A 72,089-nucleotide genomic window follows, 5' to 3' on the forward strand; every position below is an offset into this window, starting at 1 on the left:
TACAAGGGGATTGACAACCCTCTTGTGTGTGTTGGGTGCAAGTATTTTCTTTTGTATGTGTAGGTACTGCTAAAGGTCGTTTGCGTGAATGTCCTATTGGTTCGATAAACATTGGTTCTTTACCGAGGGAAATACTTTCTGCTTCCGTACTACTTCACCCTTCCTCTTCACGCAATTTCCAACGCATTTCACAAGTAGCAAGAAGAATCTCTAGCGCCGTTGTCGGGGAGACTTCATCAAACAACCGAAGGTACCTTCACACTCACACCTTATTTGCTTGCAATAATCATGTTAACTCAATAAAATAAAAATAAAGACATACAGATCCTCATCCACTTGCTAATCTTTTCAAATTTGCTGCTTATTGTAAACCAATAGATAATAATGAAGAAGTGATAAAATAAAATGCTATTGAGATACATTTATTGAATGAAAAGCATGATTACAATGTTATTAGTATAAATTTTATGAATATCAATTATGCTAATGATCATGATTGGGGTGATTATCATGATAGTTCTTATGACCTTGAGAATTCTGAGCCTCAAAATGAAGCTATTATTGATGATAAATTCGCAATTCTATTAAAAGTGGGTTTGCAGAGGTCATGACTTTACTTGTTGTTAATACCACTATCTTGGAAGATTGTAAAACTTGCATGCATCTGGATTATGGAGAGTATTTTATATGATAACTATATTGTTGAATTTGATTATGATCCTACATGTAATTATTTTGAGAGGGGGAATATAGCTATGAAAATTTCCATGTTACTAAATTACCTCGCGTTATATTGAGATTGCCAATGTTTTCCTTGCATATGCTAAATATTTTCTTGTCTTGATAATTTGTTTACTTATAAAATGCCTATGCATAGGAAGTATGTTAGACTTAAATGTATTTTTCACATGTTTTATGATTCTCTCTTTGTGCTTCAATTCTTGTCTTTGAGTGAGCATCATTGAAATCTCAAAGCCTGTCTTAATTGCTATAAAGGAAGAGCTTGTTCGGAGACAACCCAATGTTATCATTTATGTTTTTGTGTGCAAACATGATTATTTCTACTATATCGATTGTGTTTTTATCTTTTGATTAGTGTTTGTGCCAAGAAAAGCCTTTGGGATCATTTGGATGATAGTTGAATGGATTCTATGCAAAAATAGAAACTTTTGTGCGCAGTATTTGAATTTACAGTTTTTTACTAGAACATGATCTTGGTCTGAAATTCTTACACAATATTGAGATACAAATTGACTATGTTCTATTAATTGTTCAGAATTTGTAGAGTTACGGAAGTATGATTCTAGTTTAGATCATTATAGACTGTTTTGTTTTAGACAGATTCTATTTTTATTGCATAGTGTCCTTATTTTGATTATGCTATTGATTATACCAGGGGGTACAAGTCATGGAGAAGTTAGAATAGAGTAGGAATTATGCAAGAACAATTATGAATTGGTTTATAACAGTACCTAAGTTTATGGTTTACCATTATACTAACGGATCTCACGAAGGTTCTGCTGAGTTTTGTGTGCTGAAGTTTTCAAGTTTTGGGTGAGTTTACAATGGATCACTACTGCAGGATGGTCTAAACGCGACACATCAAACTGAGACCAATCGACGAAACTGTGTGCGATGCATGAATCGCAAACGGTATCGTAATAAAACCGTCACCAATAAGACGAACCATGTACGATGGCGGAGACATCAAGCGCGATTCAGATTATAGTTGTGTGTGATACGTGGAATACAGTTGATCCATACGAACTATTTGTGATGAGCCAGTACAACAGAAACGGTCAGCCAAATGAAGGTTTGTACGATATACAACATACAGTTCAGTGAGATGAATTGTTTGCATTAGCCAACACAGCAGAAATGGTCAGCCATTTCAAGGTGTGTGCGATAGATGGCACACGGTTCACTCGGATGAACTGTTTGCGATGAGGCAAAACAATAGAAATGGTTCAACTTAACAAGATGTGTGTGATATACGGCAAATAGGTTAGTAATCAGAAATGTGTGGGAAGATCGATGAAAGCACAAGTGCTCCCTTGGTGTATTTGGTGATTAATGTCAACATATCTTTTGTTGGACTAATAGTTCTATCTATTATATTTCAGACAAGTTCAACAGTGGCATGGCAAAGAAGAGGATGTGGACCCCCTTCAAAATGCTAAGGACATGGATTGGCAAAAGCTCAAGACTCTATGTTTTTGGTTAAGTGATCCAAGATCACATTGAGTCCATAGGAAAGTCAATACTATTAAAAGGGAATGAGGTTTTGATAATCAAGTGCTTAGTGATATTGCTCCAAAATCCTCGGCCACTTTTTGTATCCAAATCTGTCCAAAACCCTACATTCCAACTCGGTCCCACCAAAACATACCTATCCGGACCTACCGAGTTCATCTGGACACAACCACAGCCAAACCCTAACAAATCAAATCCACCGATATGGATCTCAGTCTCACCAAGATGGCCTTGCCAACTCTCGGTTACCTGTTGCAATTATTTCGATCTTACCGAGTTTTGCAACCGGTGCCACCGAGATGGCTTGCCAACCTTCTATTGCCTATTGCACTTACTTCGCTCTTACCGAGATGATGCAATCAGTGCCACCGAAGTGAGGTTTTTCCCTACCATTGCACATCGGTTGCTCCAAGATGTTTCCAGTCGGTCCCACCGAGACCTCCAACATTCATATTTGTTACACAGGTCGGTGCCACTGCTCGGACAGGTTAAATACTCAAGAGTGTAAGAAACACTGCTTGGGTTTATCAAAGACCTCGGAAGAAGATATAACGCACCGCCTCGACGGGCCTAAAATAAGAGAAACCCTCAAAATGTTGCTTAAGGAAGTCGTCCTCCCCCTTTAGATTGCCTCCACGGTAGCTATATAGCCGCCTGGTTTGTGAATCCTTTTTTTATGGACCGCATGGCATCGTTGGATTCGTTGTACCGCCACATTGGGTGGGTACGTTGTTGGAGTGGTTGAAGTCCGCAGTCTATAGCGATGGCCATCACATCAATAATGGTAAGTTTGTAATGGCCGAGGACTGTGACTTGGGCAGCCAATCGCTCAACTTCGGCGTCCTCCTAGGTATGACTCCTCTGCCGCCAGTTGTATCTCTTTTTCGGCGGTGCAGGGGAGTAGGTGGGAAGCCCTTCTCTTATGGGATCTTCAAGAAGGACATCGGCTACATAAAACTACTCCGACTCCCATGTCTCGACGTCCTCCTCCGGGGTGCCAGGCAGGTAACCATTCACTCTCCCCTATTGTTGGACGACCATCAAAGATTGCCCCAAGTTTAAACAGCAATATGCCACCCAAAAGAAGAATGGAGGGCCAGCGGGCGTAGTTGAGCATGAAGGAGAGAAGCGACCGAGGGAAGACCAACTCCAAGGTGGACGAGGAGCGTGATGCGGCATCATTCGCCTTGCAACAAACTTGCAAGGCATGATGACCCAAAAGAAAGCATGAGACGAGAGGAAGCGCAAAAAAAAGGAGAAGCAAATGAAGGTCTACATCAATTTCCAAATGAAGAAGCTTGAGATGGAGGAGACCGTCAAAAGGAGGAAGCTCGAGACTGAGGAAGCCGTCCAAACGAAGAAGCTCGAGATTGATGCGACCAATGTTTTCATTGCGCAGGTGGAGACCATGGCGGTGGAGTTGAGCAAGGTGAGAGAAAGGTTTGGTTCGAGAAGAAACAAAAAAGGCAATGCTCGAGCTAAATGATTGAGCTACGGCCAAGAGCAACAACATTTTGTAAGCCGGCATGAGCTAGGACTGCGAGACATGAACTATGTGCGTTTTTTGTGCGCCGGCATGAATTCTTAGACGCCATGGCCGCGGCCTATTTCAGTTTTTATTTATTTGCTCTGGTGCCTGCGGCACCAGTCGTGCGGAGTTGGCCTCAGTGGAGCAGAGCGGCGTTCTACGCAGTTGCGGATCGGATGCGCTCCTTTTGACGCACAGCTAAGCAAAAACTTTTGAGTGGTACTAGAACCTAGCACTAGAAGCGGATGCACAACAACGACCACATAATTAACATCAGGCGGCAATTCAGAGTTCATACAGCATCAGCGACTCACGTTAGATCACAGGAACTTGCAGGTCATTTGACATCATTCTTAGAAAATCCCTCGACATAACAAGCAGCAACACTGATTCCATGATTCACGAGACAATATATTGAACAGCCAAAACCAACAAACGATGCATTATCCATGAGATCATGACTGCGGCTAAGACACAGATAGTAAATTAAGCAGAAGTACCAAGGCAGATATTACGCCTCAAGACAGTCAAAAAAAGAAGATACCACAGCCGTTTTACCAGAACAGAGGCCACTAAAACAAGATACATAATCTAGCTAGAGTAGCTGAACCCTGAGATCTTGTAGATGCGGATAGTTCCATCGGTGTAACCAGCGTAGAGAGTGCTGCCATCCGCGCTCCAGCTCAAGCAAGTGCAGTAGAGCATCTGGGCAAACAGTATAAACCATATTAAGAAGCCACTCAACAGACGACAGATTTTAACTTAATGTAGCAACTCTCAAAATTTAAAATGAGTTTGTAAAAACAGAATCAGTCTATTTAGCTATGCATTAGAACAAATGCCTGTGCTTCCTTCCTATATACCTCGCTTGACAATACAATTGCAGCCTTAGCATAGATGGGCAGGAGGCACCAGGGAAGATGAACAAAAACATTTCATATCAATGTATGAAAAATAACCAACAGAACAAGCACATACATGTATATTCCATGAATAAAAAAAGTACTGGTTGTGAACTTGCTATTTATTTTTCTGCTTGCATTAAAGCTCTTCATCAATTTGGCAACTTAAGTCAACCAGTTCTAGCTTAAAGAACAAAATAGCATAACTATGCAAGCTTTCAGCTGCATTACATAATGCGTTGAACCAAAACCAATAACTGGTAATGTTCAAAACCTATGCTAAAATTATCATTCCAACATAAAACTAACACGTTGTAAATCATAAATTAGAGTACGACAATAAATACAGATCACAAAATGTAACAGATCTACATAGCCACAAGGGTAAGCTGGTCATACAAACAACACATTCACATATTAACCAATAGTAAACAATCAAAGAAACACAGAAATAAGTGATGGTGGTAATAGGTAATAAACCTGCTTGGTGGAGACAGGGACCTCGGGCCTAAGGTCCTGCACGATGTGCTTTGACTCAAGATCCCAGATCTTGATGGAATCCTGTGTCGCCGCGCAGAGCCAGTAGCGGTTGGGCGAGAAGCAAAGTGAGTTGATAATGGATCCCGCATCCAGCGAGTAGAGTCTCTTGCCCTCGGTCAAATCCCACAGCAAGGTGACGCCATCCTTGCCACCAGACGCGCAGAGCGAACCGTCTGGGCTGACTGCAACGGCACTAACATAGCCGCCATGACCATCAAGAGTGCAGCGGAGCTTGCAGTTGGTAAGGTTCCAGACCTTGACAGAGCGGTCCCATGAGCCCGAGACGATTGTCGGGGCGAAGTTGTTGGGTGAGAAACGGACGCAGGACACCCAGCCGGTGTGGCCCTCGCCACCTCCAAGGTCACCGCCGATGGTGTACTTGCACTCACCGAGGGTGTTCCACAGCTTGATGGTGCGGTCGCGGGAAGCGGAGACGATCTGTCGGTTGTCAATGGAGAAGGCGACGGAGAGGACGTCCTTCTCGTGGCCGACGAAGCGGCGGGTGGTGACCCCGGTGGAGAGGTCCCAGAGGCGGAGCTCGCCGTCCCAGGATCCGGAGAGCGCGAACTGGCCGTCGGAGCTGAGGACGACGTCCTGGACAAAGTGGCCGTGTCCGGTGAGGCGGCGGAAGGGGACGCCGTACTCGGAGCTGGAGTCCTGGGTGGCCTGGATGGGGTTGGTGAGGTCCCAGACGAGCAGCGACTTGTCGCGGGAGGAGGAGACGATGAAGGGCGAGTTGTCGATGGGCGTCGCGATGGCCGTGACCACGTCGTTGTGGCCGCGCATCACACCGGCGTACACGAGGGACTCCTGCGCGCCGGCCATGGTGGTGGGGCGGGGCGAAGCGAGCGCTAGGGTTTTGGGGGGTGCGGTGGAGGCGGCGGCGCAGGCTAGAGATGAGAAGGAAAGCGGGCGGAGAGGGAGGAGGAGTTTATAGTGGGGGCGGGCGTGAGACGCTAGGGTTTTGGTGGATTAGTGGACTTTGTGCTCAGTTGAGCGGAAATCGTGACCGTCCGATGCACCGAGAGGGATCTCTGGGCTGCACCCCAAGAGGCCCATTGCAAACGCTGCAGATCGTCTCACTTGCGCATGGCCTGCCTATAGCTTCTTTTGCTGCCCCATGGGCCTAATCACCGGTACAGGGGGGAAAAGCAAGAAATGCTTTGGTCCTCCACATGGGGCAGGAAATGCTTTGCTTGCATGCTTTTGCTTGGGTGAAACATTTAGGTGACCACCACAAGAAAATTCGAGCATAAGATGATTCAAGAAAAGGATCATGTCATGACATATTAGTATTAGCAGCTAAGTATCAACTAAGGGCATTTTTTTATTAAAAGGATATTCATACAATTTTTGAAGAATTAGAATCCTTAAGGAGTTTTCCTATGTTGGTTATTTGATTGGTACAATTGAATTATATACATACCAATTTTTCCTAAGAAATTCATTGCACTACAATTCATATAAAATCTTTAATTCACCGGACCTCTTGGAAAAAATCTTTAGTTTTTCAGAAATGTTAAAAAACCGATGTAAGATTTTTTTAAGATTTCCCAGCGAGCCTGGAACTGCCATGTGTAAACAAATAAAATTGCCATGATGTTCTAAGGGATTTGTTATGCTCTAGAGCAACAATTACCATGTAGAAAACTGGCAGAAAAATCGTCACGATGCGCATAGTAACTGTCATGCGTTCAATTGGGATCTGACAATCCTAAGGGCATTCGCTGGGATTGCCTAAAAATGACGTTCGCTGGTTAGTGGTGTCCTTATTTTTTTCTCTATGGTGCAAGCAAAATCATGTAGAGCCGAATCGGACATCCCAATTGTTTTTGAAAAAAGCAGTGAAGAAAGAGCCCCATGAATCAAATCAACCGGCGTTCTGCTCTGTGCTGTCCACGTCGCGGTGCCAAGGTGTTCGGAGACGGAGGATCACGATTCAGGGAGAACCGGATAGGCGTTTGATGAGCACAGAGACAGAAACGGAGTCCTAATCCACCCCCAACCACGTCCAGTTGTCAGATCAACGAAGTAATCACTCGTTGCCGTGGTCGAATGGCAGGGAAAGGGACGCTTCACAGCGGCTCGGCCGTTCGTTCCCTGAATGATTGCAGCAGGTCAGGTAAGTGCACAAGTTACCAGGGAGGGCCGTGAATCTTGCAAACATGCTCGCCGATGAACGGGATCGATTTTGTACCCCATGAAATTTGGTGGCTTTGGCAGCAAAAAAGGCAGGATCGGTTTCCCAACAATCATGCCAACTCCCAGGTACTTTTCCAGAGCATCTCTGAGTTGGGTTAGCTACCTCCTTTCTCTATCTATGGAAACAAATTCGTCTCCAGTCTGTCTATCCTACTACTATAATCAGGTAACTAATCAACAGCACACCATATATACAGCGGTGGACGAGATAAAAAAGAGCATTTCATTTCACAGATAAGGCAAAAGAGGGCCTATCTATCCATCCCGGACTGACGGGAGCAGACAAGTAGCCCTATCTTGTAGGACTGCCCAACGATAGCAGTTACCGGCCGGACGGGACACCCTGCGAAGATCCGCGGCGCGAATCGCGAGGCGGCCATCAGGCGATTCTCGCAGCCAAATAAACGCAACGGAGGCCAGTAGCAGCGGGCCACCTAACCCATCGATCTCTTGCTTCTCTACTGGGATGTTTGGGATCTCCAAGTCCCGCCCTGCAAGCGTCCCCCTGCTCCTCCCAAGCCCTTCTTCCCTTCTTGCCGTTGTTGGCCTGCCTCTCCTACTCTCCTCTTCCTTCTTCCCACCCTGCCGCTCCCCTGGTGTGGCTTGCATATCATATCCTCCCTTCATTCTTCCTTTCTTCACTCAAGCCAAGCTCTTTACTTCTTGGGGTTGCCATGCCTCATAATCTCATTCTCACGGCTTGAGAAAGGATCGGGCCTTGCCTTTTCCAGCTGCACCGGCTTGCTTGGGGCGGCCTTCCTCTCATTTGCACCCCCTCCCCAGGTAACATGCAGTTCATAGCCCTTTTCGTGTATCTCCGTGCCTGCCTCCGTGCATGGGCGCATGGCTCTTTTAGTTAGCTCCTTTCTGTAAGCAAAGGGGATGTCTGGTGGAATGGAAAGACGCTTGAAAAAGAGCTGCCTTTCCTGCCATCTCGTGTGATGTTCGTGGCCTGATTCTTGTCATGTGGTGCGACTTAAAAATGGATTGCGTGCGTGGTCTTTGTTCCGGACAACCTCCTTTTCGATATAGCGTCCTTGAAAATCATGGATGCATGCTTATGTTATCCACAGCTGTGTTTCAATCAGCAAGGCCATTGATCCGAGGATGGCGGACCACTTCGTGCTCATCACGGGGCGGATGATCACGGAGGCGACGCTTCAGGGTGCCATCTTCGACGCCCCTTCCGCGAAGGATGCTTGTGATCATCATGATCCTTCTATTTTTGAGGACGGGAGGACCAAGACTGGTGTCGTGGTGGAATGCAGAATCTGCCAGGAAGAAGGTGATCAGGCCTACATGGAGACCCCTTGCTCCTGCAAGGGTAGCCTCAAGGCAAGGTTTTCTGCTCCTCTCCCAGCTTGATGATTCCATATGCTATGAAAATTTGCTTAATTGTTCGAACTCTGAACACCAAAAATAACCTCAAGTTGAGAACCCACTTATTATTCATCAACCATCTTCAAACAATGGAACAGGGCTCGCTTTCGTATTAGATACGTCCATATCAAAATGCCACCGGAAACACAAATTTCTATTCTATTTTCCATATCACTATCAGTGAATTATTTCTTCTGTATTATCAGAACCGAATCGGATTTTTCGAGGTGTTATCCTTGTGTCGGTTGAATCGTGTTTTTTATGTAGACTCGACTGCCCTTTTATTTTTCCCAGCAGATGCCCATTTATTCCTGCCAATGGAGGTTTTATTTGAACTAGTTCGTTGCTGCCTGCAGTACGCTCACCACATATGCATCCAGAGGTGGTGTAACGAGAAGGGAGACACCATATGTGAGATATGCTTACAGGTGAGTAATGCTCAACGGAAACCAGAAAGAAGCAGCTGAGTTCAGTTTGCCCTTTACTTCCTGGTAAAGCCATCATCAGTCTTCAGTGCCAAAAGATAGTTTGTTGACTAATTTGTTGTCTCTGCTACCTATGGCACAGCAATTTACACCAAACTACAGTGCCCCTTTGAAGTTGTTTCGGATCGGAAGAAACCAAATTAGCTTCAGGTGTCACTTGGTGCTTAAGATCCTTGGTAATTTTTTTCGTCTGAGAAGGGCCTATCTAACATCCTAGGCCCTCTCTTCTCACTGCAGGAGAGCCGGAGAAACACCAGCGAATCTCAACGCTGGAGAAAATGTTTCCCAAATCGGTGATCATGCTGCTGGCACATCAAGCTTTGACTCTCAATTTTGCAATCCAAAAGGCGTCACCTACTGCCGTGTGATTGCCATCGCCGTAAGTGCTATAGAATGTAAACCTTCCATGCTCATGCTGCAGCCAACTAACGCATATGTGTTCCAAAACATGCAACTTCAGTTGATGGCTCTGCTGGTGCTCCGTGACGCAATCTCGCTTGTCCTCGGCGGCCCCGAGGTGTACTCGATGGCACTGATCACTGTAAGAGACTGAATCATGTAACCTGATTAGATCTTTCTATTTTCTTGCCCTGAATGTGATTCATGGGCAATTCTGATACGGATTACGTTGATGAGACAGCTGCTGATGTTCAGAACAGCCGGAGTTGTCATACCCATCTACATTATCTTGATATCAGTTGTCACATTGCTCCATCAGTACAGTCAACACCAGGTCTGTCTTACCCATGTCCAGTCACGCATATAAAACCTAAGTTTCAATCAGAATGTAAGGTTTTTATGCTAATGCAGGATGTGCATGGCGCGACGCCAGTTACAGAACCTGTAGGAACTGAGGACTCACAGAGCCTGCCGCCGACGCCACCTCAACAGCATGTCATCAGCATCCAGTAACAAGCTGCACAAGGAGAATGGTGGTTAGGTTCTGTCAAATATTAGTCTCATTGGATGAAATTAGCGAGATCGACGCTGGCTGTCATAGGATACAGAAGATGCAAAATCATTGCAAGTGTAAAGATGTTCCGTAGAAACTTTGTACACAAATCATATAGTAGGAACAACACACTTGACTTGACAAGTCATGGAGATGAGAAGTGAAATTGAAGTGGGCATGTGTATATAAAGTTCAAGAAACCCCCTAGGCAAGTGTGAGTGAGTGTACAGGCTTTCCAACATTCATGGCAGTGAAAATTTTGTGCCCAGCTACAGAAGTCACCAGGCACTAAAACGTCTGCATTCTCTTTGGAAAAAGCAGGGAAACTCTGTATGAAAATGGGCAAAAGTTCACGGTTACATAAATAATACAGTACATGTTCGTTTACACTACACAAAAATTGCTTCATAAGTGTTCTCTTACTCTCTGTCCTTGCAAACTGGAAAGGACTGCCAGTATAGGCTACAACAACAACCTGACGATAAAATTGAGCTACAACATAGTGAGAAAAGCACTCTTAAGCTGGCCTTCACACCCGTTGGAAAGCCACGGTGCACACTTGAGACCCCTCAACTCCGCCAAACATGATGGTAGGATACGTTTGGACATGATCCAAGTATCGGAAGATCTGGTGCGAATCACCTGCACCTCTGTCTGCGTCCTCCTTACCAAATTTCCGCATACCGAACTCTTCTACTTCTTGCAGAAGCTCATCCTTTGTGTGATTACATGATGTTATGACCTGAAGACACCAGCATAAGTTTCAATTCTACGGAAAGGTGTAAGATAAGAGTTTCAGAGAGTTTGCACAAGAAAGTACTGACCACAAGGCCACCTGGTTCAACCAAGTTTGATATAGATTCCCAATACATCACTCTGAAAAAAAAACACCATAAAGAGAACAATGTTAATCCAACGTGGTACTGATTATTGAATCATACTTAAGATATCTTTAACATAGACTTCTTGTGTATTGGAACCGCATGCCCCATTAACCTATCCTATATGTGCATATACCACATTGCAATGAAATATAACTCACTGGTTGAGTAGTTAAAATCAACATGGTGTGCTGGTAAGCAGTGAAACTCGGCTATCTACTGCACTATGCAGATCTGAAACTAAACCAAATTGAAAGTCAGGCTCATACAACCTAAAGCCCTAAAGGCTAAAGCTATGCTATTCACTATTACAGAATGCCAACAAATAAAAACTATCCAGATAGGAGGCCTAATGCTTCCAAATTTCTAGCTATTCCAACTCTAGTATGCAAAATTTGAAGGTTCTTGTTAGATAATCAAATCTCACAGAACATATCAACAATATTTAATTCCGCAGCTATGGGTAATCACAGAAGTGGACAAAAGGCGAAAAGGAAATTTTAAGGGGGTGGCTAACCAAAGAATGACCGAGTTGTAGTTCTTGTACCTTTTTGCACGGCCATCTGGATGCAATCCAATGGCATCCAATGTCCCTTTATCTGTAATAACTTTGAATTTTCTGTCTAACTTTGTCTCAAGTACATCATCGACCTGGTGGAGACAGAAATATGAGTTACTAGAGTCGTCAAAACACCATAATTGTAAGTACTTAATAACCATTTGGGCATCTCCTACGCCCTCCCCAAACCTGCCCCATTCGTCCGCCCGGACAGTCAGGACTAACAAAAACAGCCCAACGGGCCTCCCCAAACCTCTCCATTTGTCTGGACTGTCCAGACCGCCCCATACCCAGCCCACATATGGGGAAGATATGGGGCTGTACGGACATGTCCGACACGTCAGTCCAAACCCTGGGCTTATCCCAAAATCAACAACAAAAATTGTCCGCCCTCAAATCTAACTCACTTTCTTCAGCTCTCCGCCCCGCCTCCATCCACCATCGCCATGTTGTCACACCTGCATCACCAGTGGTGGATGCGGTGGACGTGTGAGGTGGGACCCGGCTGCCAGTTGGCACGGGTCCACTTGTAAGCGCATCTTGAGTGTGTGTGCGTCTGGTTATAAGGCCAGCGACAGCTAGCGGTGGAGGCAGGCATGATTTGTATCTGAACCTGATCCCTCACCTACTCTCTGTACTCTCACCTTCCTTGGCAAGAAAACTATCTTCCCAAGTCCGATCTCATCCCCCTTTCCCTTCCGATCCGATCTGAGATGATGAGTTCGTGACAATTTGGTACTCAGAGCCACTTTTCCCCACCAGATTTTGCTCCGCCGCGCCACCCCCGTTCCTTTCACTGGCCGTAACATCCACCGCGTGGGGTGTGGTCTTGCTCCGGCGAGATCCACACGAAATCCCCCGTGGGGTTGGCCGGAGTTAGAGCGAGGCGACGGCTCCTTCGTCCAAGCCTTCGGCTCAAACACGCCACGTCCTCAACGCCATGGCAGAATCCTCCGCCGAGCTCAAATCCATGATCCAGGCCCTTCTGACGAAGTTTGACGACAGCAAGAGCGCAGGCGAGAAGCAACTCGAGGCGCAGCTTGCGTTCAACACGCAAGTCTCGTCAGATCTGGCGCATCTTCGCAAGCAGTTGGATCTCACGCAGGCGGACGTCGACGACGTGCGGCAACACCGCGATCCGCCACCATCTCCGACCGCGGGGACACGCCCTCGACAGCCAGCTCACGGCGCACAAGACGGCAAGCCGCAGGGGTCGTCGGTCACGTCGCTGGAGCAACCGCACGGGCCCCTTCCGTACGGTCCTCCGCCTCGTCTCAGCAACGGGGGGCCGCCACTGCTGCCCACGCGGGGCGTTCCGCTGTTCGCGGGCACGGGCCAGACAGCGGCGCACGTGCCAGCGCGGCGTCCACAACGACCACGGGCAGGAGTACGCCGTCAAGCCGCCCAAGCATGACTTCCCGCGCTTCGACGGCGAAGCGCCCAGCCTCTGGATCGACCGCTGCCTCGCCTACTTCGACCTATACGGCATCCCGCCGCACACATGGGTCACCACGGCGACGCTCTACATCGAGGGCCACACCGCGCACTGGTTGCAGGCGTTTCGGCACGCCCATCGGTCCTCTACTTGGGAGGAGTTCACGACGGCGCTGATCAGCGAATTCGGTCCAGACGAATTCGAGGTGGAAATGCACAAACTCCTGCAGCTTCGACAGACCGGCAGCGTGGCTGAATACCGGACGGCATTCGAAGCTCACATGTACCACTTGCTCGCCCTCGACGCGACACTCAACCCCAAGCTATTCGTCACTCAGTTCCTATTGGGGTTGCGCGATGATTTGCGAGCTGCAGTTCGCCTTCAGGAACCATCGAGCATCACCCGCGCTGCCGTCCTTGCAAGGATTGTGGAAGAGGAGGCCGGTCATCAACGCCCGCGCCCGCGCATCATCCCTGCGGGTCGCCCACCGCCTCCGCCCCTACCACCACCACGAGTCGGGGGCGCACCACGGCCAGGCGGCGTCGTGCAACCCAACGACGAGCTGGCCCGCGAGCGCCAGTTGCGCGACCACCGGCATGCAAATGACCTTTGCTTCAAGTGCGGAGACCGATACTCGCGCGAGCACAGATGCAAGCCAGCTACGCAATTGCTCACCATCCATGTTGGGGATTTTGGTGAGGTGCTCAGTGACGATGCCGTCCACGCCCTGGATTTGCTGGACGCGCCCGAGCCACAGGAACCGGGGCCGGAATGCTGCATGCTCTCCACGCACGCCGTTGCCGGGACGGAGTCACCACGCACCATTCGTCTCAGAGCACTCGTCGGCAACCAGGTCATGTTGCTGCTCGTGGACTCAGGGAGTGCTCATAGCTTCGTCTCCACCGCGTTCGTGGAGCGCGTCAAGGCCACCACGGTCGCCGTGCCGGCGGTGGATGTGCGCGTCGCCAACGGGGAGAGGATGGTCTGCAACAGTATGGTAAAAGGGCTGCAATGGTGGATCCAAGGCCACACGTTTCACACAGACATGCGGCAGCTAGACCTCGGAGCTTACGATGGCGTGCTCGGCATGGACTGGCTGGAGCAATTCAGCCCGATGAGCTGCCACTGGCTGGAGAAATCCCTGACATTCGTGCACCAGGGCGCAACGATCACCCTGCAAGGTGTTCGACCAAAGGACCAGCAGGCGTTGGAGGAAATCGAGCCTGATCAACTGCGCAAATGGCAAGCCGGCAATGACATCTGGTATATGGCCGTGCTGGACCTGCCCCGCACCAGGGAGTCACGGCCAACCAAGGTGCCACCGAGCGTGCAAGGCGTTCTGGACAGCTTTGTCGACGTGTTCGCAGAGCCCAAGGGCCTGCCGCCTCACCGCCGCTATGACCATGCCATCACTCTGGTGGAGGACGCGCAACCAGCAAATTCTCGACCATATCGTTACTCGCCATTGCAGAAAGACGAGATCGAACGCCAAGTGCAAGAGATTCTACAATCGGGTGTCATCGAGCACAGCATGAGCCCCTACGCAGCGCCGGTACTCCTCGTCAAGAAGAAGGACGGCACCTGGCGTTTCTGTGTCGACTACAGACGGCTCAACGACGCCACTGTCAAGAACAAGTTTCCGCTCACGATCGTGGACGAGCTGCTCGACGAGCTGGCCGGCGCGGCATTCTTCTCCAAGCTGGACTTGCGCACCGGCTATCACCAGATCCGCATGCGCGCGGGCGACGAGGAAAAGACTGCATTCAAGACGCATCACGGCCACTTCCATTTCAAAGTGATGCCGTTTGGATTGACGAATGCACCGGCCACCTTCCAGTGCTTGATGAACGCCATCTTCGCCAAGTACGTGCGTAAATTCGTAATCATTTTCCTTGATGACATCTTAATCTTTAGTGAGACCTTGGCGGAGCACCTGGAGCATCTCCGCATCGTCCTCGACCTGCTGCGGGCACATCAGTTGTACGCCAAGGAATCCAAATGCTCCTTCGCGCAAGGCAGCATCTCTTACCTCGGCCACATCATTTCCAAGGACGGTGTGGCAACGGATCCGGAGAAGACACAAGCCATGTTGGCATGGCCTACCCCAACCACGGCCACCGAGCTCCGCGGCTTCCTCGGCCTTACGGGCTACTACCGCAAGTTCATTGCGCATTATGGCATCATCGCCAAACCGCTGACGAGCCTCCTGACCAAGAAAGGCTTCGAATGGACAGAGCGGGCGCAGGTGGCCTTCGACTTGCTCAAGCGCGCCATGGTGACCGCGCCCGTGCTGGCTCTTCCGGATTTTGCTCGCCCGTTCTCCGTCGAGACGGATGCGTGCGACACCGGCGTGGGCGCGGTGCTGGCGCAGGAGGGCCACCCCGTGGCGTTCCTTAGCAAGGCGCTGGGAGTGCGCAATCAGAAGTTATCGGCCTATGAGAAGGAGTTCATCGCCGTCATGATGGCCGTCGATAAATGGCGTGCATACCTGCAGCGGGGACCGTTCACCATTGTCACAGACCACAAGAGCTTATGCAACCTTCAGGATCAGCAGCTCGCCACCGACCTGCAGCGCAAAGCAATGGCCAAACTGGTGGGCCTTCAGTTCAAGTTCTGCTATCGCCGCGGCTGCGACAACGGCGCGGCCGATGCCCTGTCTCGCGTGGGAGCAGCTCTGAACCTGGACGCGCTCTCCATTTGCTAGCCGGCCTGGGTGCAGGAGGTGGCCAACTCCTACGCCACGGATGCAGATGCGCAGGAGCGTTTGGCGCGCCTGGCTGTCCGCAGCCCGGACGACGAGGGGTTCGAGCTCTACAAGGGGTTGATCCGCAAACAAGATAGACTCTGGCTCGGCAAGAACACAGCTCTCCGCACCAAGGTCATCAGCGCCTTGCACGACAGCGCGGTGGATGGCCACTCTGGCGCTACGGCCACCTACCAGCGCGTCAAGAAGCTGTTCGTCTGGGACGGGTTGAAGGCAGATGTCGCAGACTACGTGCGGCAATGCCCGGTCTGCCAGCACGCCAAGCACGAGCAGCTCAAGCCCGCAGGCAAGCTGGCGCCATTGCCCGTGCCTACTGCGCCATGGCGCGACCTAACGATGGACTTTGTGGAGGGCTTGCCGGCATCCGAAGGGTTCGACTTGATCATGGTGGTGGTGGACCGACTCACCAAGTTTGCGCACTTCATCCCACTTCGGCACCCCTTCAAGGCACCGCAAGTGGCCAAGGTGTTTTGGGATCACGTCGTCAAGCTCCACGGCATTCCAAATTCCATCGTCTCCGACCGTGACCGTGTCTTCACCAGCGCACTCTGGCGGGAGCTCTTCGCCAGCGCAGGCACAAAATTGCTCTATTCTACGGCGTACCACCCCCAGACGGACGGCCAAAGTGAGCGGGTCAACCAGTCCATGGAGATGTACCTGCGTTGCGCGGTCCACGACGCGCCTCGTCAATGGCGCCGCTGGCTACCAACCGCCGAGTTCTGGTACAATTCTTCCTTCCATTCGTCCATCAAGTGTTCTCCCTTCAAGGCACTTTACGGTGTGGAGCCAAACCTGGGCGCGATGGCGCTCTGGGACGACAAGACGGCGCCGATCATCGACGGCGAACCTTGGGACTGGGGCGTGCACACGGCACGTCTGCGCGAGCACATCCTTCACGCGCAGCACCGCTTCAAAAAGCAGGCCGACCAACACCGCACCGAGCGCTCCTTTGAAGTGGGCGATTCCGTCCTCCTGAAGCTTCAGCCCTATGCCCAATCATCGGTGGCCAACAGACCTTGCGCGAAGCTGGCATACAAGTACTTTGGCCCGTTCACGGTGCTCGCCAAGATCGGCAACCTGGCGTACAAGCTCGAGCTCCCGACGAATAGCAAGATCCACCCCGTCTTCCATGTGTCCCAGCTCAAGCCGTTCACCCCCAAGTACACTCCGGTCTTCTTCGAGCTGCCACGACCCCCGGACCTCGCCGGCAATTCTGATGAGCCGATGGAGATCGTGGAACGCCGCATGGTCAAGCACGGCAACAGCGCTCTCGTGCGGGTCAGAGTTCGCTGGAAGAACGACGCCACGGCCACGACTTGGGAGGACTACGACACTCTCCGCCATCGCTTTCCGCAAGCTCCAGCATGGGATGCACCACCGGCCGGCGACACCGAACAGCAGGCATCTCCTGAAGACGGCGCTAGTTCTCAAGGGGTGGGGAATGTCACACCTGCATCACCAGTGGTGGATGCGGTGGACGTGTGAGGTGGGACCCGGCTGCCAGTTGGCACGGGTCCACTTGTAAGCGCATCTTGAGTGTGTGTGCGTCTGGTTATAAGGCCAGCGACAGCTAGCGGTGGAGGCAGGCATGATTTGTATCTGAACCTGATCCCTCACCTACTCTCTGTACTCTCACCTTCCTTGGCAAGAAAACTATCTTCCCAAGTCCGATCTCATCCCCCTTTCCCTTCCGATCCGATCTGAGATGATGAGTTCGTGACACATGTCCGGATCGGTGGACGATGGCATCGATTGGGATGGAGGCGGACGACGACGAGGACCTCGCCTTCCACCAGTTGAGGGTGGAAACCCAAAGTTGTCTGTCGTCCGCTCCACCCCGGCGCGGGTCAAGTGGCAGCGGGCCATCATCGCCGCCCACCGTCCCCACCGCAGCACAGTTCGAGCTCCGTCCCCGGCTGCCCGGCACGGGTGGAGCAACGGTGGTCGAGCTCGTCCGAGGCGGCGCCATGGCCCTCCCACTGCGCGGATCCAACTCGCGCAGTATGTTCAGCTCGCACAACGTGTTCTTCTCCTCCGCTCCAGCACGCATGCCATCCTCGTCCGAGGACGAGCAGGTGGTCCACGGCATCCTTCGATGCTCCTTGACCACGAAGGAGTCCGCTGCCTGCTGCCGTCGGAAGTACGCAAAGGCGCTCCGGGAGGGGATCGAGGCTTCGCAACATGAAGCTGAAAAGGCCGCCCGAGCCAAAGCCCGCGCCGCCAGAGCCCTCGCCAGACAAGGACTCTGATAACCCCTACGACGCATTCATTCACTTCCACTTCAGAATACGCCGGTGAAGTGTTGCTTGTCCTACTTCTATATCCTATGGCATTGGAATATGTGTTGTCTCACGGCTATGTCCTATGTCTTTGAACTATGTTGTATGAACTTGTACTGTGTCCTATGTCAATTGGTTGTGCTAAGAGCAAGTCCAGTTATGGAGGAATAGCAGTAAACAAAAGATTAACAAAGAGTTCACCAATTTCAAGGAAAAAAATGCATGCATGGCAAGTACAAAGTTGAATATCTTTACACTTCACAAAGTGAGCCTTTGAATATACATGCAAACTACCACTAGATATTTGATTTCTTCAGTATGTTTGGTCAATTCATGGCAATTGATTTTATTTTATGTGGTGGAGCTTTAGGGCTGAATACATTTTCTTCCCGGGAAACTGCACTTTTTGTTGACATTATCTGCCACCAACTGGATATTGTATCTGCTATGACGGAAAAATAGTAATACATTCCCCTCGCTTATGGACTTTCATGCTTTTACTTTTAGGGATGTTAGAAATATAAGTAAGAAAGAGGCAACTTGGGTAAACAAACTATGTAAATTCTTAGTAAGTGTTTGTGCTTTTCTACAAGATGCAAAGATGCTTCTCGTTTACCTAAGACTCATCGAGACTAGTGAAAGTAGCTATTGTTGTCATAGGCTCCTTCTTTTTTAGGCTACAGAATATGCAAGAACATTTTAACTACAGTTAAGCAATTTAGAATATAATAACAAAGTGTAGACTTCGTAGACAAATATAGTTTGACAATATTTGTAGCATACAAATATAAGAGGACTTCCATCTGAATACAGTTACTGACCAAAAAACTTATAGTAGTGAACCCATCACGAGCAGCAAGGTTTCTTGCAAGTTCAATGGCTCCTTCACTGTAATCAGTTCCTGTTAAATCTGAAAACCTGAAAAACGAAACTATTCATTCTTTTGCAAACATATCATCTTCAAAATCATAATAAGGGTGACTTTGGCATTAACAGTGGCTTTCAAAAGCACTGCCTCGCTTTAATAAAAACGGAAATATTTAACAAGAACTGAGAGCGGGTATTTCGTAAGTAGTCTATTCAGTTCTTAGAAAGTTAGGAATACGTACGGTTGCTCTACGCACATAACTGGAGCTAAATAATTGTATTAACAAACTATGCAACATGATGACATCATTTCTTAAGTACCATATTATTGAATTAGCGTAATTAATTCAATAAACCATTACTATGTGTAATGGGTATAAACAGGAAAACATATTTAAGATTAGTAATTGTCTGTACCCCTGCTTGGCAAGTGCTTGCAGAAGGAGGCCATTGCCAGTTCCAAGATCGAGCACGGGGTAGTCAAACAAGTATTTATCATCAACTTCAAATTTGATGTTGTCATTAGCCGATGAAAGTCCACCTTGGATAAAGCTTACACACAATTTTTTTGTCCAAATGGCGACAGTATCCATTACATCTGCACCAAACCTACCAAAAGAGAAATGTTGTGCTCAGTAGCTACGAATAATGAATAACTCAAGCATTTGATATACTCCGCGAAATAGCACTGGGAACCTTAAAGTATCAACGAAGAATTCAATATTTTCTAGAAAATCTCCAGTATTATGTCAATTGTCAATTACGTAAATAAGTGGGTTTTGGTGTGAATGCGTGCGTGTACTCCAGATTCTGAGTTTGAGGAACCAGAAATGAAAAGGTGAGTATGCATGCTCAATGGCTCACTTACATTTTTCTAATGCATGCACTATGTCTATAATACAGATGAACAACGGCTTCATAAAAAAATTAGTTGACCATAAAAGAAGAATAAAAATAATAAAGTTTATATTCAATAAAAAATAGAGCTGATATTTTATAATCTGCACTATACAAATTCTAAATAATAAAAACAGTTACATCGTAAAACCAATTAGTGACAACTTTTTGGTTTTATTGTAGTACCGATATGACGGCGTGTGATTTTTCTATACAAGATTAGACACTTTCAATCAATATAAAAGATTTTCAAATTTAATTACCATATTTCTCCAGCATGCCCATGTTCCTGAAAATTTGCGAGATCTTCAGAATAAGAAGCATCCCAATAACTTTGTAGCCCCAACATTGAGCTTTCCTCATTAGAATCTTGATCATCTTTGTCAGAACTGCCGCGACACAAGAGTATTTTAGAACATTTATATGAATTATTGAGAAAATTATACAAATAACAAGCTAGCGAATAATGTTTTTTTTCGTGTTAAATACATTAATTTGAAGTTGTCGTACAGTTCTACTATTTGGACAACATGTTTATCTACCTTAATATAAGATGAGAAAATTGTTATATTTTAGGTCTGTATATGCTTATGCTAATCTCGTAGTAGTGGCGAAGTGATAATGTGACACGCATTTTATGTATTTCCCACCTCTGTTCATAGCTATACTTAATTAGAAAGTGGATAATGCAGAATGCTAAGCATAACAACCACATGAGACCAAGAAAATTTTGTGCGCAAATTCTACGTTCCACATTATATGCGGATGTACACACTCACAAGAAGACCAAACCGCAAACCCTCGCATCAGGGAATAACTCTAATTTTTATTGCTCATAGTAGAAACTTCAAATGATATATAAACTTTTCTTGGTGGCTATTTATCTTCTATGGCCTTCTCATAGCCAATACAAACTCATATTTGTGATAGCTTACTCATGCTTCTATTTTATTTATTGTACTTTAGTTACATGAAAGTAAGGACCCCCTTATATTTATACTTAATACTCCCTCTGTTCACAAATATAAGATGTTCTAACTTTTTTCTGAATCGAATGTATACAGACACATTTTGGTGTGTTCGTTCACTCATTTCAGTCCATCTGTAGTCCATATTGAAATATCCAAAACATCTTATATTTGTGAATGGAAGGAGTATATGATTGAGCCATGTGGCAAGTCCTGCACCAAAACTCTAAAAAGCTCCCTACAACTATCTTTTATCTAGATTTTTCTACCATTTGCAACGAGTCATGGTAATAGTTTAGTGTAGACCATTCATGGAAAATATCTAAACCCCTTTAAATTTCTCTAGAGCTTTGATCTAAGCATCTTGATCTTTTTGAGGGCTTACAAATATTCTAGAATGTTATGTATGCATCGCATACTCTTAACAGTCACCCCATACTGAAGCTAGAGGAAAAAAATACTGAAGCTAGAGGAACATTATTATTTCCTGCACAAATCAGTAGATCTGCGTTTCAAACTCAGCTAATTTGCATAAAGAAAGAGCGGCGAGTACCAGTAATCAGAGGCAGCGGAGGGGAAGTTCCCTGCGGCCGCCGCCGCGGCGAGCACATCGGCAGCGTCGGCGTAGCGCTGGTCGTCGTCGAGCGTGCTCCCGTACTCGCTCCGCACGGACCACGAGTCCGCTGCCACTGACCGCTCGTCGTCCGAAGCCATCTCCAGGCCACCGCTGCCGCCGCCGCCCGCTGTGACGCCGGAGCCGGCGACGGGGAGCGGCAGCTGGGGGCGGGGCGGGGTGCCCTGCGGCAGCTCAGGCTCCTCGGGCGTCAGCCTGATTCCAGCCATGCGGATCGGGCGGGAGATCGCGGCGAGGGGCTCGGTGGTACCGGGGTTAGAACTTGGACAGGGAGACGGCGTGAATTTTAGCAATGCTTGGAGTGGCGATCTGTAACTCGGTCACTTTTGTAGACGGCGGAATGGAATGGTCGCTTGTACAACGTCAGAGCATCTCTAGCTCCGGAGGTACTGGTTCCGGTAAAATGCGTTCTGCAAATTTACTAGGTTCTGGCAAAGCAGATCCGGTAAAATGTGTTCTGCAAATTAAAAAGCATGATCCCGCTATAAATAGTTCGTCACACAACCATAGTTCGTACATAGCATGTACATATTATCGATATTAACCCACGTACAAAGATGAACTTCGAAAACAAATGAATAGCTCCCAACTCAAGCACTTGAGCATCCACGAAAAGTTTAAGATGATGTCAACAACAAAATTCAATGTAGGTCCTCACATATCAGAGACACTTTACTTCAAGGCATGAGCCAAAGCAACTCGATAATATGTGAATACATTGAAATGCTTAAATAAAAAATGATAACCTCATTTTGAGTTTAACGATGAGTATGACCTATGATCAAGTGCACTCACTTGACTCCTAAATTAATATACTCTAATATAGGTGACATAATCGCGGACATTATCGTAGATGAAGTTCTTTTGTTTCTTTCGTCTTGTTTTGATTTTCTTCTTGCATTCAAGTTTCCTTTCTTAAAAAATATCATCTAGTTGTCTTATTTCCTTTCTTGTCTTTGTATTTTTCTTTCTTCTGTCAACTAATTGCAAATCTTATCCAATTCATTGCAAATCATTTCGAGATCTTATTGCAATGTGAGTTAAGTTTGACAAATCCTTCTTTTTATCGTGAAGTCGGTCCCTCCGATCCGAATAACATCGGTGCCGCCGAGTCTACAAGATACATTGATTACCATGTTCATCGGTCCAACCGAGTTGAACTGGCTCGGAACCACCGATGTGATCAACCAGTGACTCCAAGTTACTTCAGACTCATCGAATGATCCTACTCGAAGTTACCGAAGAACCAGAAAAAGAACTATATGCCAAAAAATTATCTGTTGTTCCTTTTCCAGCTCCACTCAATGATTCTTCCCCCTCTACTACATTTATACAATCATCTAAGCTAGTTGTGCTAATCAAGGATCCTACCTATTGACCAATGACCAAGATGCCAACCTTTTTCGGGAATTGATGTCAAAGGGGGAGAGATACACATCAAAGCTTCTACATAGGAAAATAAATGCACAATTATAAGAGGAGAGAGCCCTATATATGTTACCTTGTGGGGAGGAACATATGATTGATTTATGCTTTTTATTATTCGCTTGATCATTCTATATGATCTTCTGCTTTGATTTTGTCTCACTCTACCTGCTTTCAATATCTACAATCTTAGATTCGTGGGGAAAGGATGTTTAAAGTTTAGGGAAGAAAAATCCTTGAAATTCTATTGCAACCTTCGGGAAAGTATTCACCTAGTGATGCTATCTTCTTTACATGTCAACCCAACCTTGGTATTTGAAGAGAAACTCTTGTGTTTATCTAACCTTGTTTTCTCAAGTTTGTTTCTTCAGGTATAATGCTCAAGCACCTGAAGGTAACTGTATGGATCATACTCATGCGCATGATGAATTCTTGCTCATTGCACATACTTGTTTGCAAGAAATCATCATGGACGCATGAACACTTTCATTCATATCTTTTCCTCTGATGCATATAGCCAAGATGCAGGCGACACATATATAGTCTTCCTATTCAAGTGTGCATTTGCATTCCAAAAGCAAAATTTCAAATATGTACACTTTGGGGGGGGAGCTTATACATGTTACATGTATTTCAAACATGTACTTCTATGGTGTATTCTTATTTAAAGTTTTGATGTATGTTGTCATCAATTACCAATAAAGGGAAGATTGAAAGCACAATTGCTCTCCCGGTGGTTTTATAATTCATGTCAACATGCATATTGTTGGACTAATGTTTTCCTCTAGTATATTTCAGGAATATTTCAACTTTGGCAAGTATGTGGATGAAGATGTGGACCCCTCAAGCTACTAAAGAACAATGTTGGCAAAGCTTCAAGACTATATTTTTGGTTAAGTGATCCAAGATCACACTGAGTCCATAGGAAAGCCAATACCATTAAAAGGGATAAGGTTTTGATCATGGACTATTTGCTCAAAGTGATTAGATATATTGCTCCAAAACCCTCAGCCACACCCTCACATTCTTCTCTGTCCAAAAATCTAAAGTCAAACTCGGTCCTACCGATACACATCTACCCAGACTCACCGAGATACACTTGACAGAGCCACTGCCTAAACCCTAGCAACTCGGCGCCGCCGAAATGACATTCGGTCCCACTGAAGTGCATGTGCCAACCTTCTGTTGCCTATCAATTTCATCTCGGAATTTGTGAGTGGTTTCGATCAGTCTCACCAAAGTATGGAAAGTGCTTAGGTCATCACCCATCGGTCTCTCCAAGTTGTTTCATCTAGTCTCGCCGAAAAGCCTAAAGTTCAAACCTTTTGCACTAATCGGTCTCATCGAGTGATTCCATCCAGTCCCACCGAGTTGTGCATAAAGGTGTGTAATGGTTAAGTTTTTGGTGCTGCCTATATATACCACACCCATTCCACCAACTCTCAGATAGAACAACCAGGACGAAACTACCACTTCCCATATACATTTTCTGAGAGAGAACCACCTACACGTGTGTTAAAACCAAGGGGATTCCACTTCAACCTTTGATCCTTGATTTCTAGCCCACTCAAGTTGCTTTACACTTCAATCCTTCTCCTACCACCATGCCAAATCTGTGAGAGAGTGACTAAGTGTTGAGGAAACTATCTTTTAAAGCACAAGAGGAAGGAGTTCATCATCAACAACATATATTACCTTTTGGAGAGTGATGTCTCCTAGATTGGTTAGGTATCACTTGGGCAAAACCTCTCTTGGGATGTGATGTCTCATAAATTAAAAACCTCTCTTTCTCGATCCCACGCCTTCTTTGGATGTGATGTGTCTGTTGGAGAGGTGTGGAATCACAATGCTCCCCGAGCGTCCCAAGGACTCACCATATTCTCCTCACAATCACATAATGCAAGATGACGTGAATCCACTAGTTGTGCCCTTGAACGCAGAAATGGGACCTTTACAAACAAGGTTGGGGCAGTCTCCATAACTAAATGGAAGGCTCCCAACATCACCACGAATCTTCACCACAAGGGAATGTGGCTCCGCGGTGACCTCTTCCATCTAGGGTATCCAAACACCTGAAGAGTAACAAGTTGTTGAAGATGAAAGAGCCGAGGAACACATATCGTTTTGGTAGGAATGTAGATCGGGTGAATCTCCTCCTATCCCCAAAGTATGAGAGAGCTTGAGTGGTTGGGTAAGTAGATCTTGAGCTTTTTCTGGTTTGGCAATGGAGGGGAAAAACTTGAGGTAGATTAGGATTAAAGGGTGGAAGAAGGGGGTTACTTATACCCTCCAAGTGAAAGGAGTCGTTGCATAGCCGCAACCCCGTGTACCTGGACTAAAAGGGGTTCAGGCTCTTAGACACACCAGAGAGGCCACAGCTTGCCCCGGGCACCCGAGGGTCAAAGACCCTGGGCACCCAAATGGATCAGCTGGGCTAGCGTGCAGAGGGCCGGGCACCCGAGGGTCCAGGACCCCGGGCACCCAGACTGTCCAGAGCGGGAGCACATACTCCGGGCACCCGGGGGTCCAGGGACCTCAGGCACCCTGACAAATCCGAGGCAAAGAAAAAAAATCCTCTGGTGCCTCCAGGCACCCAGATCACGAGGGCAACAGGTACCCGGTCCTCTGGGTGGGACTCCAATAACACTTGAGAAACCCTTCCAAAGTCTGAAATAATTAGGGATAAAAGTATAAATGGAATTTGATTGAATTGCCCGACTCCCTAATCGTTGCAACCCCTCTTCATAGTACGGATGTTCCTACGACACAAAAAGTAACCGGATAACTTTCTAAGACATCGAAGAACACTGTCTTTTGCCCTTTTTGAATAGTGGGGTTACCGAAGTCCATAGACCAAATGGAGAAACCAATGTCCTGAGATAAACTTGATAACCGACATTAGTTCTCGCAAATCGTATTGTGATCAACAACAAAATCGTAATTGAGTGACAATTGCACTTTCAGTAGGTGCATTTCCTTTGAGTCATATCAAATCACTTCGCGTCAATGTGGACAATTATGCTCATATCAATGAATCTAGGCATGGCATTCTCCAATGTTGCTTGATCCGACATGAATATGCAGAACTTGAGTCTAGCTATCTTGTTAATTGGCTTGAGTAAAGTCTATAAGGGGCTGGTGAAGGGCTATATAACACCCAGAGAACTAGAAAGAGCTCTGGTTGTTTTCCTTCTGTTTAGCAGGATTGTAGATATCCTAGGGAGGTCAAGATCTTTTCTCTTGCGACATGCTTTACCTCTCTTTTGGTTAGAGACATCAACTTCTGAGCCATGTGCAATTTGATCACGGGCAAGTCTCCTTATTGTTCCGACGGTTCTAAGACTTGTATGCAATAGGCCAACAACCTTCTCTTTGTCCTTTTTTCTCAACTTCTCCATCTTTACTCAGTGGTTTCAAAGCAATATATGTAGTAAACATGTGCTTATTTGGCAGGTTTTTTCTTTATTGGTTGTTGAACACCTGCAAAGGAGCAAAAGGAGCAAGTTTCTTTACTCCAACAGTGCAAATACTCCAACAATCCAAATTCAAAGGAGCAAAAGGAACAAGTTTCTTATACTCCAACAATGCAAATACTCCAACAATCCAAATTCAGTTAACATTACTCCAAAATTCAAAATTCAGTTAACTGCATTACTCCAAACTATAAAATTCAGCAGGTAAATTGTATGAGAAAGTGAGCGACTTTTGATATTTCCTTATTATGCACTAAAATTAGGAAATGTTTTATCAATAAACTTGTATGAGAAAGTGAAAAGCAATAATAATGACCATCACGAGAGGATGAGGGCACACTACACTGATAAGACAATGAAGATTAAATAGTACTCGCTTGATAAACAAATATAAAAGGGTTTAGATCACTAATTTCCTCTAGTGATCTAAATGCTTTTATATTTTTTTATGGAGGGAGCACTAATGCACATGAAGCACGCTCCCTTTGGGTCTACTTTATCTGGTCAACAAAAGCTTGGACGCCGTGATCCGACGAGCCGCCGTCGGCCAGCGCCGCACGCGCCCTCTCCTTCCAGCTGGCCGCTCGTAGTCGCATCGCTCCCGCCTCCGGCCCGCTCATGACCTCCTCGATGGATAGACGGAGCGCTTCCCTTGTCACCGGCGTCGGGGCACGGACGCCGAGTCGGTACACATCCACTAGGAATTTCGCGTTGATGCTCTGGTCGGACCACCTCGGGCTGGCAACGACCGGCACTCCCGCGGCGAGCGCCTCCGTGGTAGAGTTCCACCCGCAGTGCGTGACGAAGCAGCCGATCGCGCCGTGCCCGAGCACGTGCGCCTGCCTGCACCACGGGACGACCTTGCCTCTGTCGCACAAGGTGGCCGCCGTGACGCCGTCCAGGGTGCCCTGGAAGAGCACCGCGCGGTTGTCGTCGCGCATCACCCAGAGGAACGGCCGGCCCGTGCTGGCCAGCCCCTGCGCTATCTCGGCAGTCTCGTCGTCGTCCGTCTTCACGAGGCTCCCGAACGCAGCGAACACCACCGAGCGCGGCGCCTGCGCGTTGAGCCACGCGATGCAGCCGTCATCATCGGAGGACCCGTCGATTTCGCCGATTTCCGGCTTGATGAGAGGGCCGACTGGAATAACCGGCAGGTGCTCGCTAAGGGCCGCGACGGCCTCGTGCTCCAGCTCGTCGAAGGTGCTGACGAACACCCACGATACCTTCTCGCGGATGACGCTGAGATCCGCGAAGAGCATCTCTCGCCACATGTCCTGGTCAGAGGCGTAAATCAGGAGGGGACGGAGGTCGTCGATGGCGAGGTCCGGGAGCCCAGGGATGGCCAATAGCGAGCGGCCGGACGCGCCGTCGTCCGCCTCTGGAAAGGCCGCCAGCGAGTGCACGTAGTGGTAGTACACGGAGAGCAGGGCGCAGGACTGGATCCACAGCATGCCGCAGGGGAGGCCCATGTCGCGAGCCACGCGGAGCGCCCACGGGACGAAGGCGTTGGTCACGACGCACGTCACCGGCCGCCCGGCCTCGGCCTCCCGGCGGATGAGCTCCTTGAGCGCCGCCGGTCCAGCGGCCTCGACATGGCGCGCCATGTCGCCGGCGTCGCTGAACCGTGGATCCTCCGGCTCCCACAGCCCGCCGCCGCGCAGGCGCTCGAACCGGAACCCCGCGCGCTCGTGGCCGTCGCCGTCCTCCTCCACGCGGACGGCTGCTCGGAGAGCGGTGGTGAAGGTGACTAGCACGCCCTTGGCGGCCAGGCGCCGGCCAAGGCGCATGAGGGGGTTGATGTGGCCCTGGAATGGGGTGGACACGAGGAGGGCGTGCGGCTGAACAGGCCGCGGCGGCGGCGTCGTCGTCGTCATCGTCATAATGGCGGCTGTGTCCGTGGCAGCTGCTTCAACTACTATTGTCCTACACTCTTTAAATAAGAGTGGGATATGAGTTAATTGCATGGTAGTACCACACTTCAGCACCTACCTACGAATTGGTACCATTAGTCATATTTTTTGCATGTCAGTACCATCTCAGCGCCTAATTGTAGGAAAACAGTCTAAATTGTGTATAACAGTGTATTGACGCTGTATCTGACCGGCGGGACTCCCTGGCAGGTACCATTAGTCATATTTTTTGCATGTCAGTACCATCTCAGCGCCTAATTATAGGAAAACAGTCTAAATTGTGTATAACAGTGTATTGACGCTGTATCTGACCGGCGGGACTCCCTGGCAGGTGTTGATGTGGCATATTCTTTTGCGGAAAAGACACTAAGTTTTTATTTAATCGCATATATACCCCTTGTTTGCCAGAAAAAGGTCCGGCTGAAAAAAAACAAATATTCGCGCGCGCGCACTAGTCGGGATTCGAACCAACGACCAGACGTACGCGGCGCCCGCTCAATACCGCTGTGCTACATCACACATCGCCCTAAACATACTACGCGTATAGTTATACCATTGTCATTCTGTTTTCTATAAAATAATGATTCTTTTTTAATTCGACCGCGCGAGCCAGCCGGGATTCTAACCCACGCCGATACGTTCGCACCGCGAGCTCGCTGCCGCTGCGCCACTGCATCATGCACGTCTTTTTAGTCCGAGCCGTTCCATTTTTGTGTGTATACGTTTGTTTTTCACATTTCGTTTATCTCTTTTCAGATCGTGTTTATTCTTCGAGCACTATGCTGTGTGTGTGTTGTATATTGAAAAAATTATACATATATATACAACGTATATTAAAAACTGTTTAATATATATATATATAGGATGAACGTTTTTATAAGATAATTGTATATTGAAAAATGTTCAATATATATAGTAAACAATGTGATGGACATTTTTTTCGTACGATACGCTTTTATAAGATTAACTTTTTAATATCTTGCAATGAATATCTTTTTAATTACAATGTGATAAACATTTTTTAATGTCATATAAATATTTTTAGTGTCATATAACTTTTTAATATGTTGCAGTAGTGCAGCGGCAGGGAGTGCGCGGATTCGAATACGGGTAGTATTTTTTTTAGTGTTGTACGAAAAACGGAACAGTCGAAAGTAGACAAAGTCATACGCGTGCGAGTTGACGCAAGTGATGCAGTGGTCCAGCGGTAGCGAGCAGATTGGCGAGTGTTCGATTTGCGGCGGGCGAGCGCGCGATTAAATTTTAATTTTGTAGTTTGTAAAATACAAAAAACGGCCGATTGTATAAGAGGACATACGCGTTCATTACGCACAACTGGTGCTGTAGCGCAGCGGTACCGAGCGCTCTGTGCGAAAGCCTGGTCGCGGGTTCGAATCCCGGCTGGCGAGCTCGTTAATTATTTTTTCGGCAGGACCCTTTTCTGGCTAACCAGGGATATATAAGTGATTAAATAAAAACTCAGGGTCTTTTAGCAAAAAAAAATTGCCACGTCATCACCTGATAGGGGGTCCAACGTCAATACACTGTTATACGTGATTTAGACTGTTTTGCAGCAATTAGGCGCTGAGATGGTACTGACATGTAAAAAATATAAATATGATTAATGATACCAATCTGTGAGTATGTGCTGGAGTTGCTGGGATTTTTAACAGCGAATGTTGGAGTTGCGGGGATTTTAGACTACTCACAAGCACGGCAACAAAAAATAGTCACCACAAATCTAGCTCAGCTCTGCTGTACTTCTCAACTTTCATCGTTGATGCCGATGACAGGCTCCCACTTGGAGTAATCAAGGACGCTCGTTAATTATTTTTTCAGCAGGACCCTTTTCTGGCTAACCAGGGATATATAAGTGATTAAATAAAAAACTCAGGGTCTTTTAGCAAAAAAATTGCCACGTCATCACCTGATAGGGGGTCCAACGTCAATACACTGTTATACGTGATTTAGACTGTTTTGCAGCAATTAGGCGCTGAGATGGTACTGACATGTAAAAAATATAAATATGATTAATGATACCAATCTGTGAGTATGTGCTGGAGTTGCTGGGATTTTTAACAGCGAATGTTGGAGTTGCGGGGATTTTAGACTACTCACAAGCACGTCAACAAAAAATAGTCACCATAAATCTAGCTCAGCTCTGCTGTACTTCTCAACTTTCATCGTTGATGCCGATGACAGGCTCCCACTTGGAGTAATCAAGGACGCTCGTTAATTATTTTTTCAGCAGGACCCTTTTCTGGCTAACCAGGGATATATCAGTGATTAAATAAAAAACTCAGGGTCTTTTAGCAAAAAAATTGTCACGTCATCACCTGATAGGGGGTCCCGTCGGTCAGATACAACGTCAATACACTGTTATACGTGACTTAGACTGTTTTGCAGCAATTAGGCGCTGAGATGGTACTGACATGTAAAAAATATGATTAATGATACCAATCTGTGAGTATGTGCTGGAGTTGCTGGGATTTTTGACAGCGAATGTTGGAGTTGCGGGGATTTTAGACTACTCACAAGCACGGCAACAAAAAATAGTCACCACAAATCTAGCTCAGCTCTGCTATACTTCTCAACTTTCATCGTTGATGCCCATGACAGGCTCCCACTTGGAGTAATCAAGGACGCTCGTTAATTATTTTTTCAGCAGGACCCTTTTCTGGCTAACCATGGATATATAAGTGATTAAATAAAAAACTCAGGGTCTTTTAGCAAAAAAATTGCCACGTCATCACCTGATAGGGGTCCCGTCGGTCAGATACAACGTCAATACACTGTTATACGTGACTTAGACTGTTTTGCAGCAATTAGGTGCTGAGATGGTACTGACATGTAAAAAATATGATTAATGATACCAATCCGTGAGTATGTGCTGAAGTGTGGTACTAACATGCAATTAACTCATAGGATATGGGCGATCTACCGCTGGCGCAAGCGTTTGTTGTTGGAGTTGCTGGGATTTTTGACAGCGAATGTTGGAGTTGCTGGGATTTTAGACTACTCACAAGCACGGCAACAAAAAATAGTCACCACAAATCTAGCTCAGCTCTGCTGTACTTCTCAACTTTCACCGTTGATGCCGATGACAGGCTCCCACTTGGAGTAATCAAGGACGCTCGTTAATTATTTTTTCGGCAGGACCCTTTTCTGGCTAACCAGGGATATATAAGTGATTAAATAAAAAACTCAGGGTCTTTTAGCAAAAAAATTTGCCACGTCATCACCTGATAGGGGGTCCCGTCGGTCAGATACAACGTCAATACACTGTTATACGTGACTTAGACTGTTTTGCAGCAATTAGGCGCTGAGATGGTACTGACATGTAAAAAATATGATTAATGATACCAATCCGTGAGTATGTGCTGAAATGTGATACTAACATGCAATTAACTCGTGGGATATAGACGATCTACCGCTGGCGCAAGCGTCTGTTGTTTTAGTTGCTGGGATTTTTGACAGCGAATGTTGGAGTTGCTGGGATTTTAGACTACTCACAAGCACGGCAACAAAAAATAGTCACCACAAATCTAGCTCAGCTCTGCTGTACTTCTCAACTTTCATCGTTGATGCCGATGACAAGCTCCCACTTGGAGTAATCAAGGACTTAAGCTGCATCGATGCATTGTTTTTTTGCCCATACACATCTCGATCCTGTGATATCTTGCATACGACTGTTATACGTATACCCCGGATCATGTAACCTGGTCTATGATTTTTCCACGTGGTCCATTCATTTACGGCCAAGTAATGGACCAGTCACCCCGCAAAAAAAAGAAAAAAAAGAAAAAGAAACTGGTCGATGCTCCAGTGCAGCAGCTGCTGTACCATCGTACTTCCTCCTTCCCGAATTACTTATTGTAAAAATAATAAAAATAAATGTATGTAAAACTAAAACACATTTAGATACATCATTTCCATGACAAGTAATTTCGCATGAAGGGAGTACATCATACGACTTCCCGATCCAAATGACAGCTTACCTTCAAATGAAGTGTTCTGTTTTAATATGTCTAAATACATCTAGAACTAAAATACGTCATTCATTTTCACGACAAGTAATTCCGGACTGAGGGAGTACATCATACGACTTTCGGATCCAAATTATAGCTTAGCTTCGAACGAAGTGTTTTGTTTTACTCTTGTCGTTTTTAAACACATGAGCTATTTTGTTTCTAGTTTGTTTCTAGCACTCCCTCCTATCCAAAATAAGTGTCGCAGATTTGAACTAAGGTTGAACTATCCTTTGTTTGAGACTGCGACACTTATTATGGATCACAGGGAGTACTAGATATTTGTTTTTTCGTCACAAAGAAAGCATAAATATTTTACTACGATTAGTCTAGAATTTATCTATCCATATATTAATATGATTATGGAGAAGATGAGATTTTATTTGATGAACAATTTGGTAAGCATTTATTGACATACCAAAAAATAGGATTTTATTTGGTAAGTCAATTAGTAATATTAATGTGATTGTGTGGAGAAATAAGATTCCATTTGGTAAACACTTATTTGCTTAAAAAAAAGGTATTTTATTTGGTTAGTTAATTAGCCTGTGATATAACTACCTGTCAATATTAATGTGATTGTGTAAAAATAAGATTGTACTCCCTCCATTCCTAAATATAAGTCTTTTTTACAGATTTCACTATAGAGACTACATTCGGATGTATATAGACACATTTTAGAGTATAAGTTCATTCATTTTGCTCCGTATGTAGTTTATAGTGGAATCTCTTAAAAGACTTAAATTTAGGAACACAAGGAGTATTTGGTAAGCATTATTGACTAGAGAAAGGTGTCTCACTTGAGAGGGGTGTGGGGTCGCCGGTGAGTGGATGCGGAGAGGGTTGGGCGGTGAGATCGCTCGAGATGAACAAAGAGAGAACTAGGGGAGGGGGAGCGTCGGTGGGCTAGCTTTATCGGGAGGAGTGAGAACATGGGGTGTGTCAGAATCCTGAGCCGACAGAGGGATGTGACTAATTTTCTCTCTCTCTCTCACTCATGTCTCTCAGTTGCACATATCTCGAGAGAAGCAATGAGTGGCTTAGATAGGGTTAGCAAGGGTAGTGGTTTTGGCTAGGTTTTATATAGGGTCTTTATATTTTAAAATATTTGCCCATAATTTTCAAAATTGTTCATCTAATTAAAAAAGGTGTAAATGTATGTTAGAAATTGTTCGTTACATATTAAAAAATCACGCATTCTAAAAACATCTTCATGCAACTAAGAGATTGTTAACACATTTTTAAAAAGTGATGATGTAAATTATAAAATTAGATTTATCTTTCATAAGATGAATATAAACTTCGAAGAAGTGTTCATGTCTTCCAAAAATATGTTAGTCCAAATTCCAAAAGTTTTAACATAATTTGGAAATTTGTCTAATTAAATATCTTCTCCTTATTTGAAAAGGCGTCCACGCATATATTTTAAATTTTCCAGTAAAATTGTTAACGTAATTATGGAAACATAATTATCTAAAAAAATTACACCTAGTTACACAAGTGTTCTGCATTTAAAAATATTCATGGAATTTCATAATACACATATAAGAAAAATATTCATGTATTTAAAAAATATATCTAAGTCCTGTTAAAAAATGGGAAAAAGAAAAATGGTAAAGAAAAATAAATTTAAAAGGCTAAAATGAAAGGGAAAGAAAATTTAAAAGAAAACATTATATAAAGGGGAAAATGAAAACAAAATGGAAAATAATTAGAAAAGAAAAATCAGAAAAGAAAAAACGACGGCGATTCCGCTCTACAATAATGGGTAACATGCAGGTGTTCAGTATCTTATTTCCTGTATGATGCCCACTGCTTCATTTCATCGATCAAACACACAAGGGGCACTTGCACTAGGCCAACCGATTTTGTGGTCCTCTTTCTAGGTTTTTTGGGTTTTGGCTAGGTTTGTACATTTTTACATTATTTTACTTTTATTGATTTTATTATAATTTCTTTTGTACTTTTGGTTATTTTTTTCATTCGATAGCCCAAGGCCATATTTTGATACGCAATAATATTATGCCCCTGTTGCAATGCAAGTGCAAGTGTCAAGTTTTTGAAAATACTTGTTCAATATTTTTAAACGTGAATTTTGATATTAAAAAAATCTCGCATTATGAAAACTTGTTCAAGCATTTTAAGAAAATATGTACTTTTTTTGAAAAAATATGAAATTAATAAATGTGCACTTTCGTAAGAGAGTACTCTTCGTCTTATAAAAAAACTATGAATTAAACCAAAACAAACAAAAGAAACTTAATAGAAAACCAGAAATTGAAAAACAGAAGAAAAACTCATGAAAAGGAGGAGCACTAGGAGCGAGCTGTAGATAGGTGATGATGCTATGTATCGTTCTTCGCGAGCAATAAGTAACGCTCGCTAACTATTTTTTCTCTGATAATCAGTAACGCTCGTTACTAGCTAGCACAGTTACGCCTTAATGGGCAAGGCCATCACTATAGATGGTGCTCAATCTCAAAATCGATCATTTCATTATTATTTTCCATCGTTCTTAGCAGACATTACATACCCAGGCTGGTTTTTAAATTTTGGTCTATTTTATATCGACTTCTTCAAAATGTTCATGAATTTTAAAAAAGATTGTCATTTTCAAAAACATGTTCACAAAATTTCGAAGTTGTTTAGGACTTCAAAATATGCTAACGAATTCAAAATTATTGCTGATTTTCATTATTTTCATTAATCTGAAAAATGATCGTGATTTTGAAAAAAATCAAAATTTACATATAAGATCACAATTTTCTTTAAAAACCATGAATTGGAACACATTGATGAACTTGATAAACTTTCAATGTAATTAAAAATGTGCCAAAATTTGAAAAAATATTCACAATTTTGAATATAGTTCAAAGAATTTAAGAGCCAATAATTTTCTGTGAGGAACTACTGAACTCAATCATTCATGGATTGAAAAATATTCCTAAATTTCGAAGGAAAAGTTCCTGAATTTCAAAAACATTCACAAATTAGAAATATTGATGATGAAACAATATTTCTGGATTTTAAAAAATTCATGAATTTGAAAATGTGTTCAAGAATTTAAAATTGTTTACAAATTTGAAATTTGGCCGTGAATATGAAAATTACTCAATAATTTCAAAAAAACATGAATCTTAGAAAACATTCATAAATTTAAAATATGCTCGCAATTTTTAGAATGTTCATCAATTTTAAAAAAAGGGAGAAAAACGAAAGAGGAAACAGAAAAAGGAATGAAAAACTAACTATAAAAGAATAAAAAAAATGAAAAGATAGAATAATGAACTAAGAAAAAAATGTTTATAGGGAAAATTCGGAAATGTTAAAAATGGAAAAAGGAAATTAAACCGGGAAGCATCCCAACTATTGTATGCTGGTGGGAAAGATGTGCTTATCAAGTTTGTTGCTGAGGCCGTACCTGTTTACTCAATGTCTTGCTTCAAACTTCCTAGAGTACCCTGTCGTCATATCACTTCCCTAATCGGGAAGTTTTGGTGGGAAAGCAAGGAAGGAGAAAGAAAGGTTAGCTGGGTCTCCACGGAGGGCATGACCAGACCTAAATGTGTGGGTGATGGGGAACGTTGCATGGAAAACAAATGAATTCCCTACGAATTACTAGTACAACAACCTGCTATACAAATGGTTTTAAACCACTTTTCGCGACGGCATTTTAAACCGCTGCCTTACCTATGTGCGCGATAGGGGGTCCTTCATGAAGGAAATGAAGGAAATATGCCCTAGAGGCAATAATAAAGTTGTTATTTATATTTCCTTATATCATGATAAATGTTTATTATTCATGCTAGAATTGTATTAACCGAAAACTTAGTACATGTGTGAATACATAGACAAACAGAATGTCCCTAGTATGCCTCTACTTGACTAGCTCGTTAATCAAAGATGGTTAAATTTCCTAGCCATAGACATGTGTTGTCATTTGATGAACGAAATCACATCATTAGGAGAATGATGTGATGGACAAGACCTATTCGTTAGCTTAGCATTATGATCGTTACAGTTTCATTGCTACTGCTTTCTTCATGAATTATATATGTTCCTATAACTATGAGATTATGCAACTCCCGAATACCAGAGGAATACTTTGTGTGCTATCAAACGTCACAACGTAACTGGGTGATTATAAAGATGCTCTACAGGTGTCTCCAATGATGTTTGTTGAGTTGGCATAGATCAAGATTAGATTTGTCACTCCGAGTATCAGAGAGGTATCTCTGGGCCCTCTCGGTATTGCACATCACTATAAGCCTTGCAAGCAATGTGACTAATGAGTTAGTTGCGGGATGATGCATTACGGAACGAGTAAAGAGACTTGCTGGTAACGAGATTGAACTAGGTATTAAGATACCGACGATCGAATCTCGGGCAAGTAACATACCGATGACAAAAGGAACAACGTATGTTGTTATGCGGTTTGACCGATAAAGATCTTCGTAGAATATGTAGGAACCAATATGAGCATCCAGGTTCCGCTATTGGTTATTGACCGGAGATGAGTCTCGGTCATGTCTACATAGTTCTCGAACCCGTAGGGTCCGCACGCTTAACGTTCGGTGACGATCGATATTATGAGTTTATGTGTATTGATGTACCGAAGGTAGTTCGGAGTTCCGGATATGATCATGAACATGACGAGGAGTCTCGAAATGGTCGAGACATAAAGATCGATATATTGGATGACTATGTTTGGACATCGGAAGGGTTCCGAGTGAGTTTGGACATATACCGGAGTACCGGGGGGTTACCGGAACCCCCCGGGGAGTGTAATGGGCCTTATGGGCTTTAGTGGAGAGAGAGAGGGGCGGCCAGGGCAGGCCGCGCGCCCCCTCCCCCTCTAGTCCTAATTGGACTAGGAGGGGGGCGGCGCCCCCCTTTGCCTTCTCCCTCTCTCCTCCTTCCTTCTCTCCTACTCCTACTACATGGAAGGGGGGAATCCTACTCCCGGTGGGAGTAGGAATCCCTAGGGCACGCCATAGTAGAGGGCCGGCCCTCCCCCTCTTCCACTCCTTTATATACGGGGGAGGGGGGCACCCCATAGACACACAAGTTGATCATTGATCTCTTAGCCGTGTGCGGTGCCCCCCTCCACCATAATCCATCTCGGTCATATCGTTGCAGTGCTTAGGCGAAGCCCTGCGCCGATAACTTCATCATCACCATGATCACGCCGTCGTGCTGACGAAGCTCTCCTTCGACACTCTGCTGGATCATGAGTTCGTGGGACGTCACCGGGCTGAACGTGTGCAGACCGCGGAGGTGCCGTACTTTCGGTATTAGGATCAGTCGATCATGAAGACGTACTACTACATCAACCGTGTTTTCATAACGCTTGTGCTTACGGTCTACGAGGGTACATGGACAACACTCTCCCCTCTCGTTGTTATGCATCACCATGATCATCCGTGTGCGTAGGATTTTTTTTTGAAATTACTACTTTCCCCAACAGTAGCATCAGAGTCAGGTTTATGCGTAGATGTTATATGCACGAGTAGAATACAAGTGAGTTGTGGGCAATAATAGTCATACTGCTTACCAGCATGTCATACTTTGATTTGGCGGTATTGTTGGATGAAGTGGCCCGGACCGACATTACGCGTACACTTACGCGAGACTGGTTCTACCGACGTGCTTTGCACATTGGTGGCTGGCGGGTGTCAGTTTCTCCAACTTTAGCTGAATCAAGTGTGACTACGCCCGGTCCTTGTTGAAGGTTAAAACAACACATACTTGACGAAAAATCTTTGTGGTTTTGATGCGTAGGTAAGAACAGTTCTTGCTCAGCCCGTAGCAGCCACGTAAAACTTGCAACAACAACGTAGATGACGTCTAACTTGTTTTTGCAGGGCATGTTGTGATGTGATATGGTCAAGACATGATGCTAGATTTTATTGTATGAGATGATCATGTTTTGTAACGGAGTTATCGGCAACTCGCAGGAGCCATATGGTTGTCGCTTTATTGTATGAAATGCAATCGCCATGTAATTGATTTACTTTATCACTAAGCGGTAGCGATAGTCGTAGAAGCAATAGTTGGCGAGACGACAACGATGCTACGATGGAGATCAAGGTGTCGCGCCGGTGAAGATGGTGATCATGATGGTGCTTTGGAGATGGAGATCAAAGGCACAAGATGATGATGGCCATATCATATCACTTATATTGATTGCATGTGATGTTTATCTTTTATGCATCTTATTTTGCTTAGTTCGGCGGTAGCATTATAAGATGATCTCTCACTAAATTTCAAGGTACAAGTGTTCTCCCTGAGTATGCACCGTTGCGAAAGTTCGTCGTGCCGAGATACCACGTGATGATCGGGTATGATAAGCTCTACGTTCACATACAACGGGTGCAAGCCAGTTTTGCACACGCAGAATACTCGGGTTAAACTTGACGAGCCTAGCATATGCAGATATGGCCTCGGAACACTGAGACCGAAAGGTCGAGCGTGAATCATATAGTAGATATGATCGACATAGTGATGTTCACCATTGAAAACTACTCCATCTCACGTGATGATCGGACATGGTTTAGTTGATTTGGATCACGTGATCACTTAGATGATTAGAGGGATGTCTATCTAAGTGGGAGTTCTTAAGTAATATGATTAATTGAACTTTAATTTATCATGAACTTAGTCCTGATAGTATTTGCATAACTATGTTGTAGATCAATAGCTCGTGATGTAGCTCCCCGTTTATTTTTGATATGTTCCTAGAGAAAAATAAGTTGAAAGATGATAGTAGCAATGATGCGTACTTGGTCCGTGATCTGAGGATTATCCTCATTGCTGCACAGAAGAATTATGTCCTTGATGCACCGCTAGGTGACAGACCTATTGCAGGAGCAGATGTAGATGTTATGAACGTTTGAAAAATCTCGGTATGATGACTACTTGATAGTTTAAGTGCACCATGCTTTACGGCTTAGAACCGGGACTTCAAAAAATGTTTTGAATGCCATGGAGCATATAAGATGTTCCAAGAGTTGAAATTGGTATTTCATACTCATGCCCGTGTCGAGAGGTATGAGACCTCTGACAGTACTTTGCCTACAAGATGGAGAATAGCTCAACCAGTGAGCATGTGCTCAGGGCACTACAATTGCTTGAATCAAGTGGGAGTTAATCTTCGAGATAAGATAGTAATTGACAAAGTTCTCTAGTCACTATCACCAAGTTACTAGAACTTCGTGATGAACTATAATATGCAAGGGATGACGAAAGTAATTCCCAAGCTCTTCGTGATGCTGAAATCGGCGAAGGTAGAAATCAGGAAAGAGCATCAAATGTTGATGGTTTACAAGACTACTAGTTTCAAGAAAAGGGCAAAGGAATAGAAAGGGAACTTCAAGAAAGAATTACAAACAAGTTGTCACTCCCGTGAAGAAACCCAAAGCTAGACTCAAGCCTGAAACTGAGTGCTTCTACTGCAAAGGAAATGGTCACTTGAAGTGGAACTGCCCTAGATACTTGGCGAATAAGAAGGATGGCAAAGTGAACAAAGGTATATTTGATATACAGGTTATTGATGTGTACTTTACTAGTGTTTATAGCAACCCCTCGGTATTTGATACTAGTTCAGTTGCTAAGAGTAGTAACTCGAAACAAGAGTTGCAAAATAAACAGAGACTAGTTAAGGGCGAGGTGACGATGTGTGTTGGAAATGATTCCAAGGATGATAAGATCACCATCGCACACTCCCTTTACCTTCGGGATTAGTGTTGAACCTAAAATAAATGTTATTTAGTGTTTGCGTTGAGCATGAATATGATTAGATCATGTTTATTGCAATACGGTTATTCATTTAAGTCAAAGAATAATTGTTGTTCTGTTTACATGAATAAAACCTTCTATGGTCATACACTCAAAATAAATGGTTTATTGAATCTCGATCGTGTTGATACACATATTCATAATATTGATGCCAAAAGATGCAAAGTTGATAATGATAGTGCAACATATTTGTGGCACTGCCGTTTAGGTCATATTGGTGTAAAGCGCATGAAGAAACTCCATGCTGATGGGCTTTTGGAATCACTTGATGCTTGCGAACCATGGCTCATGGGCAAGATGACTAAGACTCCGTTCTCCGGAACAATGGAGCGAGCCACTGACTTATTGGAAATAATACATACCGATGTATGCGGTCCAATGAGTGTTGAGGCTCACGGCGGGTATCATTGTTTTCTGATGTAATGACCTGACCCGAAATCGGTCAAGTCTCTGTGTAGCTGTACCATCCCAAGATCATGCTGGCACACACAGTACATGGATGCAAAGATTCAAAGTTCAATCACACCTGAATTTATTACACGATTCTCATATCGAGTCTTTATTACATCATAATAAATTCGGCCGAAGGCCAACTCATGAGAAATAAACTAAATAAAGCTGCGGAAGCGTAGACGAATAGCGAGTCCATCCGACTCCAAAGGGCAATCTCCAAGCGGGGATCGTAGCCTCACTCCTGGTCGGAAAACTCCTCTGCAACATAAGACGTTGCAGCCATGTAGGTCAGCATTTTGAATATGCCGGCAAGTCATGAAAAGAGAACAACAATAAAATTACTAATACTATATGCAATTTGGCTGTGGGGCTCTAAGTTTCATTGTTTTGCGAAAAAGCCGGTTTTTCCCTACGACAAGGACTTGTTTGCAACTACTACAAAATGTTGGTAGTTATTGAGATGGTTCCGCCAACCAATGTCTCGTTCCCAATTATTAAATAACCCCCTCAATTAATTTATTAAGTTCAGTGTTGAGATATCCGAAATACTCCAATTCCAGAGGCTCAGTTGTCCGTAACCGGGGACACGGCTAATCGATTAGGTTGTTACTCTGCAGAGGTTTGTGCACTTTACCCGCAAGAATCGTTCCCTCCTTTAAGTCTTCGCACTGCCTGGTGTTTGAAGACGAGACGAACGAAACAGGGTCTTCCGAAGGGTTCCTCTGGGCCACTGCCGGTGCCCATCCAATCCTACCGTTCTTCTACATCTCGTAGCACCGTCCGGCCAGAGTCACGCCTAGGGTCAATCCAGCCAGAGCCCATAATGGCTTGCGGCTGCACAGGTAAGCTTCCGGTCAATGGGGTATCCATCCGTCTCTTCGTGGCTGGGTGAAGCTTTCCGCAAGATGTCATGGCGCTTCTCCATGCATCCCGGCCATCCGCTGGTTTCTCCAGGGTGCCCGTCAACCGTCCTCCACCCAGTAGTGAATTTTGAAGTCCATCTTGAGCTTGACGTCATGGGGTTGTCATCATCTTGACTCTCGCATCTCCCTTATGAATCACTCAACCAACCCCGTCTACGAGCATAGCAAAATAAACTACATCGTCCCGGGCATTGGTAACAAGGGAGAAGGGTTCATCCTACCTCATGATACTACTTAAGAACATAACTTAACAAAATTCTCCTACTGCATGCATGGTGGGGAGGTATAACTCTAATGCAATAAAATCATAGGTATTGTAAAAACATGATCAAATGACTTGCCTGGCTGACGGTCTTCGAAAGCTAGCGACTCGTAATAGCAGGCTTCGCACTCCGGAAATTCTACCGAGTCAAACAATAGCACAAATAAGTATAGCACAATATAACATAACAGCAAGTTGAAGTAAAACACCCACCTACTCAAACCAAAACCAAAGAAAAACTCGGAGAAAGCAAATCAAGGTTTTCATCATATCAAGCAACAACTAAGAAATAGTTTTACACAACTAAAACCTTTCTTAACAGAACCTAAGCATTGGTTTTGCTAACTAACAGAAGGAAAAACATCATACAAACTAGGAGCAGAAAGAATCACATCAAAAGCTATTATAGAACTCCTATTATGCCTAAAACAATGCTAGCAAAGAAAATAAAATAAAAATTTTATTCTACTGTAAATAAAAGTTCATCCTCTGTAGCTACAGAAACTAATCTAAAATAAACTATAACATAACAAAAATAAAATTATTTACTAACTAGAACAGTAGGAAAACAGTAGCTAGCTAAATAAACAAGAAAAACTTAATTTCGACATAAAACTAATTGTTTATTAAATCTAAAATACCAAAACAAGTTCCTACTGCTAGGCATGGTCAAAACTAAGCAGTATCAAAAAGAATCACTAAAAAAAATAATCCTAACTCAATTTATAGCAGAAAAACTAATCTGTCTAAATCTAATATAAAACTATTTATAATAATTTAAACATGGATAAACATATTTTCTACAGAAACTACAACAAATTTGCAAACTAACAAAAAAAGAATCAACTAAAAATATTAAAAAACCTAAGAGAAACAGATTTTACAAGATTGGAACTTTTCTGTTTTTAAAACAGAACGTAAATAACAGGAAAAAAACTAATGGGCGCTATTGGGCTCGGGGTGGTGCGATCTGAAACTAAACCGCGCCCGGTCGTTAACTAACATACGCGTACATTGTATAACTAAAAGAAACCAGTGAACCGGTTTAAATCTAAACCTAAAAAAACCGTACACTAAAACCAATAAAAAAACGAGTTACTAAACCGATCTAACGGTTCGATCTAAAAGGAAAAAAACTATAGAGGAGCGCTCGTGCTTACAGAGAGGAACGGTGTGGCAGGGAAGAAGAGGGCTTCGGCGGGGCGGCGGCTCCGGTCGACGACGGCGTCGGCGGTGATGTCTAGGAGATGCAGAGAGGCGAGGGCGTCCGATTTTCTGTTGATGGTGAGGCGAGGGGACGTCGGGGACGGCGGAGACGACGAGGACGAGGTGGCGGAGCTCGGTGCTCCGGCGGAGCACGCGGGGTTGGGGGCAGCCTCTGTAGATGACGAAGACGAACAAAAACATGTCAAAAAGGTTTGTGAGGTCGGGCTAGACCGATAGCAGAGGTTAGAGAGGCTGGGGATGCTCACCGGTGAAGCAAAGTGGCGGTGAACTTCGGTGGCTGGGGCGAGATCGGAACGGAGATGGTGGCGGCTGTGGAGGGTTTTAGAGAGGGGTTTTGAAGGGGATCGCGAGAGGACGGGTAGGGCTACTTATAGGACGTGTTACTTGGGCGAGGGGAAGGCTTTAGCTAGGGTTTTGGAGAGGGGCGGACGCGGCCAGCGTCGAACGGAGCGAGATACGGGCACGGGAGTATCGGGACGAAGGAGATGATGCTGTGGGGTCCAGCGGTCAGAGGAGAAAAGAAGATAAGGAAAGAGAAAGAAAAAAAAGAAAAGAAAAAGAGATAGTTACGTGAGGGAGGAGTTACGTGAGATCTCTCTCACGAGCGTGCGCGAGGGGTGGCCCTGGCTGGCGGCCTGTGCGGGCGACTGGGCTGGCGCCTGGCTAGTGGGCTGCGGCCCGGGTGGCTAGGCTTGCTGGCCTGGCGCCCGGCTTTTTTTTTTATTAGACAGAGGGAGGAAAAATATATAGGAGAATCTATTTTTTTTATATAGGACATATATATATATATCAAAATTCTCAGGGGAATTTATCCTACAATGTGGACATTTTTCTAGAGGCAAAACAGAAACTAAAAAAAAACACTTTCTGGAAATCCCAAATAAAGTTCAAATTTAAATTCAAACTTTTTGGCAATACTTTTCTTCTGACATTTTTGGAGTGTCATGTTAGCTCCTCTCATACTTTTAAACAAGTATTTGTCAGGGATATCTGAAACAAATTTCGAATGCCAAGTTGAATTCAAATTCAAATAAAACTCAAATGCCTCTGAAAATTTCCAAATGCCACTCAATTCAAACAAAATGCATAGATGCTTAGCTAATAATTGTAAAACATTCCAAATTGAAAATTTGGGATGTTACATCTGACCTTCACAGATGATTTGAGAAGATATGTGTATATCTACTTGATGAAACACAAGTCTGAAACACTTGAAGTTCAAAGATTTTCAGAGTGAAGTAGAGAATCATCGTAACAAGAAAATAAAGTTTCTACGATCTGATCGCAGAGGCAAGTATCTGAGTTACGAGTTTGGCCTTCAATTAAAACAATGTGGAATAGTTTCACAAACTCATGCCACCTGGAACACCACAGCATAATGGTGTGTCCGAACGTCATAACCGTACTTTATTGGATATAGTGCAATCTATGATGTCTCTTACCGATTTACCACTATCGTTTTGGGGTTATGCATTAGAGACAGCTACATTCACGTTAAATAGGGCACCGTCTAAATCCGTTGAGACGACACCGTATGAACTATGGTTTGGCAAGAAACCTAAGCTGTCGTTTCTTAAAGTTTGAGGTTGCAATGCTTATGTGAAAAAGTTTCAACCTGATAAGCTGAAACCCAAATCGGAGAAGTGCGTCTTCATAGGATACCCAAAAGAAAATGTTGGGTATGAAGGAAATATGCCCTAGAGGCAATAATAAAGTTATTATTTATTTCCTTATATCATGATAAATGTTTATTATTCATGCTAGAATTGTATTAACCGGAAACATAATACTTGTGTGAATACATAGACAAACAGACTGTCACTAGTATGCCTCTACTTGACTAGCTCGTTGATCAAAGATGGTTATGTTTCCTAGCCATTGACATGAGTTGTCATTTGATTAACGGGATCACATCATTAGGAGAATGATGTGATTGACTTGACCCATTCCGTTAGCTTAGCACTCGATCGTTTAGTATGTTGCTATTGCTTTCTTCATGACTTATACATGTTCCTATGACTATGAGATTATGCAACTCCCGTTTACCGGAGGAACACTTTGTGTGCTACCAAACGTCACAACATAACTGGGTGATTATAAAGGTGCTCTACAGGTGTCTCCGAAAGTACTTGTTGGGCTGGCGTATTTCGAGATTAGGATTTGTCACTCCGATTGTCGGAGAGGTATCTCTGGGCCCTCTCGGTAATGCACATCACTTAAGCCTTGCAAGCATTGCAACTAATGAGTTTGTTGCGAGATGATGTATTAAGGAACGAGTAAAGAGACTTGCCGGAAACGAGATTGAACTAGGTATTGAGATACCGACGATCGAATCTCGGGCAAGTAACATACCGATGACAAAGGGAACAACGTATGTTGTTATGCGGCCTGACCGATAAAGATCATCGTAGAATATGTGGGAGCCAATATGAGCATCCAGGTTCCGCTATTGGTTATTGACCGGAGACGTGTCTCGATCATGTCTACATAGTTCTCGAACCCGTAGGGTCCGCACGCTTAAAGTTAGATGACGATTATATTATGAGTTTATGTGTTTTGATGTACCGAAGGAGTTCAGAGTCCCGGGTGAGATCAGGGACATGACGAGGAGTCTCGAAATGGCCGAGACGTAAATATCGATATATTGGACGACTATATTCGGACTTCGGAAAGGTTCCGAGTGATTCGGGTATTTATCGGAGTACCGGAGAGTTACGGGAATTCGCCGGGGAGAAGTATTGTGCCTTATTGGGCCATACGGGAATAGAGGAGAGAGACCAAAAGGAAGGAGGCGCGCACCCCCCCTCTGGTCCGAATTGGACAAGGGGTGCAGCCCCCTTTTCCTTCTCCCTCTCCCCCTCTTTCCTTCTCTCCTACTCCAACAAGGAAAGTAGGAATCCTACTCCCGGTGGGAGTAGGAATCCCCCCTTGGCGCGCCCTCCTCCTAGGCCGCCCGCCTCCCCCCTTGCTCCTTTATATACGGGGGCAGGGGGCACCCCAAAGACACAACAATTGATCATTGATCTCTTAGCCGTGTGCGGTGCCCCCTCCACCATATTACACCTCGATAATATCGTAGCGGTGCTTAGGCGAAGCCCTGCGTCGGTAGAACATCATCATCATCATCACCACGCCGTCGTGCTGACGAAACTCTCCCTCAACACTCGGCTGGATCGGAGTTAGAGGGACGTCATCGAGCTGAACGTGTGCTGAACTCGGAGGTGTCGTGCGTTTGGTACTTGATCGGTCGGATCGTGAAGACGTACGACTACATCAACCGCGTTGTATTAACGCTTCCGCTTTCTGTCTACGAGGGTACGTGGACAACACTCTCCCCTCTCGTTGCTATGCATCACCATGATCTTGCGTGTGCGTAGGAATTTTTTGAAATTACTACGTTCCCCAACAGTGGCATCCGAGCCTGGTTTTATGCGTAGATGTCATATGCACGAGTAGAACACAAGTGAGTTGTGGGCAATATAAGTCATACTGCTTACCAGCATGTCATACTTTGGTTCGGCGGTATTGTTGGATGAAGCGGCCCGGACCGACATTACACGTACGCTTACGCGAGACTGGTTCTTCCGACGTGCTTTGCACAGAGGTGGCTGGCGGGTGTCAGTTTCTCCAACTTTAGTTGAACCGAGTGTGGCTACGCCCGGTCCTTGCGAAGGTTAAAACAGCACCAACTTGACAAACTATCGTTGTGGTTTTGATACGTAGGTAAGAACGGTTCTTGCTAAGCCCGTAGCAGCCACGTAAAACTTGCAACAACAAAGTAGAGGACGTCTAACTTGTTTTTGCAGGGCATGTTGTGATGTGATATGGTCAAGACATGATGCTAAATTTTATTGTATGAGATGATCATGTTTTGTAACCGAGTTATCGGCAACTGGCAGGAGCCATATGGTTGTCGCTTTATTGTATGCAATGCAATCGCCCTGTAATGCTTTACTTTATCACTAAGCAGTAGCGATAGTCGTAGAAGCATAAGATTGGCGAGACGACAACGATGCTACAATGGAGATCAATGTGTCGCGCCGGTGACGATGGTGATCATGACGGTGCTTCGGAGATGGAGATCACAAGCACAAAATGATGATGGCCATATCATATCACTTATATTGATTGCATGTGATGTTTATCTTTTATGCATCTTATCTTGCTTTGATTGACGGTAGCATTATAAGATGATCCCTCACTAAATTATCAAAGTATAAGTATTCTCCCTGAGTATGCACCGTTGCGAAAGTTCTTCATGCTGAGACACCACGTGATGATCGGGTGTGATAGGCTCTACGTTCAAATACAACGGGTGCAAAACAGTTGCACACGCGGAATACTCAGGTTAAGCTTGACGAGCCTAGCATATAACAGATATGGCCTCGGAACATGGAGACCGAAAGGTCGAGCGTGAATCATATAGTGGATATGATCAACATAGTGATGTTCACCGTTGAAACTACTCCATCTCACGTGATGATCGGACATGGTTTAGTTGATATGGATCACGTGATCACTTAGAGGATTAGAGGGATGTCTATCTAAGTGGGAGTTCTTAAGTAATATGATTAATTGAACTTAAATTTATCATGAACTTAGTCCTGATAGTATTTTGCAAATTATGTTGTAGATCAATAGCTCACGTTGTTGCTTCCCTGTGTTTATTTTTGATATGTTCCTAGAGAAAAATTATGTTGAAAGATGTTAGTAGCAAAGATGCGGATTGGATCCATGATCTGAGGATTATCCTCATTGCTGCACAGAAGAATTATGTCCTTGATGCACCGCTAGGTGACAGACCTATTGCAGGAGCAAATGCAGACGTTATGAACGTTTGGCTAGCTCAATATGATGACTACTTGATAGTTTAGTGCACCATGCTTAACGGCTTAGAATCGGGACTTCAAAGACGTTTTGAACGTCATGGACCATATGAGATGTTCCAGGAGTTGAAGTTAATATTTCAAGCAAATACCCGAGTTGAGAGATATGAAGTCTCCAACAAGTTCTATAGCTAAAAGATGGAGGAGAATAGCTCAAGCAGTGAGCATGTGCTCAGATTGTCTGGGTACTACAATCGCTTGAATCAAGTGGAAGTTAATCTTCCAGATAAAATAGTGATTGACAGAATTCTCTAGTCACCATCACCAAGTTAGTAGAACTTCGTGATGAACGATAATATGCAAGGGATAACGGAAACGATTCCCAAGCTCTTCGTGATGCTGAAATCGACGAAGGTAGAAATCAAGAAAGAGCATCAAGTGTTGATGATTAACAAGACCACTAGTTTCAAGAAGAGGGCAAACGGAAAGAAAGGGAACTTCATGTAGAACGGCAAGCAAGTTGTTGCTCAAGTGAAGAAACCCAAATTTGGACCTAAGCCTGAGACTAAGTGCTTCTACTTCAAAGAGACTGGTCACTGGAAGCGGAATTGCCCCAAGTATTTGGTGGATAAGAAGGATGGCAAAAGTGAACAAAGGTATATTTGATATACAGATTATTGATGTGTATTTTACTAGTGTTCGTAGCAACCCCTCGGTATTTGATACTGGTTCGGTTGCTAAAGAGTAGTAACTCAAAACGGGAGTTGCATAATGAACAGAAACTAGTTAAGGATGAAGTGACGATGTGTATTGGAAGTGGTTCCAAGATGATCATCATCGCACACTCCCTATACTTTCGGGATTAGTGTTGAACCTAAATAAGTGTTATTTGGTGTTTGCGTTGAGCATGAATATGATTTGATCATGTTTATTGCAATACGGTTATTCATTTAAGTTAGAGAATAATTGTTGTTCTATTTACATGAATAAAACCTTCTATGGTCATCCACCCAATGAAAATGGTTTGTTAGATCTCGATCGTAGTAATACACATATTCATAATATTAAAGCCAAAAGATGCAAAGTTAATAATGATAGTGCAACTCATTTGTGGCACTGCCGTTTAGGTCATATTGGTGTAAAGCGCGTGAAGAAACTCCATGCTGATGGGATTTTGGAATCACTTGATTATGAATCACTTGATGCTTGCGAACCATGCCTTATGGGCAAGATGACTAAAGACTCCGTTCTCCGGAACAATGGAGCGAGCAACAGACTTGTTGGAAATAATACATACTGATGTATGCAATTCGATGAGTGTTGAGGCTCGCGGCAGGTATCATTATTTTCTGACCTTCACAGATGATTTGAGCAGATATGGGTATATCTACTTGATGAAACATAAGTCTGAAACATTTGAAAAAGTTCAAAGAATTTCAGAGTGAAGTGGAAAATCATCGTAACAAGAAAAATAAAGTTTCCATGATCTGATCGCGGAGACGAATATTTGAGTTACGAGTTTGATCTTGAATTAAAACAATGTGGAATAGTTTCACAAACTCATGCCACCTGGAACACCACAGCGTAATGGTGTGTCCGAACATCGTAACCGTACTTTATTTGATATGGTGTGATCTATGATGTCTCTTACCGATTTAACAATATCATTTTGGGGTTATGCATTAGAGACAGCTGCATTCACGTTAAATTGGGCACCATCTAAATCCGTTGAGATGACACCAGATGAACTGTGGTTTAGCAAGAAACCAAAGTTGTCGTTTCTTAAAGTTTGGGGTTGTGATGCTTATATGAAAAAGTTTCATCCTGATAAGCTCAAACCCAAATCGGAGAATTGTGTCTTCATAGGATACCCAAAGGAGACAGTTGGGTACACCTTCTATCACAGATCCGAAGGCAATACATTCGTTGCTAAGAATGGATCCTTTCTAGAGAAGGAGTTTCTCTCGAAAGAAGTGAGTGGGAGGAAAGTAGAACTTGATGAGGTAATTGTACCTGCTCCCTTATTGGAAAGTAGTTCATCGCAGAAACCAGTTTCTGTGACGCCTATACCAATTAGTGAGGAAGTTAATGATGATGATCATGGAACTTTAGATCAAGTTATTACTGAACCTCGTAGGTCAACCAGAGTAAGATCCGCACCAGAGTGGTACGGTAATCCTGTTCTGGAGGTTATGTTACTAGACCATGATGAACCTACGAACTATGAAGAAGCGATGGTGAGCCCAGATTCCGCAAAATGGCTTGAGGTCATGAAATCTGAGATGAGATCCATGTATGAGAACAAAGTATGGACTTTGATTGACTTGCCCAATGATCGGCGAGGCATTGAGATTAAATGGATCTTCAAGAGGAAGATGGGCGCTGATAGTAGTGTTACTATCTACAAAGCTAGAATTGTCGCAAAAGGTTTTGGACAAGTTTAAGGTGTTGACTACGATGAGAGTTTCTCACTCGTATCTATGCTTAAGTCTGTCCGAATCATGTTAACGATTGCCGCATTTTATGAAATCTGGAAAATGGATAAACAAAACCGCATTCCTTAATGGATTTATTAAAGAAGAGTTGTATATGATGCAACCAGAAGGTTTTGTCAATCCTAAAGGCGCTAACAAAATATGCAAGCTCCAGCGATCCATCTATGGACTGGTGCAAGCATCTCGGAGTTGGAATATACGCTTTGATAAGTTGATCAAAGGATATAGTTTTATACAGACTTGCGGTGAAGCCTGTATTTACAAGAAAGTGAGTGGGAGCACTACAACATTTCTGATAAGTATATGTGAATGACATATTGTTGATCGAAAATAATGTAGAATTATTCTGCAAAGCATAAAGGAGTGTTTGAAAGGAGTTTTTCAAAGAAAGACCTCGGTGAAGCTGCTTACATATTGAGCATCAAGATCTATAGAGATAGATCAAGACGCTTGATAAGTTTTTTCAATGAGTACATACCTTGACAAGATTTTGAAGTAGTTCAAAATGGAACAGTCAAAGAAAGAGTTCTTGCCTGTGTTACAAGGTGTGAAATTGAGTAAGACTCAAAGCCCGACCACGGCAGAAGATAGAAAAAGAATGAAAGTCATTCCCTATGCCTCGGCCATAGGTTCTATAAAGTATGCCATGTTGTGTACCAAATCTATTGTATACCCTACACTGATTTTGGCAAGGGAGTACAATAGTGATCTAGGAGTAGATCACTGGACAACAGTCAAAAATTATCCTTAGTGGAATAAGGAAATATTTCTCGGTTATGGAGGTGATAAAGAGTTCATCGTAAAGAGTTACGTCGATGCAAGCTTTGACACCGATCTGGATGACTCTAAGTCTAGATCTAGATACATATTGAAAGTGGGAGCAATTAGCTAGAGTAGCTCCGTGCAGAGCATTGTAGACATAGAAATTTGCAAAATACTTACGGATCTGAATGTGATAGACCCGTTGACTAAAATTATCTCACAAGCAAAACATGATCACACCTTAGTACTCTTTGGGTGTTAATCACATAGCGATGTGAACTAGATTATTGACTCTAGTAAACCCTTTGGGTGTTGGTCACATATCGATGTGAACTATGGGTGTTAACCACATGAAGATGTGAACTATTAATGTTAAATCACATGGCGATGTGAACTAGATTATTGACTCTAGTGCAAGTGGGAGACTGAAGGAAATATGCCCTAGAGGCAATAATAAAGTATTATATATTTCCTTATATCATGATAAATGTTTATTATTCATGCTAGAATTGTATTAACCGGAAACATAATACTTGTGTGAATACATAGACAAACAGAGTGTCACTAGTATGCCTCTACTTGACTAGCTCGTTGATCAAAGATGGTTATGTTTCCTAGCCATTGACATGAGTTGTCATTTGATTAACGGGATCACATCATTAGGAGAATGATGTGATTGACTTGACCCATTCCGTTAGCTTAGCACTCGATCGTTTAGTATGTTGCTATTGCTTTCTTCATGACTTATACATGTTCCTATGACTATGAGATTATGCAACTCCCGTTTACCGGAGGAACACTTTGTGTGCTACCAAACGTCACAACATAACTGGGTGATTATAAAGGTGCTCTACAGGTGTCTCCGAAAGTACTTGTTGTGCTGGCGTATTTCGAGATTAGGATTTGTCACTCCGATTGTCGGAGAGGTATCTCTGGGCCCTCTCAGTAATGCACATCACTTAAGCCTTGCAAGCATTGCAACTAATGAGTTTGTTGCGAGATGATGTATTACGGAACGAGTAAAGAGACTTGCCGGAAACGAGATTGAACTAGGTATTGAGATACCGACGATCGAATCTCGGGCAAGTAACATACCGATGACAAAGGGAACAACGTATGTTGTTATGCGGTCTGACCGATAAAGATCTTCGTAGAATATGTGGGAGCCAATATGAGCATCCAGGTTCCGCTATTGGTTATTGACCGGAGACGTGTCTCGATCATGTCTACATAGTTCTCGAACCCGTAGGGTCCGCACGCTTAAAGTTAGATGACGGTTATATTATGAGTTTATGTGTTTTGATGTACCGAAGGAGCTCGGAGTCCCGGATGAGATCAGGGACATGACGAGGAGTCTCGAAATGGCCGAGACGTAAAGATCGATATATTGGACGACTATATTCGGACTTCGGAAAGGTTCCGAGTGATTCGGGTATTTATCGGAGTACCGGAGAGTTACGGGAATTCGCCGGGAGAAGTATTGGGCCTTATTGGGCCATACGGGAATAGAGGAGAGAGGCCAAAAGGAAGGAGGCGCGCACCCCCCCTCTGGTCCGAATTGTACAAGGGGTGCAGCCCCCTTTTCCTTCTCCCTCTCCCCCTCCTTCCTTCTCTCCTACTCCAACAAGGAAAGGAGGAATCCTACTCCCGGTGGGAGTAGGAATCCCCCCTTGGCGCGCCCTCCTCCTAGGCCGGCCGCCTCCCCCCTTGCTCCTTTATATACGGGGGCAGGGGGCACCCCAAAGACACAACAATTGATCATTGATCTCTTAGCCGTGTGCGGTGCCCCCCTCCATCATATTACACCTCGATAATATCGTAGCGGTGCTTAGCCGAAGCCCTGCGTTGGTAGAACATCATCATCATCACCACGCCGTCGTGCTGACGAAACTCTCCCTCACCACTCGGCTGGATCGGAGTTCGAGGGACGTCATCGAGCTGAACGTGTGCTGAACTCGGAGGTGCCGTGCGTTCGGTACTCGATCGGTCGGATCGTGAAGACGTACGACTACATCAACCACGTTGTATTAACGCTTCCGCTTTCTGTCTACGAGGGTACGTGGACAACACTCTCCCCTCTCGTTGCTATGCATCACCATGATCTTGCGTGTGCGTAGGATTTTTTTTGAAATTACTACGTTCCCCAACAGGGTACACCTTCTATCACAGATCCGAAGGCAAGATCTTTGTTGCTAAGAATGGATCCTTTCTAGAGAAGAAGTTTTTCTCGAAAGAAGTGAGTGGGAGAAAAGTAGAACTAGATTAGGTAATTGTACCTTCTCCCGAATTGGAAAATAGTTCATCACAGAAATCAGTTCCAGTGATGCCTACACCAATTAGTGAGGAAGATTAATGATGATGATCATGAAACATCAGATCAAGTTAATACCTGATGTCTACTACGCAACCTTCTTCTTGTAGACGTTGTTGGGCCTCCAAGTGCAGAGGTTTGTAGGACAGTAGCAAGTTTCCCTCAAGTGGATGACCTAAGGTTTATCAATCCGTGGGAGGCGTAGGATGAAGATGGTCTCTCTCAAGCAACCCTGCAACCAAATAACAAAGAGTCTCTTGTGTCCCCAACACACCCAATACAATGGTAAATTGTATAGGTGCACTAGTTCGGCGAAGAGATGGTGATACAAGTGCAATATGGATGGTAGATATAGGTTTTTGTAATCTGAAAATATAAAAACAGCAAGGTAACAAGTGGTAAAAGTGAGCGTAAACGGTATTGCAATGCTTTGAAACAAGGCCTAGGGTTCATACTTTCACTAGTGCAAGTTCTCTCGACAATAATAACATAATTGGATCATATAACTATCCCTCAATATGCAACAAAGAGTCACTCCAAAGTCACTAATAGCGGAGAACAAACAAAGAGATTATGGTAGGGTATGAAACCACCTCAAAGTTATTCTTTCCAATCAATCTGTTGGGCTATTCCTATAAGTGTCACAAACAACCCTAGAGTTCGTACTAGAATAACACCTTAAGACACAAATCAACCAAAACCCTAATGTCACTAAGATACTCCAATGTCACCCCAAGTATCCGTGGGTATGATTATACGATATGCATCACACAATCTCATATTCATCTATTCAACCAACACATAGAACCTCAAAGAGTGCCCCAAAGTTTCTACCGGAGAATCAAGACGAAAACGTGTGCCAACCCCTATGCATAGGTTCATGGGCGGAACCCGCAAGTTGATCACCAAAACATACATCAAGTGAATCACGTGATATCCCATTGTCACCACAGATACGCACGGCAAGACATACAACAAGTGTTCTCAAATCATTAAAAGACTCAATCCGATAAGATTACTTCAAAGGGAAAACTCAATCCATTACAAGAGAGTAGAGGGGGAGAAGAAACAAAAGATCCAACTATAATAGCAAAGCTCGCGATACATCAAGATCGAACCACCACAAGAACACGAGAGAGAGAGAGAGAGAGATCAAACACATAGCTACTGGTACATACCCTCAGTCCCGAGGGTGAACTACTCCCTCCTCGTCATGGAGAGCGCCGGGATGATGAAGATGGCCACCGGTGAGGGTTCCCCCCTCTGGCAGGGTGCCGGGACAGGGTCCCGATTGGTTTTTGGTGGCTACAGAGGCTTGCGGCGGCGGAACTCCAGATCTATTCTGTTCCTCGATCGTTTTAGGGTATATGGATATATATAGGCGGAAGAAGTACGTCAGGGGAGCCACGAGGGGCCCACGAAGGTGGAGGGCGCGCCTAGGGGGGTGGGCGCGCCCCTGCCTCGTGCCTTCCTCGTTGCTTCCTTGACGTGGACTCCAAGTCCCCCGGGTTGCTTTCCTTCCAAAAATAACTTCTCCAGAAGGTTTCATTCCGTTTCGACTCCGTTTGGTATTCCTTTTCTTCGAAACACTGAAACAAGGGAAAAAACAGGAACTGGCACTGGGCTCTGGGTCAATAGGTTAGTCCCAAAAATAATATAAAAGTGCATAGTAAAGCCCATAAAACATCCAAGATGGATAATGTCAAAGCATGGAACAATAAAAAATTATAGATACGTTGGAGACGTACCAGCATCCCCAAGCTTAATTCCTGCTCGTCCTCGAGTAGGTAAATGATAAAAACAGAACTTTTGATGTGGAATGGTACTTGGCATAATTTCAATGTAATTCTTCTTAATTGTGGTATGAATATTCAGATCCGAAAGATTCAAGATAAAAGTTCATATTGACATAAATAATAATACTTCAAGCATACTAACAAAGCAGTTATGTCTTCTCAAAATAACATGGCCAAAGAAAGTTATCCCTACAAAATCATATAGTCTGGCTATGCTCTATCTTCACCACACAAAGTATTTAAATCATGCACAACCCCGATGACAAGCCAAGCAATTGTTTCATACTTTTGACATTCTCAAACTTTTTCAATCTTCACGCAATACATGAGCGTGAGCCATGGACATAGCACTATATGTGGAATAGAATGGTGGTTGTGGAGAAGACAAAAAGGGAGAAGATAGTCTCACATCAACTAGGTGTATCAACGGGCTATGGAGATGCCCATCAATAGATATCAATGTGAGTGAGTAGGGATTGCCATGCAACGGATGCACTAGAGCTATAAGTGTATGGAAGCTCAACAAAAGAAACTAAGTGGGTGTGCATCCAACTCTCTTGCTCACGAAGACCTAGGGCATTTTGAGGAAGCCCATCATTGGAATATACAAGCCACGTTCTATAATGTAAAATTCCCACTAGTATATGAAAGTGACAACATAGGAGACCCTCTATCATGAAGATCATGGTGCTACTTTGAAGCACGAGTGTGGTAAAAGGATAGTAGTATTGTCCCTTCTCTCTTTTCCTCTCATTTTTTTATTTGGGCCTTTTCTCTTTTTTTTATGGCCTCTTTTTTTTCGTCCGGAGTCTCATCCCGACTTGTGGGGGAATCATAGTCTCCATCATCCTTTCCTCACTGGGACAATGCTCTAATAATGATGATCATCACACTTTTATTTACTTACAACTCAAGAATTACAACTCAATACTTAGAACAAAATATGACTCTATATGAATGCCTCCGGCGGTGTACCGGGATATGCAATGACTCATGAGTGACATGTATGAAAGAATTATGAAAGGTGGCTTTGCCACAAATACGACGTCAACTACATGATCATGCAAAGCAATATGACAATGATGGAGCGTGTCATAATAAACGGAACAGTGGAAAGTTGCATGGCAATATATCTCGGAATGGCTATGGAAATGCCATAATAGGTAGGTATGGTGGCTATTTTGAGGAAGATATATGGTGGGTGTATGATACCGGCGAAAGGTGCACGGTATTAGAGAGGCTAGCAATGGTAGAAGGGTGAGAGTGCGTATAATCCATGGACTCCACATTAGTCATAAAGAACTCATATACTTATTGCAAAAATCTACAAGTTATCAAATCAAAGTATTACGCGCATGCTCCTAGGGGGATAGATTGGTAGGAAAAGACCATCGCTTGTCCCCGACCGCCACTCATAAGGAAGACAATCAATAAATAAATTATGCTCCGACTTCATCACATAACGGTTCACCATACGTCCATGCTACGGGAATCACAAACTTTAACACAAGTATCTCTCAAATTCACAACTACTCAACTAGCATGACTCTAATATCACCATCTTTATATCTCAAAACAATTATCAAGCATCAAACTTTTCTTAGTATTCAACACACTCATAAGAAAGTTTTTACTAATCTTGAATACCAAGCATATTAGGATTATTTAAGAAAATTACCATGCTATTTAAGACTCGCAAAATAATCTAAGTGAAGCATGAGAGATCAATAGTTTCTATAAAACAAATCCACCACCGTGCTCTAAAAGATATAAGTGAAGCACTAGAGCAAAACTATATAACTCAAAAGATATAAGTGAAGCACATAGAGTATTCTAATAAATTCCGAATCAAGTGTGAATCTCTCAAAAGGTGTGTACAGAAAGGATGATTGTGGTAAACTAACAAACAAAGACTCAAATCATACAAGACGCTCCAAGCAAAACACATATCATGTGGTGAATAAAATATAGCTCCAAGTAAAGTTACCGATGGAAGTAGACGAAAGAGGGGATGCCTTCCGGGGCATCCCCAAGCTTTGGCTTTATGGTGTCCTTAGATTATCTTGGGGGTGCCATGGGCATCCCCAAGCTTAGGCTCTTGCCACTCCTTGTTCCATAATCCATCAAAATCTTTCACCCAAAACTTGAAAACTTCACAACAAAAAACTTAACAGAAAATCTCGTGAGCTCCGTTAGCGAAAGAAAACAAAAGACCACTTCAAGGTACTGTAATGAACACATTATTTATTTGTATTGGTGTTAAAACTACTGTATTCCAACTTCTCTATGGTTTATAAACTATTTTACTAGCCATATATTCATCAAAATAAGCAAACAACACACGAAAAACAGAATCTGTCAAAAACAGAACAGTCTGTAGTAATCTGTAACTAACGCAAACTTCTGGAACTCCAAAAATTCTAAAATAAATTGGTGGACCTGAGGAATTTGTCTAGTAATCATCTGCAAAAATAATCAACTAAATATCACTCACCAGTAAAATGTTGAAGCTAATCTCGTGAGCGCTAAAGTTTCTGTTTTTTACAGCATGATCATAAAGACTTCACCCAAGTCTTCCCAAAGGTTCTACTTGGCACAAACACTAATTAAAACACAAAACCACATCTAAACAGAAGCTAGATGGATTATTTATTCCTAAACAGAACCAAAAAGTAAGAAACTAAAATAAAATTGGATTGCCTCCCAACAAGCGCTATCGTTTAACGCCCCTAGCTAGGCATGATGATTTCAATGATGCTCACAAAAAGATAAGAATTGAAACATAAAGAGAGCATCATGAAGAATATGACTAGCACATTTCAGTTTAACCCACTTACTATGCATAGGGATTTTGTGAGCAAACAACTTATGGGAACAATAATCAACTAGCATAGGAAGGCAAAACAAGCATAACTTCAAGATTTTAAGCACATAGAGAGGAAACTTGATATTATTGCAATTCCTACAAGCATATATTCCTCCCTCATAATAATTTTCAGTAGCATCATGAATGAATTCAACAATATAACCAGCACCTAAAACATTCTTTTCATGATCTACAAGCATAGAAAATTTACTACTCTCCACATAAGCAAAATTCTTCTCATTCGGGATAGTGGGAGTATCATAAGAGACTTGAATACTATAAATTGTTTCCACATTAAAAGAGTAATGTTCAGAAAAAGGGTAATCATAATCATGACAAGTTTTATAAATATAATAATCACTACCTTTTATAGCATAAGTTTCATCACAATAATCATCATAAGTAGCAACTTTGTTCTCATCATAATCGATTGAAACCTCTTCTGAAATAGTGGATACATCACTAAATAAAGTCATGACCTCTCCAAATCCACTTTCATAAATATTATAAGATTCAACATCCTCCAAAATAGTGGGATCATTACTTCCTAAAGTTGACACTCTTCCAAACCCACTTTCATCAATATAATCATCATAGGTAGAAGGCATGCTATCATCATAAGAACTTTGCATATCAAAACTTGGGAGGCTAAAAATATCATCTTCATTAAACATAGCATCCCCAAGCTTGGGACAAACATTAATTGCAGCAAATATATTCTCAAAAACATCATCTTCATCAAACATAACATCCCCAAGCTTGGGCCTTTTCATATCATAAGCATAATCACTCTCATCATTAATAGTATGGATAGCACCAATAGTATAGCAATTGTCATATTCCAAGCAAGTACCAAAAAGATTTTCAAGATCATAAGAAGTATCATTATCTTCCCAATCATAATCATCACAACAAGCAATAGGCATAATAAGATCATCATCAAGTGCATCATCTTCCACAATTATTTTTGATTCATTTTCATGAGGCACAACAATAATAGGAGCAACATTATTTGGGAGAGATATCTTTTTACCTCTCTTCCGTTTTCTTTTCTTCTTCTTCACCACATCATGTGTGGATTCGATCCTCTTTTTGGAGCTCCTTATTAATGAGATTGGTTGAATAGAAGGCTCCTCCTCGTTACCTGATTCATCATAAGAAATAATAGGAGGATATTGGGAAGTCTCTTCCCTTTCATTAGTATTCTCTTCATCTTATATTTGCTTTCTTTTCTTTATGTAATTGGAAATATAAGGATTCTCAATGCAATTCACCGCACAATACATATAAATTTCCTCTATATCAAATCCAAGAAGTTTATAACGGGCAAATTCTGGAAGATGCTTAGTTATACGTTTCATTTCTTCGTAGCCCACAAGCAAACTAAGTTCATTATAATGTGCAAGGGAAATCAAGTCATCACAATTTTTGGACACGATTAGATCATGAAACAATTTGCATCGGATAGCTAAATGACCTCGTTCATTGCAAAGTCCACAAGTACGGCCAAGGAAATTTAAATTTTTAGCACACGCATCTAGCCTTTCTTGCAACCATTTAGTTTCTAAATGCTTATGCCTCTTGCAATATCTATCTTCTCTATTTGGTGTGTACTTGCAAACCCAATACACTCCACAAAAATTGACATGCTGTCTCCAAGTGCAGAGGTTTGTAGGACAGTAGCAAATTTCCCTCAAGTGGATGACCTAAGGTTTATCAATCCGTGGGAGACGTAGGATGAAGATGGTCTCTCTCAAGCAACCCTGCAACCAAATAAAAAAGAGTCTCTTGTGTCCCCAACACACCCAATACAATGGTAAATTGTATAGGTGCACTAGTTCGGCGAAGAGATGGTGATACAAGTGCAATATGGATGGTAGATATAGGTTTTTGTAATCTGAAAATATAAAAACAGCAAGGTAACAAGTGGTAAAAGTGAGCGTAAACGGTATTGCAATGCTTTGAAACAAGGCCTAGGGTTCATACTTTCACTAGTGCAAGTTCTCTCGACAATAATAACATAATTGGATCATATAACTATCCCTCAACATGCAACAAAGAGTCACTCCAAAGTCACTAATAGCGGAGAACAAACGAAGAGATTATGGTAGGGTACGAAACCACCTCAAAGTTATTCTTTCCAATCAATCCGTTGGGCTATTCCTATAAGTGTCACAAACAGCCCTAGAGTTCGTACTAGAATAACACCTTAAGGCACAAATCCACCAAAACCCTAATGTCACCTAGATACTCCAATGTCACCTCAAGTATCCGTGGGTATGATTATACGATATGCATCACATAATCTCAGGTTCATCTATTCAACCAACACATACAACCTCAAAGAGTGCCCCAAAGTTTCTACTGGAGAATCAAGGCGAAAACGTGTGCCAACCCCTATGCATAGGTTCATGGGCGGAACCCGCAAGTTGATCACCAAAACATACATCAAGTGAATCACATGATATCCCATTGTCACCACAGATACGCACGGCAAGACATACATCAAGTGTTCTCAAATCATTAAAAGACTCAATCCGATAAGATTACTTCAAAGGGAAAACTCAATCCATTACAAGAGAGTAGAGGGGGAGAAGAAACATAAGATCCAACTATAATAGCAAAGCTCGCGATACATCAAGATCGAACCACCTCAAGAACACGCGAGAGAGAGAGATCAAACACATAGCTACTGGTACATACCCTCAGCCCCGAGGGTGAACTACTCCCTCCTCGTCATGGAGAGCGCCGGGATGATGAAGATGGCCACCGGTGAGGGTTCCCCTCTCCGGCAGGGTGCCGGAACAGGGCCCCGATTGGTATTTGGTGGCTACAGAGGCTTGCGGCGGTGGAACTCCAGATCTATTCTGTTCCCCGATCGTTTTAGGGTATATGGATATATATAGGCGGAAGAAGTACGTCAGGGGAGCCACGAGGGGCCCACGAGTTTGGAGGGCGCGCCCAGGGGGGTGGGTGGGCGCGCCCCCTGCCTCGTGCCTTCCTCGTTGCTTCCTTGACATGGACTCCAAGTCCCCCGGGTTGCTTTCCTTCCAAAAATAACTTCTCCAGAAGGTTTCATTCCGTTTCGACTCCGTTTGATATTCCTTTTCTTCGAAACACTGAAACAAGGGAAAAAACAGGAACTGGCACTGGGCTCTGGGTCAATAGGTTAGTCCCAAAAATAATATAAGAGTGCATAGTAAAGCCCATAAAACATCCAAGATGGATAATATCATAGCATGGAACAATCAAAAATTATAGATACGTTGGAGACGTATCACTGCCGAACCTCGTAGGTCAACCAGAGTACGGTCCGCACCAGAGTGGTACAGTAATCCTGTTCTGGAGGTCATGTTACTTGACCATGATGAACCTACAAACTATGAGGAAGCAATGATGAGCCCAGATTCCGCGAAATGGCTTGAGGCCATGAAATCTGAGATGGGAGCTATGTATGAGAACAAAGTGTGGACTTTGGTTGACTTTCCCGATGATCGGCAAGCCATTGAAAATAAATGGATCTTCAAGAGGAAGACGGACGCTGATAGTAGTGTTACTATCTACAAAGCTAGACTTGTTGAAAAAGGTTTTTGACAAGTTCAAGGTGTTGACAACAATGAGATTTTCTCACTTGTATCGATGCTTAAAAGTCTGTCCGAATCATGTTAGCAATTGCCACATTTTATGAAATTTGGCAAATGGATGTCAAACCTGCATTCCTTAAATGGATTTCTTAAAAAAGAGTTGTATATGATGCAACCAGAAGGTTTTGTCGATCCTAAAGGTGCTAACAAAGTGTGCAAAGCTCCAGCGATCCATCTATGGACTGGTGCAAGCATCTTGGAGTTGGAATATACGCTTTGATGAGTTGATCGAAGCATATAGTTTTATACAGACTTGCGGTGAAGCCTGTATTAATAAGAAAGTGAGTGGGAGCACTACAGCATTTCTGATAAGTATATGTGAATGACATATTGTTTATCGGAAATGATGTAGAAATTTTTGAAAAGCATAAAGGAGTGTTTGAAAGGAGTTTTTCAAAGAAAGACCTCGGTGAAGCTGCTTACATATTGGGCATCAAGATCTATAGAGATCGATCAAGATGCTTGATAAGTTTTTTCAATTAGTACATACCTTGACAAGTTTTTTAAGTAGTTCAAAGTAGAACAGCCAAAGAAGGAGTTCTTGCCTGTGTTGCAAGGTGTGAAGTTGAGTAAGACTCAAAGCCCGACCACGGCAGAAGATAGAGAGAGAATGAAAGTCATTCCCTATGCCTCAGCCATAGGTTCTATAAAGTATGCCATGCTATGTACCAGACCTATTGTATACCCTGCCCTGAGTTTGGCAAGGGAGTACAATAGTGATATAGGTGTAGATCACTGGACGTTGGTAAAATTATCCTTAGAGGACTAAGGAAATATTTCTCGGTTATGGAGGTGATAAAGAGTTCATCGTAAAGAGTTACCTTGATGCAAGCTTTGACACCAATCTGGATGACTCTGAGTCTCGATCTGGATACATATTGAAAGTGGGAGCATTTAGCTAGAGTAGCTCCGTGCAGAGCATTGTAGACATAGAAATTTGCAAAATACATACGGATCTGAATGTGGCAGACCCATTGACTAAACCTCTCTCACAAGCAAAACATGATCACACCTTAGTACTCTTTGGGTGTTAATCGCATGGCGATGTGAACTAGATTATTGACTGTAGTAAACCCTTTGGGTATTGGTCACATGGCAATGTGAACTATAGAGTGTTAAATCACATGACGATGTGAACTATTGGTGTTAAATCACATGGCGATGTGAACTAGATTATTGACTCTAGTGCAAGTGGGAGACTGAAGGAAATATGCCCTAGAGGCAATAATAAAGTTGTAATTTATATTTCCTTATATCATGATAAATGTTTATTATTCATGCTAGAATTGTATTAACCGGAAACTTAGTACATGTGTGAATACATAGACAAACAGAATGTCCCTAGTATGCCGCTACATGACTAGCTCATTAATAAAAGATGGTTAAGTTTCCTAGCCATAGACATGTGTTGTCATTTGATGAACGGGATCACATCATTAGAAGAATGATGTGATGGACAAGACCCATTCGTTAGCTTAGCATTATGATCATTACAGTTTCATTGCTACTGCTTTCTTCATGACTTATACATGTTCCTATAACTATGAGATTATGCAACTCCCGAATACCAGAGGAACACTTTGTGTGTTATCAAACATCACAATGTAACTGGGTGATTATAAAGATGCTCTACAGGTGTCTCCAATGATGTTTGTTGAGTTGGCATAGATCAAGATTAGGATTTGTCACTCCGATTATCGGAGAGGTATCTCTGGGCCCTCTCGGTAATGCACATCACTATAAGCCTTGCAAGCAATGTGACTAATGAGTTAGTTGCGGGATGATGCATTACGGAACGAGTAAAGAGACTTGCCGGTAATGAGATTGAACTAGGTATTGAGATACCGACGATCGAATCTCGGGCAAGTAACATACCGATGACAAAGCGAACAACGTATGTTGTTATGCGGTTTGACCGATAAAGATCTTCGTAGAATATGTAGGAACCAATATGAGCATCCAGGTTCCGCTATTGGTTATTGACCGGAGATGAGTCTCGGTCATGTCTACATAGTTCTCGAACCCGTAGGGTCCACACGCTTAACGTTCGGTGACGATCGGTATTATGAGTTTATGTGTTTTGATGTACCGAAGGTAGTTCAGAGTCCCGGATATGATCACGGACATGACGAGGAGTCTCGAAATGGTCGAGACATAAAGATCAATATATTGGATGACTATGTTTGGACATCGGAAGGGTTCCGAGTGAGTTTGGACATATACCGGAGTACCGGGGGGTGACCGGAACCCCCCGGGGAGTGTAATGGGCCTTATGGGCTTTAGTGGAGAGAGAGAAAGGGGCGGCCAGGGCAGGCCGCGCGCCCCCTCCCCCTCTAGTCTGAATTGGACTAGGAGGGGGGCGACGCCCCCCTTTTCCTTCTCCCTCTCTCCTCCTTCCTTCTCTCCTACTCCTACTACATGGAAGGGGGGAATCCTACTCCCGCTGGGAGTAGGACTCCCCAGGGCGCGCCATAGTAGAGGGCCAGCCCTCCCCCTCCTCCACTCCTTTATATACGGGGGAGGGGGCACCCCATAGACACACAAGTTGATCATTGATCTCTTAGCCGTGTGCGGTGCCCCCCTCCACCATAATCCACCTCGGTCATATCGTTGCAGTGCTTAGGCGAAGCCCTGCGCCGGTAACTTCATCATCATCGTCATCACGCCGTCGTGCTGACGAAGCTCTCCCTCGACACTATGCTAGATCGTGAGTTCGTGGGACGTCACAGAGCTGAACGTGTGCAGATCGTGGAGGTGCCATACTTTCGGTACTAGGATCGGTCGATCGTGAAGACGTACAACTACATCAACCGCATTGTCATAACGCTTCCGCTTACGGTCTACGAGGGTACGTGGACAACACTCTCCCCTCTCGTTGTTATGCATCACCATGATCTTGCGTGTGCGTAGGATTTTTTTTGAAATTACTATGTTCCCCAACAGGAAATATGCCCTAGAGGCAATAATAAAGTTGTTGTATATATTTCCTTATTTCATCATAAATGTTTATTATTCATGCTAGAATTGTATTTACCGGAAACTTAGTACATGTGTGAATACATAGACAAAACAGAGTGTCCCTAGTATGCCTCTACTTGACTAGCTCGTTGATCAAAGATGGTTATGTTTCCTGACGATAGACATGTGTTGTCATTTGATGAACGAGATCACATAATTAGAGAATGATGTGATGGACAAGACCCATCCGTTAGCTTAGCATTATGATCGTTTAGTTTTATTGCTATTGCTTTCTTCATAACTTATACATGTTCCTCTGACTATGAGATTATGCAACTCCCGAATACCGGAGGAACACCTTGTGTGCTATCAAATGTCACAACATAACTGGGTGATTATAAAGATGCTCTACAGGTGTCTTCAAAGGTGTTTGTTGAGTTGGCATAGATCAAGATTAGGATTTGTCACTCCGTATATCGGAGAGGTATCTCTGGGCCCTCTCGGTAATGCACATCACTATAAACCTTGCAAGCAATGTGACTAATGAGTTAGTTGCGGGATGATGCATTACAGAACGAGTAAAGAGACTTGCCGGTAACGAGATTGAACTAGGTATGATGATACCGACGATCGAATCTCGGGCAAGTAACATACCGATGACAAAGGGAATAATGTATGTTGTCATGCGGTTTGACTAATAATGATCTTCGTAGAATATGTAGGAGCGAATATGAGCATCCAGGCTCTGCTATTGGTTATTGACCGGAGATGTGTCTCGGTCATGTCTACATAGTTCTTGAACCCGTAGGGTCCGCACGCTTAACGTTCGATGACTTTTTGTATTATGAGTTATGTGTTTTGGTGACCGAATTTTGTTCGGAGTCCCGGGTGAGATCATGGACATGACGAGGAGTCTCGAAATGGCCGAGAGGTAAAGATTCATATATTGGAAGGTTGTATTCGGACATCGAAATGGTTCCGAGTGATTCGGGTATTTTTCCGGAGTACCGGGAGGTTACCGGAACCCCCGGGGGAAGTATTGGGCCAACATGGGCCTAAAGGAGAGAGAGGGAAGCCCGCGCGGGGGGGGGGGGGGGGGGGGGGTTGCCCGCGTACCCCCTCCTAGGGAGTCCGAATAGGACAAGGATGAGGGGGCGGCGCTCCCCTTCCCTTTCCCTCTCCCTCTCCTTCCTATTCCCTCCGGTGGAGAAAGGAAAAGGGGGGGCGAATACTACTTGGACTAGGAGTCCAAGTAGGACTCCCCCCTTGGCGCGCCCCTCCTGGCCATCGGCCTCCTCCCCCCACCTTTATATACAGGGGCGGGGGCACCCCAAAGACACACGAAGAATTCTCTTAGTCATGTGTGGTGCCCCCCTCCACAGTTTACGCCTCCGGTCATAGCGTCGTAGTGCTTAGGCGAAGCCCTACACGGATCACATCACCAACACCGTCGCCACGCCGTCATGCTGACGGAACTCTCCCTCGACCCTCTACAGGATCAAGAGTTTGAGGGACGTCATCGAGCTGAACGTGTGCTGAACACGGAGGTGCCGTACGTTCGGTATTTGGATCGGTTGGATCGTGAAGACGTTCGACTACATCAAACGCATTAACATAATGCTTCCGCTTTCGGTCTACGAGGGTACGTGGACACACTCTCTCCCTCTCGTTGCTATGCATCTCCTAGATAGATCTTGCGTGATCATAGATTTTTTTTTGAAATTGCATGCTACGTTCCCCAACAGTGGCATCCGAGCCAGGTCTATGCGTAGATGATATGCACGAGTAGAACACAAAGAGTTGTGGGCGATAATAGTCATACTGCTACCACCAACGTCTTCCTTTGATTCGGTTGTATTGTTGGATGAAGCGGCCCGGACCGACATTACATGACCACATTCATGAGCTGGTTCTATTGACGTGCTTCGCACACAGGTGGCTGGCGGGTGTCTGTTTCTCCAACTTTAGTTGAATCGAGTTTGACTACGGCCGGTCCTTGTTGAAGGTTAAAACAGGACACTTGACGAAAAATCGTTGTGGTTTTGATGCATAGGTAAGAACGGTTCTTGCTAGAAGCCCGAAGCAGCCACCTAAAACTTGCAACAACAAAGTAGAGGACGTTTAACTTGTTTTTGCAGGGCTTGTTGTGATGTTATATGGTCAAGACATGATGTGATATAAGTTATTGTATGAGATGATCATGTTTTGTAAAAGTTATCGGCAACTGGCAGGAGCCTTATGGTTGTCGCTTTATTGTATGAAATGCAATCGCCATGTAATTGCTTTACTTGATCACTAAGCGCTAGTGATAGTCGTAGAAGCAATAATTGGCGAAACGACAACGACACTACGATGGAGATCAAGGTGTCAAGCCGGTGACGATGAAGATCATGACAGTGCTTTGGAGATGGAGATCAAAGGCACAAGATGGTGATGGCCATATCATGTCACATATTTTGATTGCATGTGATGTTTATCTTTTATGCATCTTATTTTGCTTAGTATGTCGGTAGCATTATAAGATGATCCCTCACTAAATTTCAAGGTATATATATTCTCCCTGAGTATGCACCGTTGCTACAGTTCGTCGTGCCTAGACACCACATGATGATCGGGTGTGATAAGCTCTACGTTCACATACAACGGGCGCAAGTCAGTTTTGCACGCGCAGAATACTCGGGTTAAACTTGACGAGCCTATCATATGCAGATATGGCCTCGGAACACTGAGACCGAAAAGTTGAACGTGAATCATATAGTAGATATGATCAACATAGAGATGTTCACCATTGAAAAATACTCCATCTCACGTGATGATCGGACATGGTTTAGTTGATGTGGACCACGTGATCATTTAGATGACTAGAGGGATGTCTATCTAAGTGGGAGTTCTTAAGTAATATGATTAATTGAACTTTAATTTATCATGAACTTAGTACCTTATAGTTTTTTTGCATATCTATGTTGTTGTAGATCAATGGCCCGTGCTACCGTTCCATTGAATTTTAATGCATTCGTAGAGAAAGCTAAGTTGAAAGATGATGGTAGCAATTACACGGACTGGGTCCATAACTTGAGGATTATCCTCATTGTTGCACAGAAGAATTGCGTCCTGGAAGCACCGCTTGGTTCAAGACCCGCTGCAGGAGCAACTCCGGACGTTTTGAACGTCTGGCAGAGCAAAGCTGATGACTACTTGATAGTTCAGTGTGCCATGCTTTACGGCTTAGAATCGGGACTTCAAAGACGTTTTGAACATCATGGAGCATATGAGATGTTCCAGAAGTTGAAGTTAATACTTCAAGCAAATGCCCGAGTTGAGAGATATGAATCTCCAACAAGTTCTATAGCTGCAAGATGGAGGAGAATAGTTCTGTCAGTGACCACATACTCAGAATGTCTGGGTACCATAACCACTCGACTCAGCTTGGAGTTAATCTTCCTGATGATAGTGTCATTGACAGAGTTCTTCAATCACTTCCACCAAGCTATAAAGGCTTCGTAATGAACTATAATATGCAAGGGATGGAAAAGACAATTCCCAAGCTCTTCGCAATGCTAAAGGCTGCGAAGGTAGAAATCAAGAAGGAGCATCAAGTGTTGATGGTTAACAAGACCAGTAGTTTCAAGAAAAAGGGCAAAGGGAAGAAGGGGAACTTCAAGAAGAATAGCAAGCAAGTTGCTGCTCCCGGGAAGAAGCCCAAGTCTAGACCTAAGCCTGAAACTGAGAGCTTCTACTGCAAAGGGACTGGTCACTGGAAGCGGAACTGCCCCAAGTATTTGGCGGATAAGAAGGATGACAAAGTGAAAGGTATATTTGATATACATGTTATTGATGTGTGCCTTACTAATTCTCGTAGTAGCGCCTGGGTATTTGATACTGGTTCGGTTGCTCATATTTGCAACTCGAAACATGGGCTACGGATTAAACAAAGATTGGCTAAGGACGAGGTGACGATGCGTGTGGGAAATGGTTCCAAAGTCGATGTGATTGCCGTCGGGACGCTACCTCTACATCTACCGCCAGGATTAGTTTTAGACCTGAATAATTGTTATTTGGTGCCAGCATTGAGCATGAACATTATATCTGGATCTTGTTTGATGTGAGACGGTTATTCATTTAAATCAGAGAATAATGGTTGTTCTACTTATATGAGTAATATCTTTTATGGTCATGCACCCTTGATGAGTGGTCTATTTTTGTTGAATCTCGATTGTAGTGATACACATATTCATAATATTGAAGCCAAAAGATGCAAAGTTGTTAATGATAGTGCAACTTATTTGTGGCACTGGCGTTTAGGTCATATTGGTGTAAAGCGCATGAAGAAAATCCATGCTGATGGGCTTTTGAAATCACTTGATAATGAATCACTTGATGCTTGCGAACCATGCCTCATGAGCAAGATGACTAAGACTCCGTTCTCCGGAACAATGGAGCGAGCAACTGGCTTATTGGAAATAATACATACTGATGTATGCGGTCCGATGAGTGTTGAGGCTCGCGGCGGGTATCATTATTTTCTGACCTTCACAGATGATTTGAGCAGATATGGGTATATCTACTTGATGAAACATAAGTCTGAAAAATTTGAAAAGTTCAAAGAATTTCAGAGTGAAGTGGAAAATCATCGTAACAAGAAAATAAAGTTTCTACGATCTGATCGTGGAGGTGAATATTTGAGTTATGAGTTTGGTCTTCATTTGAAACAATGTGGAATAGTTTCGCAACTCACGCCACCTGGAACACCATAGCGTAATGGTGTGTCCGAACGTCGTAACCGTACTTTATTAGATATGGTGCGATCTATGATGTCTCTTACCGATTTACCACTATCGTTTTGGGGATATGCTTTAGAGACAGCTGCATTCACATTAAATAGGGCACCATCTAAATCCGTTGAGACGACACCATATGAACTGTGGTTTGGCAAGAAACCCAAGCTGTCGTTTCTTAAAATTTGGGGCTGCGATGCTTAGGTGAAAAAGCTTCAACCTAATAAGTGTCGGTGTGAAAATCGACAGATCTCGGGTAGGGGGTCCCGAGCTGTGTGTCATGGATCAATGGGTAACAGGAGACAGGGGACACAATGTTTACCCAGGTTCGGGCCCTCTTAATGGAGGTAATACCCTACTTCCTGCTTGATTGATCTTGATGAATATAGAGATTACAAGAGTTGATCTACACCGAGATCATATGTTGTGGTCTAAACCCTAGGGGTATGATTATTAATGTCATAATAATCTATCGACTAGCCTGGCCTTGGCTTATATAATGCACCAGAGGCCTAGGATAACAAGAGTCCTAGCCGAATACGTTGGTGGAGAGGAGTCCTTGTCTTGATCACCAAGTCTTGTGGAATACTCCTTGTATGCGGCATGGGCTGCCCGAAGTCGCCCATGAGTGAACCGCCATGGGGGTCCTCGGCCCGATCCACCTGGTCGGGAGACAATGTGGTGAGTACCCCCTAGTCTAGGACACCGTCAGTAGCCCCCTGAACCGGTCTTCAAGTTGGGGACGCTCCTCGATCCTTCCGAACTGTTCTTCATCTTCAGTCGTCGGTCTGGAAAACTGGTTCAACAAATCTTCTCATCTTCGATGTTGAGGATCGCCGAAGTAAATCCGAAGAGTTTACACGTCGGGTATCCGAGGAGCCCCTTTAAGTTATCGGCCTTTATCAATGTCTTGTTATTTTTACGCCCACCTCGGGTTTGAAGTTGTCCCCATGCATCAGTGTCCTCTTGCATCCGGGCCCCAACGCCGGACTGCATTCGAGGTGTCTTTTGCAGCCAAGCACCAACGCCGGACTGTATCCGAGCTCCAACGCCAGACTATATCCAAGGTGTCATAGATCACCTTGGCTTGAAAAAGTTTGAAGGATGTTATCCGAGCTTAACGCTGAAAAGTTCTCTATAGAGCCAGCCGCTCGCAGCCGAACTTTATGCTGGACTGCCTCCGAGGTGATGCACCACCTCAGGCTCGGGCTGATTGTTTGATCATTTTATTTCCGATTGATGCAATTTATTTACTGACAAGATATATAGCCAGTACCCTCAAGGTGTGTGTCGGCCTAAAATCCGAGATGCACATTAGAGGAGATAGTGATCGGCGGACGGGCCCGTGAGAGAGGGTTTTGAGAAGTCGCTGTAATATCTTAGCTTGATGCCGGATAGGGCCCAAATGGTGCCTATTGTTGTCTGAAGACGTGTTTTCCCATAGTTCGGTCAAGCCAAACACTGAGCACTTTGAATTTTCTGCATTGAATAGGTGATGTAGTAGCCCCCGAGACACTAGTCGGGTGGCAACACCAGATCAGGGGATCGATGTGCCCCTTTAATATTAGTAAATGATAAGCCCGAAGCCCAGTAGCCCCCGAGCCTTAAGGCAGGCAGGGGTGGCCGAATTAAGGATCGATATCCAGAGTAAAATCACAAATTATGTGTAATGATTCTATGTATCCAAGTACTTTACATCATTAATGCTCGGATCCGCATTGTACAAAACTTTGTTGACCGACCGTCGGCTTCCACCTCCTCGGCCAGTAGCCGAGGAGTGTTTGTCCTACTTTATAAAGCCTTTGTGAGGGTGAAGATTTATGACAAACAAGGCAATCCGGCCATACAGTTTTATAAACAAAGGTACGCAGAGAGATATGTTATATTACTGTTTAACATAAGAAATGTCTTCCAAAGAAAATAGTCCCGCTATTGGTTCCTTTCTTTGGGTTGTCATGCTAAGCATGATCATGAAACCTCAGCTCCGGTCAATGTGGGAGCAAAATATTGAGGATTTAGTTTGGGGAAAGTTCCCGAACTATGTTGTCTTTAGTGAACCCAAATTTTCACTTCCGTCGTTGCCAACCAATTATATCCTTTAAGATGGCTAGCTTTCGGCTTCACCCAATCTGAGGTACTAACCCGGATGACCCGGTAGTAACAATCACAGAGGTGCTCCCTTTACCGCCTAGCCGAACAATCGGGAACATAGGGGTAAGCACAGGAGCCAGACAACCCAGCTTGGCTAAAATCTTAAGTCAAATTGACGCATATGTATGGCTTTATAACGATGATTACGGAAGGCAGCCCTTGTATATTAAATACAAATGCCGATGATATGTTTATTTTGACTCCGTTGCGACCGTTTATCAGTTGAGAGTGGCCCATCGTCGGCTTCCACCCCCTTGTAGATGCTATGCAGGGTGTTTCTGCAATAACAAACAACCCTTAGCCAATGTCTCGGTGCCCAAAGGCGGTTGTGTTAGCAGAAACGAGGCAATCAGATATGCGGGCTTTATAACTTTCACTTAGTCATAGGAGCTTAAAGTTGGGAGGCCAAATAGTAGCCCCCGGTTAATGTTCAGCGACAGCCGAGGTCAAGCCATTAACACTTTGGCCAATATTATGAACG

At 44.0% G+C, this 72,089-nt stretch overlaps 4 protein-coding genes across 7 annotated transcripts; 1 reads left to right on the forward strand and 3 right to left on the reverse strand.

Moving 5' to 3' along the window:
- Positions 1-4,176: 4,176 nt before the first annotated feature.
- LOC109783466 (small ribosomal subunit protein RACK1z) lies at positions 4,177-6,173 on the reverse strand. Its single transcript, XM_020342070.4, has 2 exons — positions 5,164-6,173; positions 4,177-4,486 (listed from the first exon to the last, which is right to left on the reverse strand). Exons 1-2 carry the CDS (start codon positions 6,046-6,048, stop codon positions 4,373-4,375), a joined length of 999 nt encoding a protein of 332 aa, XP_020197659.1. The 5' UTR covers positions 6,049-6,173; the 3' UTR covers positions 4,177-4,372.
- A 1,740-nt stretch (positions 6,174-7,913) lies between these two features.
- On the forward strand, positions 7,914-10,449 carry LOC109783468 (uncharacterized). Of its 4 annotated transcripts, none has more exons than XM_020342073.4 (8): positions 7,914-8,208; positions 8,514-8,760; positions 9,162-9,233; positions 9,373-9,440; positions 9,528-9,669; positions 9,751-9,831; positions 9,931-10,023; positions 10,101-10,449. In XM_020342073.4, exons 2-8 carry the CDS (start codon positions 8,533-8,535, stop codon positions 10,200-10,202), a joined length of 786 nt encoding a protein of 261 aa, XP_020197662.1. In that variant the 5' UTR covers positions 7,914-8,208; positions 8,514-8,532; the 3' UTR covers positions 10,203-10,449. The 4 variants fall into 4 exon arrangements, with proteins under 4 accessions (XP_020197662.1, XP_020197663.1, XP_020197664.1 ...); XM_020342074.4 differs by having other exon boundaries at positions 7,955-8,208; positions 8,499-8,760; XM_020342075.3 differs by lacking the exon at positions 7,914-8,208 and adding an exon at positions 8,209-8,416.
- A 126-nt stretch (positions 10,450-10,575) lies between these two features.
- Positions 10,576-21,878, reverse strand: LOC109783467 (uncharacterized). Its single transcript, XM_020342071.4, has 7 exons — positions 21,446-21,878; positions 20,188-20,313; positions 19,445-19,636; positions 18,982-19,078; positions 11,671-11,774; positions 11,067-11,118; positions 10,576-10,984 (listed from the first exon to the last, which is right to left on the reverse strand). Exons 1-7 carry the CDS (start codon positions 21,733-21,735, stop codon positions 10,772-10,774), a joined length of 1,074 nt encoding a protein of 357 aa, XP_020197660.1. The 5' UTR covers positions 21,736-21,878; the 3' UTR covers positions 10,576-10,771.
- Positions 21,879-26,633: 4,755 nt separating this feature from the next.
- LOC109783469 (gallate 1-beta-glucosyltransferase 84A24) lies at positions 26,634-28,381 on the reverse strand. Its single transcript, XM_020342076.4, has one exon. It carries the CDS (start codon positions 28,302-28,304, stop codon positions 26,916-26,918), a length of 1,389 nt encoding a protein of 462 aa, XP_020197665.3. The 5' UTR covers positions 28,305-28,381; the 3' UTR covers positions 26,634-26,915.
- Between the last annotated feature and the right edge of the window lie 43,708 nt (positions 28,382-72,089).

This window comes from Aegilops tauschii, chromosome 3, assembly GCF_002575655.3.
Source record: "Aegilops tauschii subsp. strangulata cultivar AL8/78 chromosome 3, Aet v6.0, whole genome shotgun sequence".
Lineage (NCBI taxonomy): Eukaryota > Viridiplantae > Streptophyta > Magnoliopsida > Poales > Poaceae > Aegilops > Aegilops tauschii.

What these genes read in the sequence shown, in the direction of transcription:
- LOC109783466 (XM_020342070.4), bottom strand. Translation starts at nt 6,048, where the DNA reads ATGGCCGGCGCGCAGGAGTCCCTCGTGTACGCCGGTGTGATGCGCGGC. An exon ending in TCCCTGTCTCCACCAAGCAG is followed by an intron (nt 4,487 to 5,163) that starts GTTTATTACCTA and finishes CTGTTTGCCCAG; the next exon opens with ATGCTCTACTGCACTTGCTT.
- LOC109783468 (XM_045234887.2), top strand. Translation starts at nt 8,476, where the DNA reads ATGCATGCTTATGTTATCCACAGCTGTGTTTCAATCAGCAAGGCCATT. An exon ending in CCTGCAAGGGTAGCCTCAAG is followed by an intron (nt 8,761 to 9,161) that starts GCAAGGTTTTCT and finishes TGCTGCCTGCAG; the next exon opens with TACGCTCACCACATATGCAT. An exon ending in ACTCGATGGCACTGATCACT is followed by an intron (nt 9,832 to 9,930) that starts GTAAGAGACTGA and finishes TTGATGAGACAG; the next exon opens with CTGCTGATGTTCAGAACAGC.
- LOC109783467 (XM_020342071.4), bottom strand. Translation starts at nt 21,735, where the DNA reads ATGGCTGGAATCAGGCTGACGCCCGAGGAGCCTGAGCTGCCGCAGGGC. An exon ending in GGGCATGCTGGAGAAATATG is followed by an intron (nt 19,637 to 20,187) that starts GTAATTAAATTT and finishes CTCTTTTGGTAG; the next exon opens with GTTTGGTGCAGATGTAATGG. An exon ending in CCAGATGGCCGTGCAAAAAG is followed by an intron (nt 11,119 to 11,670) that starts GTACAAGAACTA and finishes TTTTTTTTTCAG; the next exon opens with AGTGATGTATTGGGAATCTA.
- LOC109783469 (XM_020342076.4), bottom strand. Translation starts at nt 28,304, where the DNA reads ATGACGATGACGACGACGACGCCGCCGCCGCGGCCTGTTCAGCCGCAC.